At 49.2% G+C, this 71,049-nt stretch overlaps 1 long non-coding RNA gene across 1 annotated transcript; it reads left to right on the top strand.

The window, feature by feature from the left end:
- The first annotated feature begins 41,413 nt into the window (after positions 1-41,413).
- Positions 41,414-43,519, top strand: LOC132087177 (uncharacterized). The gene is made up of 3 exons (XR_009420479.1): positions 41,414-41,505; positions 42,091-42,211; positions 43,243-43,519. It is a non-coding gene; the product is annotated as an uncharacterized LOC132087177 (long non-coding RNA).
- Positions 43,520-71,049: the final 27,530 nt, after the last annotated feature.

Genomic DNA, 71,049 nt, shown 5'->3' with positions numbered 1-71,049 from the left:
CAAGCTGAAAGCAAGAAGTGAAAAACAGCCCTATGTACTGCCCGTCTCTGTGTCCCTGATAAGAGAAACCCAAACAAAACTTCCACTCTTCAGAGTTGGTCTTAAAGGCACAGAACAGATGAATGGGGATACAAGCATCATAACGTCACCCCAGGACATTCCACCCCTTATCCCCATATCATCAACATACTACAACACATCATGCATTATTCATACAAAATTTCCATCTGTTCCTCCAAAATTACAAGCAATACCCATCATGCCTTCATCACATCCCCACACTGGACCACTGAATCCAGGCCCTATATTACAGAGCTGCAGGATTCCCCTTGTCACTTTACTCACTTAAAGCTCCATCTATCACTTGCTCAGACCTTCGACACTTACACATTTCCTTCTCCATCTTCCACTTGCCCAGACCTTCAACACTTACACATTTTCTTCTATCTCATGTCTGTATGGTTTAATGTACAGACAATGGCATTAACATCCAATGAACAGTGATATTGCACATCATTCTTACCCCACAATCAGATCTCCCTGAGGTACACAATGTGTTGTTCCATCTCTTTGCATTATCCACCATGTGCAACCTGGTCCCTGAGCAAAAACAACCCCACGAATGGGTTTGTCTGTACTCGAGGCAGAATTGATCCACACAGTCTTCCCTAACAAACCTCTGATATGTACCACTGGGACTTTGTCTCCTTCTATTATATTCAGGGACTCGGACAGGGCAGGACCTACTCGGCTGGTGGAACCTCGGGTGTTAACTAACCAGGTGGCCTTTGCTAAATGCTGCTCCCAATTTTTGAAAGATCCCGCACCCAAAGCTTTCAACTGGGTTTTTAGTTGAACCTCTCTACCTTTCCTGCAGATGGTGCATGGTAGGGGATATGGTATACCCACTCAATGCCATGTTCCCTAGCCCAGGTGTTGATAAGACTGTTGAAGGGTGAGTGGATCTTGCTGACCACCCCTTGGCTCTCCAATTCTCAGATCATCTTATGGATGGGGATCACAGCATCTCGAGTGGTCCTATACTGCCATCGATGCACTATGGAAGTGGCAATTGGCACTCGTTGCTCTTCTCCCGTCAGTCATCCTACTGCAGATGGATTCTCAGACAACCCAGGTGAGGTGTTCAATTGCTGGATGCCCTCTGTCTTTACAGCAGCTATTCCAAATGCCCATCTGAGTCCTTTTGGGTCTTTGAAGTACCCACTCCGAAGGTAGTCTATGCCCAAAATACACGGGGCCTCTGGGCCAGTCACAATAGGATGCTTCTTCCACTCATTTCCCGTTAGACTCACATCAGCCTCCACCAGAGTGAAATTCTGGGATCCCCCTGTCACACCAGCAATAGAAACAGACTCTGTCCCCACATGTCTTGATGGGATTAATGTGCATTGTGCACCAGTATCAGCCAAAGCTTTGTACTCTTGTGGTTCCGATGTGCCAGGCCAACGAATCCACACAGACCAGAAAACACAATTTTCCCTGGCCTCTACCTGGCTAGAGGCAGGGCCCCTCTAAGCCTGGTTATCCTTCTTTCCCTGGGCATATGTTTTGGATGTTCCTTCGAGGGGATCAGACATGTCATCATCATCATACCTGGCCGTTCAGCTACGGGCAACTGGAGCTGCTTTCCTTCTGGTAGCTTCCTTCAGTTCACGCACCCGTCGTGCCAGAACAGCAGTAGGTTTCCTATCCCACCTTCTCATGTTTTCCCCACAATCACGCAGGTAAAACCACAGCTCAGCTCATGGGGTGTACCTTCTCTCACCATCTGGGAAACATCTGCCTTGGATACCAGAACCTCGGATCTGTACTGATGAAATTTGGAGAAGGTCTTCTTTAATCTCCTCTCTTAGCTTCTTGTGATTCTCCTCTATCTTATCCTCCAGATTCTGCAGACGTGTTTCTACCGCTGCGATTCTGGCATGTGTCGGGCCATGTACAGCATCTGCATATGCTCGGAGCTTCCTTGCCATGTCAAGCACAGTCTCATCCCTCTCATCCCTCTTCATGATGGCTAAGGCAGAAGCATATTCACGTGGCCCAAGTCGTACAAGTTTTTGCCACATCACAGACGTGCATGGTACTAAGTTAGGTTCCTAGTTGTTACATCATCTGAGAAGACAATCTCTGCCACTGCCATTTCTCTCAGGTGTTGGATCCCTTGCTCTATGGTCTTCCACTGAGTTGTTGCATATAGAGATCATCTGCACACAGGTATCTTCGTGCAACACTATCCAAGACCTGTGCCCAGAGGCTGTGTGGATTAGCCCCCCTCATCATTTCTTGGTCGATGACAGGATCCTGTGACAGGGATCCCAAATGCCTGGCTTCAGTGCCATCCAGAATTGTAGCCTTGCCTGCAGCATCCCAGAGACGGACCAGCCAACTAATTATGGATTCATCAGGTCGTCGTGTGTAATCCTTCCGTAGGCCACAAAGGTCCTTCAGGGAAAAGGACTCAATATTTGCATCTGATCTTGCACCTGCTGCTTTGACTCCTGATTTTATGTTAGGAGGCATGGAGGTTCCTTCTCCTTCATCATCGTCATCATCATCATCCACTGGTTGATAGGTCTTGTCTGTGCTTTTCCCACTTCTAGTGCTGGTAGCAACAGCCACGGGTTTAGATGCTGGCTTTGAGCCTGGAGTGTTAGCTGCAGCCTGAGTCACCGGGACAGTTGCTGATTTATCTCCCTGACCCCTGCCTCTGTCTGCTGCCTGACAGTATCTAGCAGTGTGCGATAAGCATATGCCAGGGCCCAGCTCACTGCAATGACCTTCCTCTCCTTAGGCTCATCCTGGTACTTCTCTTTCAGATATTTCCCCACCTCAGCTGGGTTCTGAATTTGTTCATGGGGAAAATCCCAGGCTATAGGGTCAGAGAATTCCTTCAGGATTTGGCCCATATCCTCCCATTTTCCACACCACTTAGGATTTTCCACACCGGGGTTTACTCCTGAGTCAGGGGTCTCATCAGCCCGTCTAGAAATCTCACCCCTCATTCTAGAGAAGCAGCAGGCTGTATAGAGGAAGGTTACCAGATTGAATACCAGGAAGATGGTTTCTTTAACATTGAGGGGAAACTGAATATCCTTCACTAGTGATGCAAATAATTCATAGGAGAAGAAGGAAAGCAGAGGCTTAAAACCCTCATTCCCTCCTGCTCCTCCTGCAACAAACTGGATGCATAACCATAGCCATGAACCATTCATACCTGGAGCAGACCCTAGCATGTTTATAAACTTCTTGCACATCATTGCCACCAAGCCCAGCAGGATAGCTACTCTGGTCACTGCCCCTCTGATGTAGAAACTACACAATAGGGGCAATACCAAAGCTATTTCTGGATAAGAAAATAAACCTAGGGACCATAGAGGTAGTAAAATCTCAAAAAACCCTAGGGACCAGAAATGCATGCAAACCTTCATCCCAATAGACATTATGAATTTTAAAAAAATGGCTATTAGCTGATTTAAATGAACACAGAGTAATAGCAACCAAAATGCAGCCAAAAAAGGGTTTTTCCACTCTCTATCTCGCCCCCAGGATGGGCGCCAATATTTTGTCCTTGTTTAGGGCAAATTTGTTAAAGAATCTGCAAAGGAGGGCCCCTCCAGAAAGCAAACCCCACACGGCCCTTCCCCCCAGCCAGTTTGGGAAAAAAAATTCCTTGGAGAGAGGTGGAAAGAACCTGTTTATTTCAGGAACAGCACCCCCCAGCACACAAAATGAACAATACCTGATGACACCGCTCTGAGAAAGATGACAAAATCAGAAAGTCTCTTTCGGGGGTGGTTGCTCTGTTCTCAGTCCCTCCGGTGCTGGGGCAGCTGCTGCAGCCGAAAGATATTCCCGGGTCCCTGTGCGGAGCAGGTACGAGATGGTCAAAGAAACAGGAGAGGAGAAACAGTCCAGGAAGGGATGTGGACGGTTAAATAGAACTAGCTAATAAGCAGAGACCAAAGCAGAGCAGAAGCAAGAGCAGAAAAGGGAGCAAGCAAAGCAGCGAGATGAAAGCAAGAAGCGAAAACCAGCCCTATGTACTGCTCGTCCCTGTGCCCCTGATAAGAGAAACCCAAACAAAACTTCTACTCTTCAGAGTCAGTCTTAAAGGCACAGAACAGATGAATGGGGATACAAGAATCATAACGTCACCCAAGGACAGAGGGGAAGATATGAGGGACATGGCATGGATACATTAAAAAAAAAAAAAAAAAAAAAAAGAAAAAAATGTTTCCCAAAGTCAAAGCCATCAAAATACAGGCAGGCCATACACCATCAAGTGCAGGCACATGCAGCAAAGCTTGCCAAAATTGATCCCCACTGAAAGCCAAAACAGAAAAGAAGGACTTACAAACATGCTGGAATGGAGACACCATCCAAGGAATTGCAATTGGAGGAGAAAAAAAGAAAATTTGAGAAATTTAGTGACTCTAAGAAAATGGCCCAGTATTATATCAGGTGCAGTGCAAAGGACCAAAACATGCCAAAACTAAGCTCACAGATGTTGCAAAAGAAGGGGAAAAAGTCAAGGAGGAAGACACAACTTACAGGGGAAGATATGAGGGACATGGCATGGACACTTCAGAAAACAACCAAAAAAAGAAAAAAAATCTTTCCCAAAGTCAAGGCCATCAAAAAGCATGGCATGCCATCAAGGGCAGAGACATGCACCAAAGATTCCTCTATTGGTCCCCATTGAAATTGCAGGATTCCTTTTCCCTTCCCGAAAATGAAATTTCCTTTCGGGAAGGGAAAAGAAATCTTGCGAATCACAAAATAAAGGCTTAGAAATACTCGGGAAAGGAGATAGGTTCAAATGAAATGCAATTGAAAAAAGCAGGAAATTGGGAATTTTAGTGTCTTTAAAAAATAGGCTGTGAGGAAGTCAGCTCCATTGCAAAGGATCAAAAGATGCCAAAACGAAGCTCACAGATGTTGCAACAGCAGGGGAAAACGCCAAGGAGGAAGACAAAACTTGGAGGGGAAGATATGAGGGACATGGCATGGATACTACATAAAAAAAGAAAAAAAAGAAAAAAAATCTTTCCCAAAGTCAAACCATCAAAATGCAGGCAGGCCATCCACCATCAAGTGCAGGCACATGCAGCAAAGCTTGCCAAAACTGATCCCCACTGAATGCCAAAACAGAAAAGAAGGTCTTACAAACACGCTGGAATGGACATACCATCCAAGGAATTTCAATTGGAGGAGAAAAAAAGAAAATTTGTGAAATTTACTGACTTTAAGAAAATGGCCTGGGATTATATGAGGTGCTGTGCAAAGGACCAAAACATGCGTAAACTATGCTCACAGATGTTCCAAAAGCAGGCGAAAAAGTCAAGGAGGAAGACAAAACTTAGAGGGGAATACATGAGGGGCATGGCATGGAGACTTCATAAAACAACAAAAAAAAAAAAAGAAAAAATCTTTCCCAAAGTCAAAGCCATCAAAATGCAGGCAGGCCATACGCCATCAAGTGCAGGTGCAGGCACATGCAAAGCAAGAATCCTTGCTTTGCATGTGAGATGCCATCAAAGGAGTTGCAATTGGAGGAGAATGAAAGAAAATTTGGGAAATTTTCTGACTCTTAAGACAATGGCCCGGGATTATATCATGTGCAGTGCAAAGGACCAAAACATGCCAAAACTAAGCTCACAGATGTTGCAAAAGAAGGGGAAAAAGTCAAGGAGGAAGACACAACTTAGGGGGCAAGATATGAGGGACATGGCATGGACACTTCAGAAAACAACAGAAAAAAGAAAAAAATCTTTCCCTAAGTCAAAGCCATCAAAAGGCATGGCATGCCATCAAGGGCAGGAACATGCACCAAAGATTCCTCTATTGGTCCCCATTGAAATCGCAAGATTCCTTTTCCCTTCCCGAAAATGAAATTTCCTTTCGGGAAGGGAAAAGGAATCTTGCGAATCCCAAAAGAAAGGCTTACAAACACTCGAGAAAGGAGATAGGTTCAAATGAAATGCAATTGAAAAAAGCAGAAAATCGGGAATTTTAGTGTCTTCAAAAAATAGCCTGTGAGGAAATGAGCTGCATTGCAAAGGACCAAAACATGCCAAAACTAAGCTCACAGATGTTGCAACAGTAGGGGAAAATGTCAAGGAGGAAGACATAACTTGGAGGGGAAGATATGAGAGACTTGGCATGGATACTACATAAAAAAAAAAAAAAAAAAAAAAAGAAAGAAAGAAAAAAATCTTTCCCAAAGTCAAAGCCATCAAAATGCAGGCAGGCCATACACCATCAAGTGCAGGCAAATGCAGCACAGCAAAATTGATCCCCACTGAAGGACAAAACAGAAAAGAAGGACTTACAAACGCGCTGGAATGGAGATGCCTTCAAAGGAATTGCAATTGGAGGAGAAAAAAAGAAAATTTGGCATATTTAGTGACTCTAAGAAAATGGCCCAGTATTATATCAGGTGCAGTGCAAAGGACCAAAACATGCCAAAACTAAGCTCACAGATTATGGTGGTTTGGCCAGGAAGAAGTGGGAATTCTGGGATGCTGTGTTCAAACCAATGGGTGCTCAGATTTTGATATTGGCACCTGGTGTAGCCAGTGGGGTTTGGACACACCTCTGAGAACACACAGGAGTTAAAAGCAGAGCTTCAGCCCTGGGAGGCTCTCTTGGGACTTCGAGGGACCTCGGAGGTTGGATCTCCCTTCCCCCGTTCAGCTGCTGCTGCTGGGCGGAGGGGGGGCAGCCATGTGTTAGGCCTGGGCCTGGACAGAGATGGGAGGTGAGGAGGCCCTGGAGGATGGAAGGGTGGAGGAGCCCCAAGAGACAGCCATCGGGCAGCCATCCCTTCCCCCGAGGAGAGAGAGAGAGGAGAGCCGGCGTCTGAATTTTATAGCGGCCGGCCCAGGAGGAAAAGGGGGGAGGAATGCAGTGAGGAGGTGCCGGCCGGAGCAGCAGCGAGTGGGGAAGTGCCGGAGCTCTGGGACAGGCAGAGACTGAATTTTTAACCCCTTTCTTTCATGATTGGGATGTCGCAAAAATGCTGATCCTCCTCAGAGCTGAATAAGAAGAGAGAGAAGAGATGAGATAACCAAGGACCTGGCCCGAAGGACGTGGAGAAGGCTGGCTGAGGGGAGAGAGAGATGATTGGAGTGGCCTTTTGGCTGGACTTTTCTTGTGTAACCATAGACTCAGTTTTATTCCTGTGACACAGAGACTGCACTTAGGGGGAGGCAGTGCCTCAGAACCAGGAGGGTTCATTGTGGGGACCCCTCGGCCCCAGGGGTTTGGAAAAAAATGGGGTGAACAGATGTCCCAAAGCAGAGACTGTGCCTTTTTGGAATGAGACAAGGCATCCTTAAAAGACAACCCTAAAAGCAGCTCTGGTCCATGCACAGTGGTGAGAGCACTGGGCATGGAAGGAAGATGTCACAAGCAGCAAAAGGACTTTCCGGGCGGTGCCGAGTGACATGGAAGCACACGAGGTTTCAGCGTGTTTCCAGGGGAAGCCTATGGTGCAAGAAAGACTCCTCTCCTCTTCATGGACTGAAGTTTGAGTATTCTAAAGGATGGTGTCAGACTGGGCAGTTGGTGATTTGGGGGAATGTATTGGATTGGGAAATTTTTGGGTGATGGGGAGGAGGAAAGTGCTTTGTTGTAAGGTTTTAAATTTTTTTTTTTTTCCTTATAGGCTTTTCCTTCTTTTCTTGTATTTTAGGTAATAAAGTTTTCTTTATGTTTAAGCTGGCGCCTGCTTTGCTTATTCCTGGTCACATCTCACAGCAGACACCAGGGAGAGGGTATACTCATGGGGGCACTGGCTCTGTGCCAGGCCCGAACCATGAAATTTTTGGTTCCCTGACCAGGAATCGAACCCAGGCCGCGGCGGTGAGAGCACCGAATCCTAACCACTAGAACACCAGGGAGAGGGCAATTCATGAATTTGTCCAGGTTTAGAGCAAATTTGGGGAAGAATCCCCCAAAGGAGCTCCGGTGCGAAAAGCAGATCCAATCGACCCCTTCCCCCAGGAGGAAAAAATACCTCCTTGGAGAAAGGTGGAAAAAAACTTGTTTATTAAACAATAAGACCAAAACACTATCAAAACAATGAGACCCCTTGCCACTCTAAAAGAGATGACAAACTGAGAAAACCCCGGGCTCAAGCAGCAGCTCACGCAGTCTCTGATCAGTCCCTCCACTGCTGGAATTGTCGCAGGCCAGGCCCAGCCCGGTGGGCGGCAGCTGCAGCTGCCGGTGCTCTCCTGGGTGTTCAGTCCAGAGCAGTTTCAAGAGGTCCAAAGAAAAAGGAAAAAAAAACAGTCCAGGGAACTTCTTTGCCTCAGCTAGCAAACTAACTAAAAAGCAAAAGAAGAGCTCTGTCCCGCTGTCTGTCCACCCGCAGACAAAACAGTCAGGAGCAGGAATGTGGAGATGTGAGTGCAGTGTCTGAAAACAAACGCGCTTCTTCTCTCCCCCCCTTCACTCTCTGTAACACTCTTAAAGGTACAAAACTTATTATTATTCAACATAAACAGAATGAGACGATTGGGGATAAAAGAATCATATAGCCAATCCAGGACACTGTGCCATGGACTGTGGGGCCATCTGTGCCTCTCTGCCCTGCTCTCCAGGCCTCCTGTGTAGTACTGCATTCTGCAGCCAGATTCCTGAAGAGAAGGAATCTCGAACAAATGCCAGAGGTTGATCAGACATGGAGGTTCTGCGAGAGCCTGGTAAGAGCAGCCAAGAATCCTCAGCTTAGACAAGGCCCCTGAAGGCAGTGCTCAGTGTGCGGGGCTGGAAGCTGTGCTCCTGCCCGCTACTGCAGCCAGAGGCCGTGCGGGCTCTTCTCCTGGCTCCCATGGGGCCGAGCCAGGTGCCCATGGAGCCCCAGCCCGGCGGGGCTGCGGGCCGGCACCGCGGCTCCCCGGGCAGCAGCCGGCCCTCTGGCCCTGCCCTCGGGAGCCCTTGGCCAGCGGCTGCTGGCCGCGCCTCAGGGCTGTGCGGGCAGGGGAGGCCAGGGCTGGGCGCAGGCAGCGCCCGGCCCAGGAGCAGAGCCCGCGCCAACCCTTCCCTCCTGCCGCTCTCTGCAGCTGGCAGAGGACAGGAGCCGAGCGGCCGAGCACCTGCGTCGGGCCCTGCCCTACCTGCAGAGCCCACAGGAGCGCCTGCAAGAGGCGGCCATCAGGTTCATGTGTGAGCCACGAGCCTGAGCTGCCCTTCCCCTCCCCGGCCTGGCCAGCTGCAGCTCGGCCCCAGCCCCGCCTGCTGCCTGGGCAGCGCCAGCTGGACCCGGCGCCGTGGAGCCCCGCCTGGCCCGGGCATCGCTGCTGCCGCCCTCTGGCAGCCGTGCTCTGGGGCGGAAGCGTGCGGCAAGGGCCAGGCTGAGCCCTGCCAGGCCAGCAGCCCGTGTGGCCACAGCGCCGGCAGCGCCGGTGGCAGGGAGCTGTGCCGCTGGCGCCGTGACAGGCTCTGTGTTCACAGGCATGGCGGGGCGGCACCTGAGGGGGCAGCAGCAAGAGCTCCAGCTGATCTGCAGTGGTGAGTGAGTGAGGGCAGCGGGCTGACCGCGGGGGCTGGCGGGGGCAGCTGCAAGCCCTGCCCCGGCTGCGGAGGGCTCTGCTCCCGTGAGATTTCAGAGCCACGTGTGCCATTCGTGGCCAGCACCTTCAGACTGATCCCCTTGCTCCCTGCTCCCTGCGGGCCATGGCAAGAGATGGCCGGGATGGCCCTGGCAGGGGGCTCTCCTGGTCTTTCTGCACATGTGGGATCTGACCTTGCCTCTGTTCCTCTCTCTTGCAGCCCTTGAAGAAATGGCATATGACAGCAGTCCTGCCATCAGAGATGCTGCAGTTGAATTTTGTTTACTTCTCCGGGCTGTACAGAGAGCTCCCTACTCCCCATGGCACAGGCTGCGAGATCGATTCCGCAGTGCATGGAGGAAATGGCCTCGTCTGTGTGGCACTGCCTTGCTGTTCTGCTGGAGCTCCCCGGAGAGGTGATCTGCAAGACTGTCTGCTGGGTCCATTTGAGCCAGCAGAAATTTTCTTTTTCTCCTTCAAGGTTTTTGTATTTTTATTTTCGTTGGTTTTGAGTATGTCAATATAGAATATCTTTCAATACACAGAGTCCCAGGATCTTTCTTTTCCTGCACCGGGTCTAGAAGGCATAGGGGAAGAGGGGGAAAAGGGTGCTTGTGCACAGCCAACGGCCCAGGCGTGCAGTGTCTCAGGGAAAATGGCCAGAAGCCCCTTGGCCTTTGGTGGTTCTGCTGAAGCCTTTGTGCTGCCCACAGAGCGGCTGGGCAGGGGCCAGAGCTGCAGGGATCCCTGCCAGAGCGGTGCCTGGAGATGGCCACAAGCCCTGTGCTAGGCGGGAAGGGCCATCGTGTCCTCCTGCCCGGGTGCTGCTGGCTGCTTTGCTGAGAGCTCCCAGGCGTCTCTGGATGGGGCTCCTCTGGAGTTGCTGTGGGGCTGCAGCACTGCTGCCTGCAAGCTTGGCCAGGCTGGGGGAGACCCTGAGGGGCTGAGGCACTGCTAAGCCTTGAGCAATTGGCTGTCAGAGGCCATAGGCAGCCCCCTGGAATCAGGCGTGGAACCCTGGTCCTGGCCTTTCAGGGCTGTGAGGCCAGCTGTTGTGGGGCTGGGCGTGTGCCTTCCCTGTGCTCCAGACTGCAGCCTCCCACCCCTCAGCCTTAGGCATTGAGCTCCACTGCCTGATTGCCAAGTCTTGTTCCTGTTGCTGTGGGGGGAGGCCGAGCTCTGTGGCTTTAGGCCCCATTGAGCCAGAAGAGCAGCAGCTTTGAGCCCACAGGGGCTACAGAAAGGCTTTCTTAGACCACGAGCGTTCCTGTCCTTCCCAGGCCAGGGACACATGAGAGTGCAGCGGGCACCTTCAGAGTGCCACGCTGGCTTTGCACTGGGCCACCTCCCTGTGCTGTGCACGGCTGGCTCTTTGCTTTGCCGCTCTCGGCCTTGTGTCGTTGTACTCCTTTGGCTGCCTGCAGCCAGCGGCAGCCCTATCAGGAGGCTGAAAGGCCCCGTCTCCAACATCTCAAGGGGGAAATGGAGCTCTCCCGGCCCTCAGCCCACACTGTAAGCAGAGCAGAGCCTTTTCCCCAGCCCCGATGGCTTTCTGCCTGCTTCTGGCCCCTGGCCACCATGACCCACTGCACTCGCTCTGAGTCACCTACAGCATGCCTAGTGCCTCTTGATTTGCTGACCCTGGGATGTGAGGCTCACTGAGGGAAAGGTGGCTGTCCCAGTGCTGAGGGCACACGTGGCTCACTGAGCAGACTTGAGGCTTCCCCAGCAGCTTGCAGGTGCCTTAGGTGTCATGTTACAGTGCTTGCTTGTGCTCCTGCCTCTTCCCGTCCCTCTTCTCACCCTCACCCAACCTGCACCCTCTGACCTACCTTGAATAAATCCTGTTGCATCAGACACGGTGTCAAGAGCCCTCCTTCGGCTGCCGGTCGAGCGCACATTACAACCTCCGGGCATGAGAGCAAGGTGGGCTGGGAGAGCTGCTCTCTCAGACCAAGAGGGAACAGCTCTCCACAGCACCTGCCCATGGACCTTCCCCGCACCAAATAAAATCATCTCCAAGTTTAGCTAGTGAGATAGTAAGGTAGAACTCATTCATTGCCTGGAAATCTGGCACTAGTTTTTAAGTTCCATTAGGTTTCTTTATTGCTAACCTACCAGTATTAAATTTTGACTCCCATTCTTCCAATTGTCCTGATGTCAGGAATTTATTGGTTGTTGGCTCTATTCCTTTCCTAGCTTCTAATCTTCAAGGATATTGCTTTCTGACTACTGGCCTAACTCTTGTCTGTAGCTCAATTTTCATAGGGTCTGCTTGTTTGGATGTTCCTGGGCTATGAGTATCCCATACTCTTGGACACACCTGATTCAATGCTTGCTCTAAATAGTTCTTCATGTTTGTTGCTCTTGTGTCAATTGTCAGTCCTACTGCTAAAAGTGCTCATTTGTCTTCAGGTACCTTCCATTTAAGTTTTCTTTTTCTAAACAGAACTGTTGCTTCCAAATTTTCAAGCAAATCCCTGCCTAGGACAGATTTGGCTTAGTTGGGTAAATAAAGAAACTGATGTATTCCCAGCTTCTTCTTGATTTTACATTGAAGTGGTTTCAGGAAGAAAACTTTTTCTGGCTGGCCTATAGTGGCTCCTATTGCTTGAGATAGTTTTCACTTTTGGGTATCAGCGCTTGATTCAAGAGTGAAAATGTGTCTCAACAATTTCTTAAAAATTCAACTTCTTTATCATTCTTTAGCTGTATTTTAACCGGTGGCCTGCTAGGGTAAGAATTGCCAGTCTCGGTCATTTCTTATAATCTAGAGTGGCTGCAAGAGTTTTGTGTACTTTGTCTGCTAACTCTGGGCACTGGAGTTATTTCCAGTGTCCTGATTTCTTACAAGATGCACACTGATTTGGCCCCAGCTTGGTCTGTGGCTGCTTTGAACCTCCTCTGCCTCTGATATTGTTGCCCCTGCCTCTGCTTCATCCAGAGGCGTGCCACGTCCTCTCCCTGGTGCCGATCCAGAGCTGCCACCATGGCTGCAGGGAGCTCTTTTCCTTTTTCTCTCTCTTGATTATCATCCACTTTCTATGCTTTTCTCATTCATGCCTTTAAGTCTCTCTTTACAGAGAGACTTTTTTTTTTTTTTTTTTTATGGCGGACAAGACCGTGTCCCTGCACTGAGCTGTGCTGCGGAAAAGGGTCTCATAGCTAAGCCGCGGAGCTGGCCTGTGGAGGTGTGCTGCGGAGCTGTGTCGCGGAGCCGGGCCTCGTAGCTGGGCCGTGGAGCTGTGCCGCAGAGCTGTGCCGCGGAAGTGTGCCGCGGAGCCGGGCCTCCGAGCTGGGCCGCGGAGTTGTGCTGCGGAGCTGTGCCGCGGAGCCGTGCCGCGGAGCCGGGCCTCAGAGCTGGGCCGCGGAGTTGTGCTGCGGAACTGTGCCGTGGAGCCGGGCCTTGAAGCTGGGCCGTAGAGCTGTGCCGCGGAGCTGTGCCGCGGAGCCGTGCCGCGGAGCTAGGCCGAAGAGCTAGGCCGTGTAGCTGTTCCACGGAGCTGTGCTGTGGAGGTGAGCTTTGGAGCTGTGCCGCGGAATTGTGTCGTGGAGCGGTACTGTGGAGCTGTGCTTTGCTCCCTTCCCTGCATTCTGCATCCCTCGAAGAGTCTCTGTTACTGCCTTAGCAGCTCTGCGGTGCCGACTTGCTGCTGGAGAACTCCTGGAACTCTGAAACCCTGGATTTCTAAATCGTTGAATTTCCAAATCTCTGCATTCTTAAATCCCTGGACTCCTGTAACCTCGGATTTTGGAATCCTTGGATTCCTAAAGTCTCGGATTTCCTGAATCCCCGGATTCCTGAACCTCCGGATTTTGAATCCCCTGCCGTCTGGTTGTTTCTGAGGTGTTTGTTAACAATGGTTTCTACAAGATCAAAAGCTGTGGCTGGTATAAGTGATCAAGTTGGGCCCTCCAAAAAGGACGTGAGTGTACAGACCCACCCCTGCCCAGAATGTTTGAGTTTATTGGTGGCATCAGGGAGTGCTGTGGAGGAGAACTGCTTACGTTGCGAACAAGTGAATGACCTCCTTCTAATGGTGGCTGAGCTTAGGGAAGAAGTTGAAAGATTTAGGAGTATTAGGGAAAGTGAAAGGGGGATAGATTGGTGGAATTCAGCACTATCATCTTTAAGGGAGGTTACTAATCAAGAGACTGAGGACTTATATGCCTCCCATTCTCAGATAACAGAAGGGCATTTGGTGGATGAAGAGGAGTGGAAATGGGTCCCTGTGCGGGGTGGTAAAAATGAAAAGACCTGCCCCCCTCCATCATCCAGCCAAGTACCACTACAAAACAGGTATGAGATATTGGATCCAGAGATACAACTAGATGGTTTAGGAGAGAATTGTCTGCCTAGTGAACCTCCTAATTATGTTTCACCTGCAACACGAATTATTACCTCTAGTACCAAGAAGAAAAGAAGGGTAATCGTCGTAGGTGATTCCCTCCTGAAAGGAACTGAAGGCCCTATATGTCGACCAGACCCATCCCACAGGGAAGTTTGTTGCCTCCCTGGGGCCCGGGTACAAAATATTACTGAGAGACTTCCTACACTGATTCAGCCCTCTGATTATTATCCACTGCTGATACTTCAGGCTGGCAGTGATGAAATCGAGAAGAGGAGCATTAAGGCAATCAGGAAGGACTTTAAGGTACTGGGTCAGGTAATTGACAAGGCAGGAGCACAGGTAGTGATGTGCTCAGTCCCTCTGGTGGCGGAGGATAATGATGAAAGAAATAGAAGAATCCGTATCATTAACAAGTGGCTTAAGGGTTGGTGTCATCGACATAAGTTTGGATTTTATGATCATGGCGAAACTTTTACAGCATCTTCTTTGCTGGGATCAGATGGGATACACCTCTCCGTTAAGGGCAAAAGGATTTTAGTTCATGAACTGGCAGACCTCATTGAGCAAGCTTTAAACTAAGCTTGAAGGGGGAAGGGGAACCAGCTGAGCTAACTGGAAACAGGCCCAAGAATTGTAAGCGTAAGATAGGGGTGAACTCAGTTGCCCAGATGAGGTGCATGTATACCAATGCACGCAGTTTGGGCAATAAACAAGAAGAGCTGGAGGCCATGGTACAACTGCAAAGCTATGATGTAGTTGCCATCACGGAAACGTGGTGGGATGACTCATATAACTGGAGTACTACATTGGCTGGATACAGACTCTTCAGGAGAGATAGAAAAGGAAGAAGAGGAGGTGGCGTAGCTCTTTATGTTAAGCAAACCTTCGATGCCATTGAAATTGAAACAAAGGAAGAAGGTGTTGAATGTTTATGGATAAGAATCAAGGGGAAGGCCAACAACGCCGACATCATATTGGGAGTCTGTTATCGTCGACCCGATCAAGAAGAAGAAGTAGACGATTTATTCTATAAGCAGTTGTGCAATGTTTCTAGATCATCAACCCTTGTTCTTGTTGGTGATTTTAATCTACCAGATATCTGCTGGGAACTTAATACAGCAGTCAAGAGGCAATCCAGAAAATTCTTAGAATCTATGGAAGATAACTTTTTGTTACAGCTGGTAGATGAACCCACCAGGGAAGGGACTACATTAGATCTGTTATTTACAAATAGGGATGGGCTGGTGGGAGATGTGATGGTTGGAGGTCGTTTGGGGCAGAGTGACCATGAATTAATAGAGTTTTCAATATTTGGCGATATTAGGAAGAGCACCAGTATAACTCGTACATTGGATTTCCGGAGGGCGGACTTTGGCCTGTTTAAGAGATTAATTCAGAGCGTCCCTTGGGAAGCAGCCCTTAAAAATAAAGGAGTTCAGGAAGGGTGGGCTTACTTCAAGGCAGAGATCTTGAGGGCGCAGGAACAAACCATTCCTGTATCCCAAAAGATCAGTCAACGGGGCAAACGTCCAGCCTGGCTGGGAAAGGAGATCTTGGAGGAACTTAGGAATAAAAAGAGGACGTATCAGAGTTGGAAAAAGGGTCAGGTCTCCAAGGAAGTATTCAAGAGGGCTGCTAGAGTATGCAGGAAAAAATTAGGGAGGCCAAAGCTCAGTTTGAACTCAGGATAGCAACTGTTGTTAAGGATAATAAAAAATGTTTTTATAAATATATTAATAGTAGGAAGAAAGGTAGGACCAGCCTTTGTTCCTTACTGGACAAAGGTGGGAAGTTAGTATATGCAGACGAGGAGAAGGCAGAAGTGTTCAATGCCTATTTTGCCTCGGTTTTTAATGTTAGATGACTTGCCCTCAAGACTCCCGTCCATCTAGGCTGGTCGTTGGTTTTAGGGAACAGAATGGTCCCCACATTATCCAAGAAGAGGCTGTTATAGAACTATTGAAATCCTTGGATATTCATAAATCTATGGGACCAGACGGGATCCACCCTAGGGTAATGAGAGAGCTGGCAAATGAGATTGCAAAGCCACTCTCTATCATTTACCAACAGTCATGGATCACTGGTGAGGTTCCAGATGACTGGAAGCTGGTAAATGTGATACCCATTCACAAAAAGGGTGCAAAGGAAGATCCTGGCAATTATAGACCAGTCAGCCTGACCTCTATACCTGGCAAAATAATGGAACAGTTTATATTACGTGCCATCATGCAAAATTTGCAGGACGGCCAGGGTATCAGACCCAGCCAGCACGGATTTAGGAGGGGTAGATCATGTCTGACCAACCTGATCACCTTTTATGATCAGGTAACCCGGCCAGTGGACGCAGGGAAGGCTGTAGATGTTGTTTTTCTGGATTTCAGCAAAGCCTTCGACACTGTTTCCCATAGCATACTCCTAGACAAACTCGCTGGCCGTGGTCTGGATAGGAATACCCTTTGCTGAGTTCAGAACTGGCTGGATGGCCGGGCCCAGAGAGTGGTGGTGAATGGTGTCACATCCAGCTGGCGACCAGTCACCAGTGGTGTCCCTCAGGGGTCTGTGTTGGGGCCAGTTTTGTTCAACATTTTTATTGACGATATGGATGAGGGCTTAGAGTCTTTTATTAGTAAATTCGCTGATGACACTAAATTGGGAAAGAGTGTAGATCTGCTAGAGGGGTGTAGGGCTCTCCAGAGAGATTTGGAAACGTTAGATGCATGGGCAGAATCAAACGGGATGAACTTCAATAAGTCCAAGTGCCGAGTACTGCACTTCGGCCACAATAACCCCCTGCATCGATATAAGCTGGGGACGGAGTGGCTGGATAGTGCTCAGGTGGAAAGGGACCTGGGGGTGCTGGTTGACAGTCGATTGAATATGAGCCAGCAGTGTGCCCAGGTAGCCAAGAGGGCCAATGCCATCCTGGCCAGTATCAGGAATGGAGTGACCAGCAGGAGCAGAGAGGTCATTCTTCCCCTGTACTCGGCACTGGTGAGGCCTCACTTGGAGTATTGTATCCAGTTCTGGGCCCCTCACTTTAGGAGGGAAGTCGAGTTACTTGAGCGTGTCCAGAGGAGGGCAACGAGACTAGTAAGGGGCTTGGAGCACAAGCCATACGAAGAGCGACTGAGGGAGCTGGGGTTGTTTAGCCTAGAGGAAAGGAGACTAAGGGGCGACCTCATCGCTCTTTACAACTTCCTGAAGGGTAGCTGTGGTGAGCTGGGGGTCAGCCTCTTTCTCCGGGCGACAACAGATAGAACAAGAGGACACAGTCTCAAGCTGCGTCAAGCGAGATGTAAGTTAGAATTAAGAAGGAAATATTTCACAGAAAGAGTGGTCAGATACTGGAATCATTTACCCAGTGAGGTGGTGGAGTCATCATCCCTTGAAGAATTCAAAAAAAGACTGGATGTGGCACTTGCTGCCATGATCTAGTTGAACAGTTAAAACATCGGCTGGACTTGATGATCTTATAGGTCTCTTCCAGCCTTGAACTTCTGTGATTCTGTGATCTGAGTGGCTCAGCAGGTCCCCAGCTTCTTCCTCCTGGATTACAGGGGGGCTGTTCTGCTCCCTGTGCCCATCCACCAGCTCAGGAGAACACTTGTGCTGAGGACAACCTGACTCATTCTTGAATATTGCGGCAAAGAAGGTTTTAAGCAGCTCAGCTTTTCCTTATCTTACTTATTGTATTCCCCACTGCCTCCAATAAAGAGTAGATGTTCTACTTATCCCTCCTTTTGCTATTTGGTTCATTTTAAAACATTTTTTAGTATTTTTCACAGAAGTGGCTGTGTTAGGTTTTAATTAACCTTTTACCACTCTACTTTTCTTTCTGCATGACCTAACAACATCCTTAAACACTTCCTGAAATGCCTGATCTTCTGTCCAAAGATGATGCACCCTCTTTTTTCCCTCAGTTCCCACAAAAGCTCCATGGCCAGCCAGGACAAGAATTAGCTGGCTCAACTTTAGCACAGAGGCACAGGCTGCTCCTTCTCCCTCAAGATTTCTTTCTTGAGGTGTGTCCATCATTCCTGGACACCTTTGTTTTTAAGGACTGTTTCCCTTAAAAAAGTCAGTATCTGATTTGGTACTCTTCAAATCTGCACCCTGAATAAGCCAACATCTGCCCTCCAGATTCCAGTGTTGAAGTTTTGTTGCAGCCCCTCTTTCTTTCATAGAATATTGGAAACTCTGTTATTTCATGGTGACTTTGCCTCTGGCAGCTTTCAACCACCACATCTCTCACCAGCCCTTCTCTTTGTGAACAGAAGGAGACAGAGCTTTCCTTGGGAGTGGGACTGTTACCAAAAATTTAGCGAAATAATAAAACTCCATAACCCCAATGTAGCATTAAGAGGCAGCATTCTTTATTTGGCTGCATGCACAGGGAATAGCTCCTCCCAAAGCTGTGCATGCTGAGTACAGGAAAGCTCCTGTTTATATTCTGTATTTTGCATACATATTCATTGATTGTCCTGCACTAAACACACATATGATAATCATTTCCCCAAATTCATTAACATATTTCCCCTCCCCTTTAGCCATGCATTCTCCCATCCTGGGGGTCTCTCTGGTGGTCCCTAGTGCTCCTGGACCCTAATGTTCCCGTGGGCCTGGCTGAGCTGGCAGGACACTGAGGCTGGTGAATTTCAGTTCCCCTTCTCACACAATGGGCATTGTGTGGTTTCCATAGGCCTGGGGTTTTGGAGAACCAGCATTGTGTGTGCTCACCTGGTGTAGACAATTTATCATCTGGTAACATGAGGTCACAGAGGGGAATACGACATCACAGAGTGGGTTATGTGAGGTCATCGAGCAACTATGGCATCATAGGCTGTCTCTGTGACATCACAGGGCAGAGGTCTGACATCACAGAGCGGACTATGACATCAGAGAGTTGGTAGTGACATCAGACACAACTATATGTATGACAATAGTAATGGGTTGTGACATCACAGAGAAGGCTGTGACATCACAGGAGGGCTGTGTGAGGTCACTGAGTTGGTCACTCTGCCCCAGCCCCCCCTCACAGTTTCCCCCCAAAGTCCAGAGCTGTTCACGCCCAGCAGGTATCCCTGGTATCCCCCTGGTATCCCCCTGGCCCACCTGGAGCCACTGCCTCCACCAAAGGATGTTCCACAGGATCTACCCCAGAGACTGGCATGGGACAAGGGGCTGGGCTGTGTGACCAGGACATCACAGACAAGGATTATGCAGGTCACTGTGGCCTGGGTTGAGTTCCCCAGGGCAGGAAAGATGTCTGGCAGCTGAAGCAGGGTCTGGGAAAGGCCTCCAAGGTGGGGCTGGAGCCCTTGGGCTGTGAGCAGAGGCTGAGGGAGCTGGGCTTCTCCAGCCTGGAGCAGGGAAGGCTGAGGGGCTCCTCATCCCAGCCTGGCAGTGCCAGCCAGGAGGGGATGGAGAGCACAGAGCCCCGGTTTGCCTCAGGCAGTTTCTTCTACAAAAAAGCTGGTGGGAGTTAATGCCAAGGAGTTGAAAGCTGCAGGTGCAGCCTGCAGTGAAGGAAGCTCAGATTTGCACAAGGCCGCTCAGGGCCCCAGGGTTTGGATGAGGGAAATGGTGGGGAGTGGGTTGGGAAAAAGTCTGATTGATTGTCAGCCACAAAGGGTACTGATGTTCATGTCTATTCACACTGCATTAGGATGTGCTAAGATCACTATCAACAGGAAATTGCTGGTATCAATCTACAAACAGGAAAAGAAAACTAACAGGAAAAAATACTATCTTTGCATTGTTTTCAATATAGTAGATTCAGTTCAAAAACTATTTTGCAATCCGTCTAATTAACCAAAAAAATTTGTAGACCCTAAATGAAATTATTCCCAAGGGCTTGTCTTGTCAGAGGGTTTTAAAATGTTAATGAGCCCTCCAGCTCAGAATTCCTGAACTGAAAAGCTAAAGGCGGAACAAGCCTCTGAAGAAGTAAAATTCATATGGGAAACTCCAAGGTGCTGAGGATCCATCCTGATCAGAGCAGCAATGAGCAGAAATAGGCACAGCTTTGTGGCTGCCCCAGTTTTGGCATGGCCCTGGGCCTGGAGCAGGAGCAGCTCTTGAGGGCCCCAAGGCCACGGCTCTTGTGCTGCCCTGGGCAGATGGGATGGCAGCAGGGGCTGCAGAGCTCTCAGCACCTCAGCCCAAGGGGAGCAGGGCAGCCAGGGAGCCTCCTTTGGCCTTGGCCCAGCGCCTTCCCCCATGGCTGGGGCTGAGTCCTGTGGCAGCTGCAGCTGCTGCTGTGCCCTTGCCAGGGGCTGAGGCCATGGGGCAGTGTCCAGAGCAGCCTGGCCTGAGCAGAGCTGTGGGGCCAGAACCAGCTGGGCTGGGCTGGGGAGAGGCCCTTGGTGCTGCCTAGAGCTCAGGACAGCTGACAGAGCTTGCAGGGAGCTGGGCTGGGCTCAGAGAGCCTGGCCCAGAAACCATCAGTGTCCATCTCAGCCTGGCTGAGCATGCAGGGGCCAAGAAGAGCAGCCCAGGGTCTGCAAGTTCTCTGTGTGGAAGCTGAGCTTGTGAGCTCTTGAGCCCTGCCAAGTGCTGGGGCTGCACCTCCAACTCCAGAGGAGATGGGACAGATGGGAGCAGGGACACATCATTCCTGCTGCATTCTTTCTTGTGTTTGCTTGTACAGGTGACCTGGATCCATATATAGAGGAGGTTTTGTGTGTCAAATAAGACTGGTAGACTGAGAAGAATAATGTTTCCTGACTTAAATTAATATTTCATGCATAATACACAGTGAGAAACAAAAGACATATGTATGATCAGAAGAGCATCTGAGTTTTTCAGAGGAGGAGAGACTCATTGATGTTCTAGTAGCCAAACCCGTTCAAATACTTTCCTCAGGGCTTCCTTGAGATGAGAGGTGACCAGCAGAGGCCAAGGCCAGCCAGAGCTCTCTGTCCTGGCAGCTTTTGTCTGGGACACCCTGTGCATATAGGGAATTTTTGGGGGGAGTATCAATTTTGACAGTGGACACCTGGACAGAGGGATGGTTCTTTTCCATAGGAAGGCAAGCACAGAGCCCCAGCTCTCCGGGGACTGATGAGAGGCAGCCTCCAACATCTCAAGATCAGCTGGACCTGTCAGGTGGCCTTGGGAGGCCAAACAAGCCAGACCTGTTCCATGTCCCCTTGGTTCCACAAGGCCCTGCAGTGTCACAATGTTCTCTTTGCTTCTGCAGTGTCACAATGGCCCCGTGCTTCCACGAGGCCCTTCAGGGTCGCAGTGACCCTTTGGTTTCGTAGGGCCCCACAGTGTCACAGTGGTCCCCACAAGAAGGAAACCACGGAGCCTCGGTGTTTCAGGGGCTGATGAACTGCAGTGATCAGAGGGCAAGGACACACAGATCTGTCTCTCCTGGCAGCTTTGTCTGGGAGCAACCCTTTGTTATTTCAAATTATGTATGTGGAATCCCAATTTCAGCCACTTCTCTCCTGGAGGAGAAGGCCAGTCCTTCTCCACAGAAAGGAAAGCACAGAGCCCCTGTGTTTGGAAGGCAGGTGAGAGCTGGCCCTCAGCAGGCCAAGGCCAGCCAGACCTGTCTGTAAGGGCTGCTTTTGTATAGCAGCAATCATTGGATATAGGACTTTTGGAGGTATGTGGAGAGATTTATTAATAATTGGTTAGCTGAGAAAGGCCACGCTGAAATAATGCCGCTGGTTAAGCTGAAGGAGAAAAGTCAGCAGTCAGCAAGCTAAAAGGAAAGGTCAGCAGTGACATTGCTGCAACATGAGGATAGGGAGTTGAGATTAGTTCTGAAATATCCTAAGAATATGTAGAAAGTATCAAAAGTAGAACCATAGGAATGTAGAAGTAGGCGTAGATGCTGATATGTAAGCTGACCAATCCTGAGCTCAACTTTTGCAATATGTATGAAGCTTATCATTAACTGTATTTAACCCGCCGTACTGATCAATAAAATTGGGCCTTTGATGATCAACGGATGTCTGGGTCTCCTTCCGTCGACAAATGGTGGAGAATGCGGGCATAACCGAATCTCTGCCCTTTTTCTCGATTAAAAGAAAAAGGGATTACGCCACGGTCGGGAAGTTGGGTTTGGGTCCCGGCAGCAGGGACGGTGCCGGAATTTGAAGCACCCTTAAGGTTCACAATGGTGACTTAAGCCAATACGTGTCCGCCGGAGCCTGGAGAGCTGCAACAGCGCTGATTATTAGGTATGGATAGGCAAGCGGCATATGATTTATTTACCGCCTATTTAGAGCGGCGTGGGATAAAAGGGATAGATTTACAAAAGGAGTTACCAGGGTTATTAGCCTACGGCCATGCTAAGGGTATTTTTTCTAACCCTCATACAGTTCATGAGCTAGCAGAGTGGAAGAAGTTTGGGGAAATATTGTGGGATACAGTGTTGGACGATGATAAGTCAGCAAAGAAATTCGGGAAGTTATGGCGGGTGGTGTATAACACGTTACTGCAGCAGGTCTCTGAGAGAAAGGCAGCAGAAAGGGCAACAGAAGCTCATAAGAGGAATATAGGGTATGGTCGTGAGGATGATCCCCTGGCACCTTCTGTAACTAAGATACTTATGCCTAAGGGTCCCCAGGAAAGTAGTGTGGAAGATTTTCCTATAGGCACAGTGGAACCGTCTGCACCTTTCCTGTCTGAGGGGGAGGGCGAGTCGGATGGTGGGGGTAAGAGCAAACCAGCTTTGCCTCCGCTACCGGCTTCGGGCAGGTCGGATGGTGGGGGTAAGAGCAAACCAGCTTTGCCTCCGCCACCGGCTTCGGGCGGGTCGGACGGTGGGAGTGGGAGCAAGCCAGCTTCGCCTCCGCCGCCAGCCTTGCCTCCGCCGCTTCCCCTCAATGAGCCGGCTCCGGTTACAGCTTCGGCGGGGGGGCTGCATCCCCCGCGCGAGCCGTCTCCAGCGGGGGGGCTGATTGCCCCCCGCGGGCCGTCTCAGCTTGAGCCGGCTCCGGTTTCACTGTCAGCTCCAGCAGGGGGGCTGCTTCCCCTGCTTCCCCCGCGCGAGCCAGCCTCTGCTTCACTGCCTTCCCCGTGTGAAAACTCGGTGTCTGCACCGAAGCGCCAGCAGCATAGCACCCTTAAAGAGCCAGATCCCATCCCAGGGGCACACCGTGATCCATGGGGGGAGATGGCTAAACAGAGGAGGGAAGCTTGGGCTGCTTTGGCGAAAGAAGTAATGCAAATGGGAGATGGTGAGGCGGTGGAAATAGCTTCTAGTCTTGCATGCCCAGTTACATACACACCACAGTATGATGCACAGGGGAACCTTACGCATAATATAGCAGAATATACTCCCTTAGATTGGAAGCTGTTAACTCAGCTACGTTCTACGGTTAGTCAGTTTGGAGTAAAAAGTGAACCTGTTAAGCAAATGCTAGATCATCTTTTTAATACTCAGGTTTTATGTCCTAATGATTTAAGAGGAATAGTTCGGTTGATATTTACTCAGCATCAGCAGTTATTGTTTAATGCACATGACCCAATACATGGAGTAACAGTAAAGGAGCTGATGGGCTTAGAGGCATTTTTACGTACAGAGGCACAGATGATATCGGGAGAAGATAAACTTAGGGAGTCTATGTGGTTAGTGAGTGCTGCAATAGACATGGTTAAAGAGCCAGGAGGGTTACCGGTTTATATGGGCATTAAACAAGGTAGAGAAGAATCATTTGGAAATTTTATCGATAGAGCAGCTACTGCTATAGATCGGGCTGGTGTTGCAGGGCCCTATTGAAGCAGTGTGCCTTGCAAAATAGCAATCCAGCAACCCAAAGAGTGTTAGCTGCTTTAGGGGTAAATTGGGCTATTGAGGAAGCATTAGAGTGAATGGCATTAATGCCAACAGCTTCACAGGCATTTATAGTAGAAGCCTTAAAAAGGAATTAGGATTAGGGTTGCAAAAGCATAGTCTACTCAAAATCAGGTGTTAGCTGCTCTTGCTCCTCTCCGAAGCGGCTCACTGGTGGTCACGTAAGGAGGCTCGAGACCATTCATCAAGTGTTACCGATGCGGCAATGAGGGACAGACACAAGTTGCCGCCGTGTCATCGGAGACACCAGCTGCTGCCGTAACATCGCTGCTACCTCCTGTCTGCAACCCGCAACAGCAGGGAGCCTCGGCTTGGACTTATCAGCAGCAGTAGACGTCACACTAATGACGAATCGGCCTGAGAGGATACCCACTGGAGTAAAGGGCCCTCTTATATTAAATGGACAAACATGTGGAGCATTATTGCTGGGACGTTCCTCTACAACTATGTTGGGATTATTTGTTTTGCCTGGTGTTATCGATGCAGACTTTACTGGGGAAATACAAATCATGGCTTACACCCTTTATCCTCCGATTAAAATTACAAAAGGACAACGCATTGCACAATTGGTACCACTGTCACAAATGACATCAGGAATACAATCATTTACTGGACAAACATGGGATGAAAAAGGTTTTGGCTCTACTGGTGTTACACTTTTAACTGTGGATTTACAAAATAGACCAAAGCAAAAGGTTGGAATTACTTATGGGCATCAAAGCATTACCCTTTATGGATTATTAGATACAGGAGCAGATACCAGCATCATTTTTCCAGAAGCATGGCCACAACATTGGCCTCTATTTCCTTCATCAAACATGCTCACAGGAGTGGGAGGATTTACATTGGCAAGCAGATCGCCGTCTTTGTCTGTGTGTATTGAGAATCAACAAATATCTGCTGTGTTTTCAATTGTTCAACTGCCTCCTACAGTTTCTTGTTTAATTGGAAGGGACATTTTAACACAATTGGGAGTGGTGTTAACTAATCGGCACTCTTTGGGGTAATTGCCATTGCTTGGACTTTCCCCATTCCACTCACCTGGAAAACAGATACACCGGTGGTGGTTAAGCAATGGCCATTAAAAGGGGAGAGTCTTATGCATGCCCATGAATTGGTACAGGAACAATATACAAAAGGGCACCTACAACTATCTACAAGCCCTTGGAATACACCTATTTTTGTAATCAAAAAGAAATCAGGGAAATATCGTTTGATACACGATTTGAGGGCTGTGAATGACCAAATGGAACCAATGGGAGCTTTACAGCCTGGTCTTCCAAATCCAGCTATGATTCCAGAACACTGGCCACTTTTAATTATTGACCTAAAGGATTGTTTTTTCACTATTGGCCTACATCCTGATGACATGAAGAGATTTGCTTTCACTTTACCAGCAATAAATCGTGGAGAACCGGATAAAAGATTTGAATGGACATCTCTTCCGCAGGGCATGCGCAACTCTCCCACTTTATGTCAGCTTTATGTTGATGCTGCTTTACAGCCACTACGTCGCAAATGGCCAGCAACTATAATATATCATTACATGGACGATATTTTGTTTGCACAGCAACAACCATTCTCCTCTTTACAGATTGAAACCATTAAAAATACTCTTGCTGCATATTCGCTTGTTATTGCTGCAGAGAAAATTCAGACTACAAAGCCCTGGAAATATTTGGGATGGACTCTGACGGATCAAATAGTAATACCACAAAAATTGGAATTACAATTGGACATTAAGACTCTACATGATGCACAGAAGTTGCAGGGAGACTTACAGTGGCTGAAGCCTATTGTGGGAATACCAAATCATTTATTAGAAACCCTACGGCCTTTGTTAAAAGGCGTGGACCCTACTACTCCTGTACACCTGACAAAGGAGCATCATCTTGCTTTGCAGCAAATTAGTAACTGTGTACAGCAAGGGTATGTGTCTCATTGACAACTCGACCACCCCATTGACCTTACTATCTGGAATAGCCCTTGCCACTTGCTTGGTGCCCTCTCTCAGTTGCAGAAGAAAACGGGGGAGATACGGGTGTTGGAATGGTTATCACCACCACTACAGCATAAGAAAACAATATCTTCAAAAATTGAACAATTGGCTGCATTAATCAAAAAGGGGCGTCTCAGAATTCTTGAAGTGGATGGTAGAGAACCTGCTACTATTAGATTGCCTATGGAAAAAGAAACCTTGGACTGGTACTTGATTAATTCAAATTAGTGCCTAGAGTTTTGCAATGGATGACAGAATGGAACTGGATCACTCGACCTTTGAGAGAAGAACGCCCCATAGAAGGAGCTATTACAGCTTTTACAGATGCAGGAAAGAAATCAAGGCGTGCTGCTGTTACCTGGCAAGAAAAGGGACAATGGAAGCATCAACTCCTCACAGCAGACCCTGCAGATAGCTTACAAACTTTGGAATTGTTAGCAGTAGTATGGGCGGTATCCAACTTACAGGAGCCTTTAAATGTGGTCACAGACTCTATGTATGTTGCAGGAGTAGCCAAACGAATAGAGGAAGCAGCAATTAAGGAAGTGAATAATAAACGATTGTATGAGTTACTGATACAGTTAAGGAAGGCTTTACGAGAAAGAAATGCAGCATATTCTGTGATTCATATTAGGAGTCATAAGTGGTCTGAAGGTTTAGGAGGAGGGAATGAACGTGCAGATAAATTGGTTACCCTACCCATTGATAATTCTTGTCCTATTGACAAGCACACATTGGCCAGAGAAGCACATAGTAGATATCATCAAAATGCAAGAGGTTTAGCAAAACACTTTGAGCTGAGTTTGTCAGAAGCCAAGGCCATTGTCAGAGCATGTCCAACATGTAGTTATCATAATGGTGGGATAGGTCTAGGCATCGGGGTAAATCCTCGAGGTTTAGAAATAAATGAGAAATGGCAAATGGATGTTACACACATAGCCAGATTTGGTAAAGTCAAGCATGTGCACGTCACCATAGATACATATAGTCATTACATATGGGCTACGGCTCAGGCAGGAGAGAAAGCTACACATGTTATCAGACACCTGTTAAGTTGTTTCGCTGTTATGGGAGTTCCAAAGAGTATTAAAACCGATAATGGTCCAGCTTATGTAAGTGCTAGGGTCCAGAAATTTTTGAATCAGTGGTCTGTTAAGCACGTGACAGGTATTCCACACTCTCCTACTGGACAGGCAATAGTAGAAAGAGCAAACGGTACCCTTAAGCAGTATATTGAAAAACATCAAGATTTGGCAGATCCACAAGCATGTTTGGCTAAGGTTTTGTATGTGATTAACCATTTATGCATTTTTGGGGAAGATGATACCCCCCCTGCAATGAAACATCATCCGAGGTCAGGTCAGGAAAATACTAAGGAAACAGAGGTCTGGGTTAAGTATAAGAACCCGAGTACAGGATTATGGGAAAAACCTGCAAAAGTATTATATTGGGGTCGGGGGTATCTTTGTGTTTCCTCACCTACAGGGCCTTTGTGGGTGCCTGCTAAGTGGAACTAAACCTGTTTTTGATGCAGCCTCTGGTGGATCGCCTCACGGAGGAGGACAGGGAGCGACTGGGGAAGAAACTGCTTCTAGTCCTACAACCACTACTGTTACAATTGAAGGGGTACTCGGAAGCGTTGGGCAGAGCACTGACACGTCACTATCGGACAGCCCAGGAGCTGATTGGTTTTATTGACTCATTATCAACTTTTCATTTAACAAATCCAGCGAAACTACATTGTCTTGACTGTCACAATCCACATTGTGCTGCCTGGATAGCTCTACGTTGTGGGGGTTGTGAAAGAACTTTTTGGATAGAACAATCACTATTGTGGGATTTGTGGTGTCACACTTGTGAACAAGAGCACACGTGGGGTAAAAGTTGGCAAGATGAATTAAGGAGACAAACAGGGCAAAACGCATATATAGCTTTAAATCTTTATGAGTCTCCTGAACAGAAAATTCTTGCTTATTATCGATGGGAACTACAATGTATTGTGAATAGAATTAAGGTTCAAAGTAAATCACGTATAGTTTCTATAAGGTGTAGGAAATTAGTGCCTTTAACACAGCATTCAATTGTAGGACCCTTCAAAGGGGATCCTGATAGAGCATTAGATTGCTGCATTGACAAATTGCAAAAATTGAGTTTGCAAGTGGCAGGACCAGTAAGATCAGGAGCAGCAAGATTAAAGACAGATAAGAAAAAGAAGGCAAAAGGGGAAGGGTCTCATTTGAATAAGGGTATCAGTGATTGCTAATTAATTTTCTATGATTAGAACACTTTTACAGTTGTGGGACCCTCGGGAAGATATAGTCGTTGAGGAGGATAACGAACAAGAACTACGATTACGAAATAAGATACACCTTGTGTTAAAGAGAGACCTTGAGCTGTTAGCCTCATACAGTAAAAAGGCAGAAGAGGCTTTGCGATCACCGCCATTGAATTGGTTGCTTTGGATTGAAGAACCACAATTTCATACTGGTCCTTACTTATATTCACTTCCTTGTTACGTTTGCAAAAGGGATAATGATAAATGCTATGCATGGGTAGCTTTGCATTGTGCAGATTGTAATCAGGTTTATTGGTATTCACAGAGGTCAGTAGATTATTTATGGTGTAAACCTTGTTCTGGAAAGTGGATTCGAAATTATTTCTGGGTTAGAGCTCTTGAACAAAGTACTGGCCTGCCAGGACGGACAGGATTACAGCTTTTTGAGAGCGCAGAACAAGTGATTATAGCATATCTTAGGTGGAAGTTGCAGGAAAACCTTAGAGTATTTGAAATTACTAAAGCCTCACGCATCATAGCAGCTCGCTGTAAAGCTGATTTGCCTTCAAACTTATCTCATGCTATACTTGTGAGCAAGGATGCTGATTTAGAATTAGATCAGTACATTCAAAAATTAACTCAGCCCTACAATAGACAATCTAACAAACCAGGGAAAAGACAGCGAAGAAAGGAAAAACAACGCAAGCAGAAGGAAGAAAGGGAGAAGCAAAGCAAGCAGAAAGAAAAATGAGGTTTGTTCTTGTTATACTGCTCAATGCTGTAGCAAGTGAAGCAGTAGGAATAACACACTTTAGTCAACCAAGGGAAAATTCATGGGTGACACTTGCTAATCAAACTAACCAATCATCGCTTTGTCTTAGTCTTGGAGGAGTCACTAACCCATTTCGAACATGCCTGGTGGGACTTCCGGTGTGGTCTCCTGGAGAATTTTGCAGTTTGATAAACAACCAAACCTTATGTATGTCTAACATGTCAAACATCACATTGCCAGTACAACAAGGGTATACTGCAGGTCAGAGTGATGGCTATCGTCAATGCTTACTAATCCAATCACTTAACACCTCTTTGCATTCTCCTCCTGAGGAATTGGATCTTTTTGGAAGTACAAATGCCAGCGTATCTAACACTACAGCTGGTGGATGGTTTAGCTTCAGACTTTCGGGTGCTCAGAATTTAAACCAACCTAAAGAAACATGGGCCACCCTAGATTCATCCCTGAATGTGAGTGAATTCTCTCCACAGCATTACAGTCAATGTAACAGCACAAATATCACAGCACCAATGAAATTACCCACAGGAATATTTTTGATTTGTGGAGACAGGGCGTGGAATGGTATACCAGCTAAACCACAGGGTGGACCCTGTTATTTGGGAAAATTGTCACTGTTTCACCCTAATGTGTCCTTGCTAATACAGCTGAGTCAAAATTCAAACAGGAAAAAACGTAGCATACATGACTTAGACTGCAGCAAGATAGGAGATCCACGGTTTTGGGGCACATTCAAACAGGTGGTGGTTTCAACTATCTTGCCAGGAGGATCTGCCAATAAAGCTATGAATTTAGCAAAACAATTAGGATGCTGGGCAAGGGATGAGTTGAACAAGACATCACAAATTCTAGACATGTTAACTGCAGATGTGCAAAGTGTTAACCATGCTGTTTTGCAGAATAGAGCTGCTGTAGATTTTTTGCTCTTAGCACAAGGGCATGGATGTGAAGAGTTTGAGGGAATGTGTTGCATGAATCTGTCTGATCATTCGGTGTCCATTCACTCTAAGATAAAAGAATTGCAACAGGGACTTCACAAACTTAAGGAAGAAGACGGTTTAGGAATTGACGAATGGCTTAAAGGCTTAGGACTTGGACCGTGGCTGAGGAACCTTGTGATCTATGCTATAGGCCTGCTGGGTGTAATCTTACTGTTTTTGCTTATTTTGCCTTGTATCTTTAACTGTATTCAAAACATGGTTAGCCGTACAATAGCAAAAACATGGCAAACTAATCTCCTTGCGCAAGAAGAAAACGGGGGAAATGTGGAGAGATTTATTAATAATTGGTTAGCTGAGAAAGACCACGCTGAAATAATGCCGCTGGTTAAGCTGAAAGAGAAAAGCCAGCAGTCAGCAAGCTAAAAGGAAAGGTCAGCAGTGACCTTGCTGCAACATGAGGAAAGGGAGTAGAGATATTCCTGAATATATCCTGAGAATATGTAGAAAGTATCAAAAGTAGAACCATAGGAATGTAGAAGTAGGCGTAGATGCTGATATGTAAGCTGACCAATCCTGAGCTCAACTTTTGCAATATGTATGAAGCTTATTATTAACTGTATTTAACACGCCGTACTGATCAATAAAATTGGGCCTATGATGATCAACGGATGTCTGGGTCTCCTTCCGTCGACACTTTACTATGTTTAAAGAAGCGGGATGGGATGCGGATTTCTTTGTGACAGAGAAGAGGACCGTAGCCTGCACCTGGGACCCAAAACTTCAGCTACAGCCAAGGGGTGCGAAAGCCTGCCAACAGCTCATAAGGAAAGAGGTCAAATTGAGGAAGACGTCTTGGCCTGCATCAGAAGGAGACCATTCCCCACTTTAAAACCCACCAACCCATTTGAAGTGAAAGACTGCAGAAACACGAAGGAACTTTGGACTCAATTACAATATATTTTAATACAAAGGGTGGTAGACAGTGTTGCCTAATCAATATGTATTAGGTTTTTTGGCAATTATATGAATATGTAAGACATTCTAGATAAGTAGAGAGCCAGTGATTTTTCACACATGCCTTCAGGAGACAACTCCTCGTGTGCCTGGCGCTGTAATAAACATACCACCTTCTACCTTTAAGTGTGGCGAGTTCTATTCCACACCTCATTTGGTGACTGCGGCAGGAACGCTTCTCTACTCAAGCAAGAACAGCTGGGCTCTGGACATCTCTGGGCGCTGCCAGGACATTCCTTTCCTGGAGGCACCTCCACTCTCGGCTGTTCCTCGTGGGGGACAGACAAGACTGCTGGGACTGTGGAGAAAGGGAATGTTTAACTCTGTGTAAAGTAACCCGTAAGGCATATGCAGGGGAAGGGCTGTTCACAAGTCACACAGAGATGTCCTGTGCACGACGTACGCCTGTACAGTTTGGGTTTGGGTCTGGCTGCTGGCAGAAAGGATTTGCTGTGTTAATCAGGACCTGCTAGCAATTCTGGGGGTGAATTGAGCAAATCCAGTTCTATTGCTGCTATTTTTCCTGTGTGTTGTAATTGTGGTTGTGTTTTCAGTGTGTGAATGTTTGAGGAAGATGATGTGGGTGGATGCTGATGTGGTGGTGGATGGTGTGTATTGTGTTGAGAAAACTGAGCACTCTGTCCCCTCATACAGAGATACTTCTTTCCCGATGAGCCTGTGTGTGTGGACTTTCTAGTTGCAGGGGTTGGTACTCCCTGTGACACCGGGTGCCTGGGTATACAGAGGGGTTGAGTGATTTTTCTCCCACACTGTGGTCATTTGGGACTACATGGTTGTGTTTGGGGAGATTTTAGGATTTTGTTTTCAACAAGTGCAGCAATTTATGCAGAAAACTACAGTGTGGTGATTTATTATGTTAAAGTCTGGTAGTTCCTTTCTACCACCTCTCCTCCCCCAGGGTTTCAAATCTCCTGCCATGAGGTGGACGCTCTCTTTCCTCCCCTGGATACTCCCTATCTCTCCTGGAGTTGCTCTCCATTAAAGCTGTGGGACTTTGGTCCTGGGAAGAGAGAGTGCCTCTTGTCTTTTGCTTTTGTCCTTGTCAGTGTCACTGGGTCCAGAGCTCGCCAAACTGATCCCCCACAAGATGAAAACTGACAAATGGCCCCACATACACAGCTCAAAAATTGGCCACAATTTTGATGGACTGGGGTGTTTGCCACACTTTTGGAATTCCTTATTCCCACAAATGTCAGGCAATAGTTGAAAAGACACATCACACTCTAAATCCCATTCTAGATCAACAAAAGGGGGAGTGGCCCAAGCAACACCCTAGATGAGGCTGAGCAAAGCTGTATATGTCTTTTTGTTTTGAATAGCTCATTTGCAGGACCTAATCCTCCAATTTTTAGGTACTTTTCAAACAGCACACAGGAAAAATTGAAAGAAAATCCTTCAGTTTTGATCAGAAACCTTGAGTTAGGACAAATTGAAGGACCATTTCCACAAATCACTTGAGGCAAAAGGTATGCTTGCATTTGCACAGGTGCCTGACCTAAGTGGGTCCCCACAAAGGATGTGAAACTGTCTCATACACAAGAGCACACCAACAATTCCACCAGCAGGGAAATGAGCATGTGTCCTGGTTTAGGGCAAATTTGTTAAAGAATCTGCAAAGGAGGGCCCCTCCAGAAAGCAAAACCCACACAGCCCCTCCCCCAACCGGTTTGGGAGAAAATTCCTTGGAGAGAGGTGGAAAGAACCTGTTTATTTCAGGCTCAGCACCCCCCAGCACACAAAATGAACAATGCCCGATGACACCGCTCTGAGAAAGATGACAAAATCAGAAAGTCTCTTTTGGGGGTGGTTGCTCTGTTCTCAGTCCCTCCGGCACTGGGGCAGCTGCTGCAGCCAAACCTTCAGTGTTCCCGGGTCCCAGTCTGGAGCAGGTTCGAGATGGTCACAGAAACAGGAGAGGAGAAACAGTCCAGGAAGGAATGTGGACTGCTTAGCTAGACCTAGCTAAAAGGCAGAGGCCAAAGCAGAGCAGAAGCGAGAGCAGAAAAGCAAGCAAAGCAGCAAGGTGAAAGCAAGAAGCGAAAACAGCCCTATGTACTGCTCGTCTCTGTGTCCCTGATAAGAGAAACCCAAACAAAACTTCCACTCTTCAGAGTTGGTCTTAAAGGCACAGAACAGATGAATGGGGATACAAGCATCATAACGTCACCGCAGGACAGCACGCAGACGTGAGCCTCACAGAGAAGCTATGGTGCATGCCAGACGTTCCCTGTTCAGCCTGTGAAAGCTACAAATCTTGAGTTTGATGTTGATTTTTGGACTGTGAACATGGTTTGTATCATAGAGCTCTTTCAGCAAAAGCGTGGTGTCCATTGTGTTCAAAGGAATTCTGAGATATCCAAATTTGTAAAAATTGAAGGTTAGAGGGACAGTTCAGTGCCCTGTAGGTGGCCAGTCCCTGAACACGTGCTAAAAGATTTGGTTTCAGAGAACTGAAATAGATGGGGAAACTTTTGCCAAAAAGCAGCTGAACAGGAACATGGAGTTTGATCAAATGATATACTGGCGCTTGTTGGTTTTGCTTGCTTGTTTTGCTGTGCATATATGCCTGTAGATCAACCAAAAATGAATGTTTGCCTTGCTTTAGCCAAGTCAGCAGGCTCAGACACCACGTGTTTGACCAATTTGAGCTCAGACAAATCCTTTGCAACCTTTTTAGTCAGTGGGGCTGTGCCATCCAAGGAGTAGCCAATACCCAATCATGACAAATATTGGTGTGAGGCTGCCAACGAGATCAATCCCATAAGCAGCTGGCATCATTGGGACCCTGATCTTCTTATAGCACCTTCTGAACCTCAAGAATAGGAATTCTTGGTTCATTGGTGATGGAATTTTGTGCTGAGTTTCAGTACCAGGGAGATCCACAGTTAAATGTTACTCCCCATCATCCTGAGGACAAGATACTCAAGTTTGTGGTGCAATTGTACTACCCCAGTGCCCCCTAAGGGTGAAACTGCTGACAAGTAGATGACCTAGACGAGTCCCCATGACAATGAGCAACAGAATATTGGCTCATTTGTGGAGATAGAGCCTGGCAGGACTTTCCCTCAAAAATCAAAGGTAGCCCATGTAGCATCAGACAACTCACTGTGATAGCACCTATCGTTAAAAAAGCCATCAAGAAAAAACACAGAGAAAAAAGGTTTGCCATTCATCATAAAAAAAACCTGTAATAGCAATTTCAGACCCTAGGGCCCTGCAAAATGAGGTACATCAACTTTATTTCTACATCAACTTGCCTTGGGCGAGGCATTGAAACCATTATACCGATTGGGGTGTTGGCTGAAGAAAGAAGACAGTGCTACTTCCATTGCAGTTAGTGACATGATTACTGATGTTAGTGCTGTCAGACATGCAACCTTACAGAACAAAGCAGGAATTGATTTTCTTTCACAGGCACATGGGCTTGGTTGTGAGGAATTTGAAGGATTGTGTTGCATGAACCTGTCTGATCACTCTGAGTCTATCCACAAAAGCCTACAAAAGCTGAAAGATTTGACAGCTCCAATTAAAGAAGATGGTGGGTCATGGTTAGATGATTTGTTCCAAGGATGGAGCTTTGCACCTTGGCTAAGGGAACCTTGGCTAAGATTTTGGTAGTGATAGTAATAGTAATGCCTTGCATAATTTGGTGTGTGTGACAAATGATGGACGAAACTATCAAAGAAGTTTTTATCACACAAGAGAGAGAGGTAGGAAATAGATTCACAGAGAGTTCTTGAAATCTCACACAGATGGTGGATGATAGTATAGACGTGGAGGAAGGTTTTGAATTAAAACTTTGGAACAGGCAAGACTTTTTTTGGACAACGACTTGTAATTGCTATCAGACATGACTTATGCCCTTTTGAACTGACTGGACTTCCACAGCATTAAAATTGCTGTGTTGTAATACAGCAAGGCTTAATGCGAGCAAAAAGGATGCTTTAAGCAAGAAGTAAGCAGGTATACTATAGTAAAGCTATGAAATGCAAGGTAGTTAATAAACAACACGGTTACAAAGGTTTCTTTTTAGTTGTACCGAGAGGGGTGTCAGGGTCCGTCCTTAGTGGACAGATGACCTAATGGTTCGTAGGAATGATCTCAGAATGCAAAAACCAACACGGTACAAGGGGGTTTGCAGTGATAATCAAAACAAATGTAGTTTTATTGAAATAACTACAGCAAAAATGCGATAGAGGGATTAAGGGAGAGAAAAAGAGAGAGAAAGAGAGAGAGAGAGAGAGAGAGAGGGGATATAGCTACCAATGCAGAGACGAAGTCCTTTGGTGCAGTCCAGCCGAGGGTCCATCTGCTACGCTGGGGAGATCTCAAAGGCTCTAGCTAACTCAGAGGTTTTTATTACTGAAAATTGTGAGGGGGGGGGAAACAGATACAATAGGGAACAGATGTATTGAAATAACTACAGGTAGTCCATGTTCTCAGCAGTAAATGAGCTTGATAGATGTAACAGGTAGTCTATGTTCTTAGCAGTAAGCGAGAGCCATTGTATTCTCGGTCCAGTGGTCACAATCTGCAGGCAAACATCTCACTTCGGTCAGCTTACCTCCCCACACACCTCCCCCGGGCTGGGGGTTTCAGTCCCAGTCCTTGGAATGAGCAGAGGGGCCTTTCAGGAGTTTCATGTCTCAGTCTTTAGTGGAGAAGTTTCTTACATCTTAGTCTGTCTGTCACGGTGGTTGTAAAACAGGCGAGGGTCTTCTGTGGGAGACCACCTGAAACTCAGGAGAAGTCCAGCCAGGCCGAGAGGTGAGGCAGCTTCCAGAGCTGCTATTGTTGCAAACGGGGCATGGTGCCCTCTTCTTAGCATACAGCAAACACACCTGTGAAAACAATAGCTCAAAACTGAGCTTTCAGGTCTCAGGGCCTGTGGCATGTGACTTTTCTCCTTCAGAGCCAGATATAGACCGGGGGGGGGGGGGTGTCTTCTCTTCAGTGGTCTCCCAAGGACGATCGTGAGGCAGATGAGGGAAAATTAGGACAGACTCTCACAAGGGGCAATTGTGGGAATCCTTCAAATCAGAGGGCTTTGGGAAAGCTGCAAAAGGCAGGCCTCAGAGACAGCAGAACTGCAATTAGAGCTAAGCAGCAGCCATAAGATTTGTCAGCAGAAAACTTATCTAAGAAGTAGAAAAGTAAGGACAAAAAGAACAATGGTCTGTGTATTAATACTTGGCTAGAATGACTCCCTAAGCTTCAAAAAAATATCTCTAGCAAGATATTAGGAACTTCTAAGCTTAATAATGGAGCTCGGTGCATTGTGTTTTAAGGTTTACAAGCAGGTATTGTATTCAAAATAAGCAAGCAGTGTTTTAACCAAAGGTACGTGTGCTTATAGTGGTTGGGTAGAACTACTGTCAATATGCTTCTGCTTTGTGTGATTGGTCAAAAAACTTTTCAAGTAAGTTGTACCATTAAGTTCATTGCCCACTGCCAGAGGTGTGAGCTGTTGGCATCTTCCCATTGTCATAACCATGGAATGAGACTGATGCTGGAAAACAAACAGCTCGAGGTGTGTTCCTCAGCAGCCCTGCCATGTTCGTGATTTGTACAGAGACCCCCTGCCGGCAATAGTATGTAGGTGTTAAATTACATATATGATAAATTAATATGTATTATTTCATTCATTTTGATATCTTTTCATTCCATATAGATTTATATCTTTTCATATAGATTTGTTTTCTTCCTCCAGCTTGGGAGTGTGATGATTTACAACAGTTCAAAACCTTCTGCCCACACAGCAGTCAGCCTCTGGGTGTGTGCATGCACACCCACCCACTGTGCTTGCTCTTCTCAGCATCTCGGGGCTGCTGTTTGCACAGATTTGGGATAAATTTAACTCGACAGAGCCACGAGTGGGGTGTCTAGCTTGTCATGAACACTCATGTGGCAACGAACAACACAGAGCTCTCAAATCACATTATCACATGTCGTTTCATTCCTGCTGGGTACTGAGGAACTCTTAAAAGACATAGAAAAGGGGTGGAAAACATTGGAATCATGCTACTGCTGGTATCCTCCTGGAGGAAAATATGTTGGGTTTCTTCAGGTAGTAGCTTTCCAAAACCTAGGAAAACAGCTCAGTTGTGGTAGCCCAATTGTGACTGGCTTTCTTGACTTGGCAAAGGCTGGGGTGTTAACAATGGACTCTGTCCTTGGTCCAAATCACCTGCCCTTAGCTGCAGACAAAAGCACCACCAGCTACAGCAGGAGCTGCATCAGTCAATTTTCTCAAAAAGCTGTGTTAAATTTGGGAGAGGAAAACATGTCAGACACTGTGGATTAATGACAAGACTCTGAGGAACAGTTCCAAAGCAAAGGGCAGCAGCTTCTCTCTGGGCCACTCCTTGTGCTCCAAGGCAGCCGGGCTGCCCTGGCTGCCCAGGACCCTGCGCCCCGCGGGCTCTGCAGAGCTGCACAGCGGGGAGGCAGCTTCGGGCACCTCAGCCCCTGGGCAGGAGGGGCTGCTTGCTCTGCAGGGCTGCCTGGGGGCAAAAGCAGGGTGCTGGCCTTCTGCTCTGGGCCCCAGCCTGGCCTTGCAGGCCTAATCCTGTTCCCTGTTTCAAATGTGCTAAAGACAGACTTGTTTGTTTCCCACTTTGCATAGGTGTGATTTGCGCCACAAAATACTGAAGGGCTAAGGCCTGAACAACAGACCCTGACTGAAGCCTCAACAACAGGACCTGAGCCAAAGCTGCCCTCTAGGTGACCTTTCCAACCCAATATTCTATGTATCTGCTCCTTAACCAAGTGTTATTATCAAAAGGATTGTTGCATCCATTTACTGGTGAAACACGTCTTCACCTTTCTGCATGAGGAAAATGGACAAGGCCACACCTGGCCTTCGTTCCTCCTTGAGCCCTGGGCAGGCTCAGGGAGAAAACCAAGAGGAGAATGACACCAGCTGTGCCCCAGCAGAAGCTCTGGCACATTGCTCGTCCAGCACGATCAGAGCCGGGCTACTCTCACAGCACACTCGGGAGCCTCGTGGCCACCAAAGGTGGAGGCACCGCAGGATTTCCCGGTTCCCGGCCGTGGCTCTGCAGGGCTTGGCTGGGACAGCTTCCCCCAGCTGATGTGCAGCTCTGGATTGAAGGGGAAACCATTGGGGTACCTGGTGATGGATCTTCCTGAATCACCAGAGGCACCCTTTTGTAATAATGCTGAGGTGCATTGCTTAGCTTATCCTTTCCTGACTCTTTCTTGCATTAGTGCATTACAGTAAATTACACTGTTCCTTCAGCTGGTGTCTGTGTCTGCATCTCTGACCCTCTCTACCATCAAAACAAACACACAGCCAGTTTAGCATGAGACCTGCCTCTCTGCCAGCCCATCTCTTGGCAAACACCCCTGGTGGCCATCTCCACAAATGAAATTCCCACTTTGCAACTTCCTTTTCTGCAGGCAGGTGAGAAAAGGAGCCACTCCCAATTCTAGACACCTCTGGAAACCAGCTGCTTTCAGCAGTCACAACCCTGAAGTATCAATCTCCTTCCTTAGCCTGCCACAGGGAGCTCCCACCAAGAGTTCTTTTGTCCAAGGATACCCACAGAAGAGCTGGAGAAGGGAGCAGTTTGAAACACAACTGTTTCAGAGTTTAAACCTGCCTTTATCAAATGAGCACACACCAACCTGTCCCAAAGTGAAAGCAGGCAGGAAAGAGAAGCTCCTCTCCCACAACAGCAAACTCTGTGCTTCCTTCTGTTCCAGCTGGAGAGTAGAGGCCATGGGCTGCACCTCACTTTGGGAAGGAGCCCTGGGAATTGGCCTGATCTGGGAGGGCAGCAAAAGGAATTCCCCAAAAAGTAGGAAAAGATTCTCTGGAAGCATTAGATTATGACAGTATTTCTGGAGGAAAGGAAAAAAAAAAAAGAACAGGGAACTTCAAAAAGTTCCCAGACTGAAATTTGTTTGCCAATACACCAACCCCAAAGTCTCTGTAGTGTGTCAGGAAGCTCAGGAATGTAGAGAGCATTTTGAGCAGACACTGGATCGAAGCAAGGTGCACAACCCTGCATAGGTTGCCTTAGACCAGAAGCATGCTTCCCTTGGGCAAACAATATAAAGAAGTTTGCCAAGATGTACCCCAGGAAAAGAGATGTGAAGCAAGATGTTCTAGGGATGTGAAGAGAAGATATGGGGCAGAATGTTCTGCTGACACTTTTGCCAATCTATGTACCTGACCAAAGATATGTTGGCTCTTTGTCCTATACATAACACTTTGTAACCACTTATAAGTATTCTCCCATTGCTGAACCCTGCATTAGCATATAAATGTACCCTGAGATTTGCAATAAACTGAGTATCGATCATTACCTCCATGAAGATTGATCTCTGCTTGCGGAGGGCTCCTTTCTCTATTACCCCTCTCCTTTTCCCCGTCTCTCTCCCATACACCTTGTTTCTCTATCTGGCGTCCATATACTTTCTTTCTTTACAGGAATGAACTTGCAAGGCTTGGATAAACACCACTGGTGTCCGTCCCCCAGAGCACGAGCAGCTCCCCAACAAGACTTCAAGACTAAGGGACAAAGCTTCCCCCTTCAGCTCTCCACAGCAGCTCTAGGGAGTCTCTCCCCACTGCCAGATCTCCTTTGTCAGTCTACAGTGACAAGAGTTGGCTGCAGGAGGCATTTGCATTGGAGCTCTCCCCAAATGGGGGGAAAAAATAGAAGAGGTGGTTCCTGTGGAAATACAAAGGCAACGCTACTTGGGAAGACACCAGTGTGAGTTTGCTACAGCTCTAGGCCAAAAATCCCTTGAAGAAAGCAACATCCATCCATGCATGGGGCAGCACTTTGGCTTTGATATCAATGCTAACAAAATTGCTTCCCATTCCTGCTGCTGTAGCTGACTCTGAATCATGAGAAATGTGCAAACTCTGCCAAAGACAGGCAGACATAGTGAAATAAAACCAGCTAGTCTGTGGAAAAGGAGACCAAATGAATGTTTTCTAATCACCCCTTTTCATGCTTTTCCCAGCCAAAACAGAGCAATGTCCTTCCTCTCTGTCACCGATGGTGACCCAGGCACGGGATGCAGAGTGGGGATAACCTGCTGTGCTGTGCCGTGCCGTGCCGTGCTGTGCAGAGCCGAGCCGAGCCCAGCCAGCCCCGGAGCCGCCCCGCCCGCGCTGTGCCCGCAGCCCCGGCTCTGCCGCGCGCGTCCCCGCGGGCCCGAGCGCAGTGCTCCCCTCGGGCCGCGCGCCGCCGGCGCAGCCGCGGCCGTTGCGCTGCGGTCGTTGTGGCCACAGTCGGTGACCGATGCCATGGCGGAGCTGCCGCTGCCCGCCGGGCTCAGCGCCCGCACCTTCCCCGCCAAGCTCTGGTGCCTGGTGAACAGCCCCCGCGTCCGCTCCGTGCGCTGGGACAGCCGCGCCCAGGGGCTGCTCATCGACCGCTCCCTCTTGGAGCGGAAGCTGCTCAGCTCGGGCCGCGCCCACAGGGGCCGTGGCCATGGGCCGGCCCCGGTCCCGCACACCTTCAGGGCCACGCAGTTCCGCAGCTTCGTGCGGCAGCTCTACCGCTACGGCTTCCACAAGGTGCCGGGCTGGCTCGGCTCGGCTGCGCCGGGTGATGCCGGGGCCTGGCTCCACTACAGCAACCCCTGCTTTCGCCGCGACCGCCCCGACCTCCTGCTCCGCATCAAGCGCCGGAGCGCGGCCAACAGGCAGCGGCCGGCGGCGGGCCGGGATGGCCGCAGGCGCCCGCCCCGCGGCTCCCAGCAGCTCCCCGGGGCGCGGCCGCTGCCGGTCGGGCGGCACGGGCGCGGTCGCTTCACGCCGCTGCCCAGGGAGCGGCCGCCGCTGCCGGCCGGGCGCCCGCCCAGCGGCTTCCTCCTGCTGCACAGGGAGCGGACGCTGCCGGACGGGCGGGAGCTGCGCAGCCCCCGGCCCGGCCGCCTCCAGCAGCACCCCGGGGAGCGGCCGCTGCTCGCCCGGCGCCCGCCCTGCGGCTTCCACCTGCTGCACAGGGAGCGGCCGCTGCCGGCCCGGCGGGAGGGGCCGAGCCGCTTCCAGGAGCTCTACGGGGAGCGGCCGCCGCCCGCCGAGCGGGCGGTGCTCGGCATCCCGCCCTGCCACTTGCTCGGGCTCCACGGGGAGCCGCCGCTGCCGCTCGGGCGGGAGGGGCCCCGCAGCCGCTCGCAGGAGCTCTGCGGGGAGCAGCTGCCTCCGGCCGAGCGGGAGGGGCTCGCCATCCAGCCCTGCAGCTTCCAGCAGCTCCACAGGGAGCAGCAGCCCCCAGCTGACGACGCACGAGGTAGGAAAAGAGTTGTAGCCTTGTTTTTCCAAAAGGTCCTGAAAAGTGACCGTTTGAAGTATTTTGCCGCAAGGCTCTGCCATTCTCGGCCAGAAGTTGTCAAGCCTACTAGGAAGGGGCACCTAGGAGGCCAAAAGATTCTCTGCTTGGTTTTGCTGTGTGCTTCCCGTGATGTTTGGTCGACAGCAGCACTAGAGCTCTGTGTCCCACAGCCACGTTGTGGAGCCTGACCAATGTGTTTGTATTCTTGCAGCCACCCCGGGGACTTCAGGGCCCAGCACTCCACCCGGCAGTGCAGCCTGTGCAGCATGGACGGCCTCCAGCTCAGCACAGAACGCACCTGAGGAGGAGGAATGGCCACCAGCAGATCTAGGCCTTGCTGTAGAGAAAATGATTCGGGAGATCAGGAGGTCCCTGTCTGAAAGATCTCCCTCTGTGCAGGTAATTCCATTGGATGGGGATAAAAGGGCTGGACTGAGAGCTTTTGAACGTTGTTACACGGTTGAGAAGCAAAGGCTTCTTTAATTGAAATTACTTCATTATTATTTAGCTATTGAATTATTCTTGGTATTGAATTCTTCTTGGATTTCTAAAAGAGGGGATGAAAAAGAAATGAAGAAGAGGTTTTACTTGCTGGGAAAGAGGAGAAGAGTGTTGGGAGAAGTGGCACTGAAGGCCAAGTGTCCTGTGCAGGGAGGGGCATACCAGAGGTGCCTCTGTTGCAGCTGCAGTAGATGTGGGCTGTGCCTCTTTTGGGTGGGAAGGCCAAGGCAAAGCAAGGGCTGGGCTGCAGCTGCTGCTTCCTGGAGCCTTCTACTACTGCCCCATGTGTGTCCTCCAGGCATCACCTTGGCCCCCTGAATCCTGAGTTTAAAAGGCTTGTCATGTGAGCTGTGTGGGCAATGTTCCCTCCTCTGTGCTCCATGTCCTTTAGGAGTGGAGAAGGACAGTTACTGTATCCCTGATATGATTCCAGCAAAATAGTGAGTGATCTTTGGGTTCCTTTCTTTCTGTTTTTCTGTTCAGGGCAATGTTGGTGTTGCCCCTGATTCTTCAGGAGGGGAGCCTGTGAACAGAGCTGCAGCAGAGGAAGCTTCATCTGGCACCGAGAGCTGCAGGAACAGTTCCCAGGAGCCCGAGGAGCCTGGTAAGGACAGAGCCCACACTGTTTTAGAGAGCTGTGAGATGGCTGCTCTGAGCAGGGTTGGTACTTCCTGGTGCCTTGAGTTCAAATCCTGCGCTGGCACAACCTGCCTGAGCCCTGCCCTCCACGCTTCTCCAGAGGCTCTGACATGGAGTCCTCTGCTGGGGCAGAGAGCAGGGAATAAACCTGACCTTGTGTGAGTTGTGTCACCAAGCCGTGTGTCCCAATTTTGTGCTGAAGTTGGTGGATAAATTTGCTGCAGGGTGCCAGGGAAGGCAAGGCTGAGCGACACTTGAAGGAGCAGGGGAAAAAAAGGAGCAAAAATTCAGGGTAGAAGTCCAAATCACTGACTAAATGTAGTACCAGTCTGCTGGTTTTGGTCCTGGCCCACAAGAAAAACAAGGAGCACAACATCAGAGGCCAACCAATTGAAAAATCACGGTAACTCCAGTATCAGAAGGAAAAGCTTGAATGACCCCTGATTAGGGAGGCCTAAGAGGAGAGAAGGAGCACTGTGGATCCATTCCTTAGCCCAGCTGGTGCAGCCTGCAGGCCTCGTAGGGAGCTCTGTCCCTCCCAGCCCTTGCTGCCAGAGCTGATGGTCGAGTTGGAGCAGCTGCTGCTCACTGCAGAGGGCAGTTTGTAGATGGCAGGTAATGGAGCTGGTTCAGGACTCAGCTCGCAGCACCTTCAGCTTCAGCCATTTCAGTGAGGACTGAGGTCTCTCTGTCAGCTCAGAGAAAGAATAAGGCTGGGCTTCCTTGTGGCAGCTGGGACTGTCTGTGTTTCAAGCTCTCCTGGGTGCCCTTTGCACTGTGGGGGCTGGGAGTTTATCGAGATAATTCAATGCTTTGAAGCACACTTTTGAACCCTTGGAATGGTCCCTGTTCTTTTAAGGGCACATTGCTTCAAAGTGCCAAGTGAGAGTCTGCATTTCAGGTCATCTTTGACAGCCCCTGGTAGAAGGACAATTACTGCCCAAGGGAAAGGTGCACAAGGGCCAATATTGACTGAGCGTTCCCTTTGCTTCCCAGATGCCATCTGACCAACATCTCCAGGAGGGCTGGAAGAGACAGGGGAGAGCCTGTGACCATCAGGCAGGTAGAACTCCTCTGCTTGTAGATATGTTTATAGATTTCTATGGTTATTTATTAGTGGTTATAGTTCCATTTATAGATGATAGTGTTCTATTTATATAGACATATATTGATAGATCTGTGTAGTTAAATGTGGATATGTATATAGGTATAGATATGATATAATTATATTTTATAATATATTTACGTTTGTAGATTTTCAGAGTTAGATTTTTCTATGTGTAGAGTATTTATATATATATATGAAGTTACATTTATGAATGTGTATAGTTATATAGTAAGAGGAATGTTTAGATGGAGAGATTGATGGAAGGATTGCTGTTTGTGTAGGCCTAGGCTGCATGTGTACCTCTTTCCCCCCTCAGCTGCCTTTTTTACCTCTTGCTTTTCCCTCGGTGCCCCCTGTGCCCCCTGTCCCTGTGCTGGGTCCGAGCTGGCGGCCGGGCTGGGCAGAGCAGCACTTCCAGCCCCGGCTGTCCCTGGAGCAGTGGGAGCTGCCGATGGCCCCAGGCACCGTCCCTGAGGAGCTGCTGAAGGACGGTGAGACTGAGGGGGCTGAGGGGGCCATGGCGCTGAAGGGACGGTGACCCTGAGCTGCTGCTGGGGCTGAGGGCTGTGGGGCAGCCGAGGGCCTTGGTGGCACTGAGGTGACAGGGAAGTGGCACAGGCTGGCAGGGTGGTGGGTCTCAGGGGACGGGATGGCTCAGAAGGGACTGAGGGGCGTGAGAGGACTGTGAGGGGCTGAAGAAACTGAAGGCGGCTGGGGCTTCACTGAGAGCATGGCGGGGCTGAGGGGATGGAGGGGGCCAGCAGGGAGCACAGAGGGCTCCGGGACTGCAGCTCTGCCAGGCCTTGGAAGCAATTCCAGAGCCTCCACTTTTGCCACAGCTGCCATGAAGACCTTGAGGACAGCTGGAGACTGACGGGAGCCAGCAGGGAGGAGCTGAAGGCCAGCAGCGAGAGAAGTGAACGGGGACCTGCTGCTGCCAGCCTGCAGAGAGCCCGGCTGAGGCCACAGGCCCGGGGAGGCAGGTGGGGCTGAGGCTGCCGTGGGCTGTGGCCGTGGGCACTGCCCGGCGGGCCAGGAGTGGGCCCTGCCCGTGCTGGGGCTTCTCAGCGCAGCTGCCCCGGCTGGCACAGGGGCTGTCCTTGGGCAAGGCAGCTGTGCTGGCAGGGCCCTATACTTAGGCTGATTTATCTGCCTAGGGTTAGGGTTAGGGTTCAGCCTAGGGCTTGGATTTCTTTAACCAGGAAGCCCTGAGTTCCAGGCTTACTTCATCTGCCAAAGCCATCCCAAAGGGAGTGCAGAAGTGCCACAACATGGCTGCTTTCACGGCTTTTCCCTTAGGAAGAACCCTAATACCCGGCTGATTTACCTTCCTAGGGTTACTGTTAGGCTTAGGCCTAGGACTTTTAAAACCAGGAAGCCCTGGGCTCCAGGCACACTGCAGCTGCGAAAGGCATCCCAAGGAGAGCGCAAAAGTGACGCAACTTGGCTGCCACCACTGATATTTCCATGAGACCAATCCGAACCATAGGCTGATTTTCCTTCCTAGGGTTAAGGTTTGAGTTACGCCTAGGGTAAGGGCTCTATTAACCAGAAAGCCCTGAGTTCCAAGAACACAGCAGCTGCGAAGAACTAGCCAAGAAGAGCGCAAAAGTACCACAACATGCCTGCCTCCACAGCTTTTTCCTTGTGGACATGCCTCATTCCTGGCTGATTTGCCTTTCTCGTCTTAGGGTTGGGGTTCGGCCTAGGGCTAGGATTTTTAAAATCAGGAAGCCCTGAGTTCCAGGCACACTGGAGCTGTGAAAGGCATCCAAAAGGGAGTGCAAAAGTGCCACAACATGGCTGCTTTCATGGCTTTTTCCTTGGCAAGAAGCCTAACACCAGGCTGATTTACCTTCCCAGGGTTACTGTTAGGCTTAGGCCTAGGGCTAGGATTTTTAAAACTAGGAAGCCCTGGGCTCCAGGCACACTGCAGCTGTTCAAGGCATCCCAAGGGGAGTACAAAAGTGCAACAACATGGCAGCTTTCACAGCTTTTTCCTTGGCACCATCCCTATACCTAGGCTGATTTATCTGCCTAGGGTTAGGGTTAGGCTTCAGCCTAGGGCTTGGATTTCTTTAACCAGGAAGCCCTGAGTTCCAGGCTTACTTCATCTACCAAAGGCATCCCAAAGGGAGTGCAGAAGTGCCACAACATGGCTGCTTTCACGGCTTTTCCCTTAGGAAGAACCCTAATACCCGGCTGATTTACCTTCCTAGGGTTACTGTTAGGCTTAGGCCTAGGACTTTTAAAACCAGGAAGCCCTGGGCTCCAGGCACACTGCAGCTGCGAAAGGCATCCCAAGGGGAGCGCAAAAGTGACGCAACTTGGCTGCCACCACTGATATTTCCATGAGACCAATCCGAACCATAGGCTGATTTTCCTTCCTAGGGTTAAGGTTTGAGTTACGCCTAGGTTAAGGGCTCTATTAACCAGAAAGCCCTGAGTTCCAAGAACACAGCAGCTGCGAAGAACTAGCCAAGAAGAGTGCAAAAGTACCACAACATGCCTGCCTCCACAGCTTTTTCCTTGTGGACATGCCTCATTCCTGGCTGATTTGCCTTTCTCGTCTTAGGGTTGGGGTTCGGCCTAGGGCTAGGATTTTTAAAATCAGGAAGCCCTGAGTTCCAGGCACACTGGAGCTGTGAAAGGCATCCAAAAGGGAGTGCAAAAGTGCCACAACATGGCTGCTTTCACGGCTTTTTCCTTGGCAAGAAGCCTAACACCAGGCTGATTTACCTTCCCAGGGTTACTGTTAGGCTTAGGCCTAGGGCTAGGATTTTTAAAACTAGGAAGCCCTGGGCTCCAGGCACACTGCAGCTGTTCAAGGCATCCCAAGGGGAGTACAAAAGTGCAACAACATGGCAGCTTTCACAGCTTTTTCCTTGGCACCATCCCTATACCTAGGCTGATTTATCTGCCTAGGGTTAGGGTTAGGGTTCAGCCTAGGGCTTGGATTTCTTTAACCAGGAAGCCCTGAGTTCCAGGCTTACTTCATCTGCCAAAGGCATCCCAAAGGCAGTGCAGAAGTGCCACAACATGGCTGCTTTCACGGCATTTTCCTTGGCAAGAAGCCTAACACCAGGCTGATTTACCTTCCCAGGGTTACTGTTAGGCTTAGGCCTAGGGCTAGGATTTTTAAAACTAGGAAGCCCTGGGCTCCAGGCACACTGCAGCTGTTCAAGGCATCCCAAGGGGAGTACAAAAGTGCAACAACATGGCAGTTTTCACAGCTTTTTCCTTGGCACCATCCCTATACCTAGGCTGATTTATCTGCCTAGGGTTAGGGTTAGGGTTCAGCCTAGGGCTTGGATTTCTTTAAGCAGGAAGCCCTGAGTTCCAGGCTTACTTCATCTGCCAAAGGCATCCCAAAGGGAGTGCAGAAGTGCCACAACATGGCTGCTTTCACGGCTTTTCCCTTAGGAAGAACCCTAATACCCGGCTGATTTACCTTCCTAGGGTTACTGTTAGGCTTAGGCCTAGGACTTTTAAAACCAGGAAGCCCTGGGCTCCAGGCACACTGCAGGTGCGAAAGGCATCCCAAGGAGAGCGCAAAAGTGACGCAACTTGGCTGCCACCACTGATATTTCCATGAGACCATCCCGAATCATAGGCTGATTTTCCTTCAAAGGGTTAAGGTTTGAGTTACGCCTAGGGTAAGGGTTCTATTAACCAGAAAGGCCTGAGTTCCAAGAACACAGCAGCTGCGAAGGACTACCCAAGAAGAGTGCAAAAGTACCACAACATGCCTGCCTCCACAGCTTTTTCCTTGTGGACATGCCTAATTCCTGGCTGATTTGCCTTTCTCGTCTTAGGGTTGGGGTTCGGCCTAGGGCTAGGATTTTTAAAATCAGGAAGCCCTGAGTTCCAGGCACAGTGGAGCTGTGAAAGGCATCCAAAAGGGAGTGCAAAAGTGCCACAACATGGCTGCTTTCACGGCTTTTTCCTTGGCAAGAAGAATAACAGCAGGCTGATTTACCTTCCCAGGGTTACTGTTAGGCTTAGGCCTAGGGCTAGGATTTTTAAAACTAGGAAGCCCTGGGCTCCAGGCACACTGCAGCTGTTCAAGGCATCCCAAGCGGAGTACAAAAGTGCAACAACATGGCAGCTTTCACAGATATTTCCTTGGCACCATCCCTATACCTAGGCTGATTTATCTGCCTAGGGTTAGGGTTAGGGTTGACCCTAGGGCTTGGATTTCTTTAACCAGGAAGCCCTGAGTTCCAGGCTTACTTCATCTGCCAAAGGCATCCCAAAGGGAGTGCAGAAGTGCCACAACATGGCTGCTTTCACGGCTTTTTCCTTGGCAAGAAGCCTAACACCAGGCTGATTTACCTTCCCAGGGTTACTGTTAGGCTTAGGCCTAGGGCTAGGATTTTTAAAACTAGGAAGCCCTTAGCTCCAGGCACACTGCAGCTGTTCAAGGCATCCCAAGGGGAGTACAAAAGTGCAACAACATGGCAGCTTTCACAGCTTTTTCCTTGGCACCATCCCTATACCTAGGCTGATTTATCTGCCTAGGGTTAGGGTTAGGCTTCAGCCTAGTGCTTGGATTTTTTTAACCAGGAAGCCCTGAGTTCCAGGCTTACTTCATCTGCCAAAGGCATCCCAAAGTGAGCGCAGAAGTGCCACAACATGGCTGCTTTTACGGCTTTTCCCTTAGGAAGAACCCTAATACCCGGCTGATTTACCTTCCTAGGGTTACTGTTAGGCTTAGGCGTAGGACTTTTAAAACCAGGAAGCCCTGGGCTCCAGGCACACTGCAGCTGCGAAAGGCATCCCAAGGGGAGCGCAAAAGTGACGCAACTTGGCTGCCACCACTGATGTTTCCATGAGACCATCCCGAACCATAGGCTGATTTTCCTTCCTAGGGTTAAGGTTTGAGTTACGCCTAGGTTAAGGGCTCTATTAACCAGAAAGCCCTGAGTTCCAAGAACACAGCAGCTGCGAAGGACTACCCAAGAAGAGTGCAAAAGTACCACAACATGCCTGCCTCCACAGCTTTTTCCTTGTGGACATGCCTAATTCCTGGCTGATTTGCCTTTCTCGTCTTAGGGTTGGGGTTCGGCCTAGGGCTAGGATTTTTAAAAGCAGGAAGCCCTGAGTTCCAGGCACACTGGAGCTGTGAAAGGCATCCAAAAGGGAGTGCAAAAGTGCCACAACATGGCTGCTTTCACGGCTTTTTCCTTGGCAAGAAGCCTAACACCAGGCTGATTTACCTTCCCAGGGTTACTGTTAGGCTTAGGCCTAGGGCTAGGATTTTTAAAACTAGGAAGCCCTTAGCTCCAGGCACACTGCAGCTGTTCAAGGCATCCCAAGCGGAGTACAAAAGTGCAACAACATGGCAGCTTTCACAGCTTTTTCCTTGGCACCATCCCTATAACTAGGCTGATTTATCTGCCTAGGGTTAGGGTTAGGCTACAGCCTAGGGCTTGGATTTCTTTAACCAGGAAGCCCTGAGTTCCAGGCTTACTTCATCTGCCAAAGGCATCCCAAAGGCAGCGAAGAAGTGCCACTACATGGCTGCTTTCACGGCTTTTTCCTTGGCAAGAAACCTAACACCAGGCTGATTTACCTTCCTAGGGTTACTGTTAGGCTTAGGCCTAGGATTTTTAAAACTAGGAAGCCCTTAGCTCCAGGCACACTGCAGCTGTTCAAGGCATCCCAAGGGGAGTACAAAAGTGCAACAACATGGCAGCTTTCACAGCTTTTTCCTTGGCACCATCCCTATACCTAGGCTGATTTATCTGCCTAGGGTTAGGGTTAGGGTTCAGCCTAGGGCTTGGATTTTTTTAACCAGGAAGCCCTGAGTTCCAGGCTTACTTCATCTGCCAAAGGCATCCCAAAGGGAGTGCAGAAGTGCCACAACATGGCTGCTTTCACGGCTTTTCCCTTAGGAAGAACCCTAATACCCGGCTGATTTACCTTCCTAGGGTTACTGTTAGGCTTAGGCGTAGGACTTTTAAAACCAGGAAGCCCTGGGCTCCAGGCACACTGCAGCTGCGAAAGGCATCCCAAGGAGAGCGCAAAAGTGACGCAACTTGGCTGCCACCACTGATATTTCCATGAGACCATCCCGAATCATAGGCTGATTTTCCTTCCTAGGGTTAAGGTTTGAGTTACGCCTAAGGTAAGGGTTCTATTAACCAGAAAGCCCTGAGTTCCAAGAACACAGCAGCTGTGAAGGACTAGCCAAGAAGAGCGCAAAAGTACCACAGCATGCCTGCCTCCACAGCTTTTTCCTTGGGGACATGCCTAATTCCTGGCTGATTTGCCTTTCTCGTCTTAGGGTTGGGGTTCGGCCTAGGGCTAGGATTTTTAAAATCAGGAAGCCCTGAGTTCCAGGCACACTGGAGCTGTGAAAGGCATCCAAAAGGGAGTGCAAAAGTGCCACAACATGGCTGCTTTCACGGCTTTTTCCTTGGCAAGAAGCCTAACACCAGGCTGATTTACCTTCCCAGGGTTACTGTTAGGCTTAGGCCTAGGGCTAGGATTTTTAAAACTAGGAAGCCCTTAGCTCCAGGCACACTGCAGCTGTTCAAGGCATCCCAAGCGAAGTACAAAAGTGCAACAACATGGCAGCTTTCACAGCTTTTTCCTTGGCACCATCCCTATACCTAGGCTGATTTATCTGCCTAGGGTTAGGGTTAGGCTTCAGCCTAGGGCTTGGATTTCTTTAACCAGGAAGCTCTGAGTTCCAGGCTTACTTCATCTGCCAAAGGCATCCCAAAGGGAGTGCAGAAGTGCCACAACATGGCTGCTTTCACGGCTTTTCCCTTAGGAAGAACCCTAATACCCGGCTGATTTACCTTCCTAGGGTTACTGTTAGGCTTAGGCCTCGGACTTTTAAAACCAGGAAGCCCTGGGCTCCAGGCACACTGCAGCTGCGAAAGGCAGCCCAAGGGGAGCGCAAAAGTGACGCAACTTGGCTGCCACCACTGATATTTCCATGAGACCATCCCGAACCATAGGCTGATTTTCCTTCCTAGGGTTAAGGTTTGAGTTACGCCTAGGGTAAGGGTTCTATTAACCAGAAAGCCCTGAGTTCCAAGAACACAGCAGCTGCGAACAATTAGCCAAGAAGAGCGCAAAAGTACCACAACATGCCTGCCTCCACAGCTTTTTCCTTGGGGACATGCCTAATTCCTGGCTGATTTGCCTTTCTCGTCTTAGGGTTGGGGTTCGGCCTAGGGCTAGGATTTTTAAAATCAGGAAGCCCTGAGTTCCAGGCACACTGGAGCTGTGAAAGGCATCCAAAAGGGAGTGCAAAAGTGCCACAACATGGCTGCTTTCACGGCTTTTTCCTTGGCAAGAAGCCTAACACCAGGCTGATTTACCTTCCCAGGGTTACTGTTAGGCTTAGGCCTAGGGCTAGGATTTTTAAAACTAGGAAGCCCTGGGCTCCAGGCACACTGCAGCTGTTCAAGGCATCCCAAGGGGAGTACAAAAGTGCAACAACATGGCAGCTTTCACAGCTTTTTCCTTGGCACCATCCCTATACCTAGGCTGATTTATCTGCCTAGGGTTAGGGTTAGGGTTCAGCCTAGGGCTTGGATTTCTTTAACCAGGAAGCCCTGAGTTCCAGGCTTACTTCATCTGCCAAAGGCATCCCAAAGGGAGTGCAAAAGTGCCACAACATGGCTGCTTTCACGGCTTTTTCCTTGGCAAGAAGCCTAACACCAGGCTGATTTACCTTCCCAGGGTTACTGTTAGGCTTAGGCCTAGGGCTAGGATTTTTTAAACTAGGAAGCCCTTAGCTCCAGGCACACTGCAGCTGTTCAAGGCATCCCAAGGGGAGTACAAAAGTGCAACAACATGGCAGCTTTCACAGCTTTTTCCTTGGCACCATCCCTATACCTAGGCTGATTTATCTGCCTAGGGTTAGGGTTAGGCTTCAGCCTAGGGTTTGGATTTCTTTAACCAGGAAGCCCTGAGTTCCAGGCTTACTTCATCTGCCAAAGGCATCCCAAAGTGAGCGCAGAAGTGCCACAACATGGCTGCTTTCACGGCTTTTCCCTTAGGAAGAACCCTAATACCCGGCTGATTTACCTTCCTAGGGTTACTGTTAGGCTTAGGCGTAGGACTTTTAAAACCAGGAAGCCCTGGGCTCCAGGCACACTGCAGCTGCGAAAGGCATCCCAAGGAGAGCTCAAAAGTGACGCAACTTGGCTGCCACCACTGATGTTTCCATGAGACCATCCCGAACCATAGGCTGATTTTCCTTCCTAGGGTTAAGGTTTGAGTTACGCCTAGGTTAAGGGCTCTATTAACCAGAAAGCCCTGAGTTCCAAGAACACAGCAGCTGTGAAGGACTACCCAAGAAGAGCGCAAAAGTACCACAACATGCCTGCCTCCACAGCTTTTTCCTTGGGGACATGCCTAATTCCTGGCTGATTTGCCTTTCTCGTCTTAGGGTTGGGGTTCGGCCTAGGGCTAGGATTTTTAAAATCAGGAAGCCCTGAGTTCCAGGCACACTGGAGCTGTGAAAGGCATCCAAAAGGGAGTGCAAAAGTGCCACAACATGGCTGCTTTCACGGCTTTTTCCTTGGCAAGAAGCCTAACACCAGGCTGATTTACCTTCCCAGGGTTACTGTTAGGCTTAGGCCGAGGGCTAGGATTTTTAAAACTAGGAAGCCCTTAGCTCCAGGCACACTGCAGCTGTTCAAGGCATCCCAAGGGGAGTACAAAAGTGCAACAACATGGCAGCTTTCACAGATATTTCCTTGGCACCATCCCTATACTTAGGCTGATTTATCTGCCTAGGGTTAGGGTTAGGGTTGACCCTAGGGCTTGGATTTTTAACCAGGAAGCCCTGAGTTCCAGGCTTACTTCATCTGCCAAAGGCATCCCAAAGGGAGTGCAGAAGTGCCACAACATGGCTGCTTTCACGGCTTTTTCCTTGGCAAGAAGCCTAACACCAGGCTGATTTACCTTCCCAGGGTTACTGTTAGGCTTAGGCCTAGGGCTAGGATTTTTAAAACTAGGAAGCCCTTAGCTCCAGGCACACTGCAGCTGTTCAAGGCATCCCAAGGGGAGTACAAAAGTGCAACAACATGGCAGCTTTCACAGCTTTTTCCTTGGCACCATCCCTATACCTAGGCTGATTTATCTGCCTAGGGTTAGGGTTAGGCTTCAGCCTAGGGTTTGGATTTCTTTAACCAGGAAGCCCTGAGTTCCAGGCTTACTTCATCTGCCAAAGGCATCCCAAAGTGAGCGCAGAAGTGCCACAACATGGCTGCTTTCACGGCTTTTCCCTTAGGAAGAACCCTAATACCCGGCTGATTTACCTTCCTAGGGTTACTGTTAGGCTTAGGCCTAGGACTTTTAAAACCAGGAAGCCCTGGGCTCCAGGCACACTGCAGCTGCGAAAGGCATCCCAAAGAGAGCGCAAAAGTGACGCAACTTGGCTGCCACCACTGATGTTTCCATGAGACCATCCCGAACCATAGGCTGATTTTCCTTCCTAGGGTTAAGGTTTGAGTTACGCCTAGGTTAAGGGCTCTATTAACCAGAAAGCCCTGAGTTCCAAGAACACAGCAGCTGTGAAGGACTACCCAAGAAGAGCGCAAAAGTACCACAACATGCCTGCCTCCACAGCTTTTTCCTTGGGGACATGCCTAATTCCTGGCTGATTTGCCTTTCTCGTCTTAGGGTTGGGGTTCGGCCTAGGGCTAGGATTTTTAAAATCAGGAAGCCCTGAGTTCCAGGCACACTGGAGCTGTGAAAGGCATCCAAAAGGGAGTGCAAAAGTGCCACAACATGGCTGCTTTCACGGCTTTTTCCTTGGCAAGAAGCCTAACACCAGGCTGATTTACCTTCCCAGGGTTACTGTTAGGCTTAGGCCGAGGGCTAGGATTTTTAAAACTAGGAAGCCCTTAGCTCCAGGCACACTGCAGCTGTTCAAGGCATCCCAAGGGGAGTACAAAAGTGCAACAACATGGCAGCTTTCACAGATATTTCCTTGGCACCATCCCTATACTTAGGCTGATTTATCTGCCTAGGGTTAGGGTTAGGGTTGACCCTAGGGCTTGGATTTTTAACCAGGAAGCCCTGAGTTCCAGGCTTACTTCATCTGCCAAAGGCATCCCAAAGGGAGTGCAGAAGTGCCACAACATGGCTGCTTTCACGGCTTTTTCCTTGGCAAGAAGCCTAACACCAGGCTGATTTACCTTCCCAGGGTTACTGTTAGGCTTAGGCCTAGGGCTAGGATTTTTAAAACTAGGAAGCCCTTAGCTCCAGGCACACTGCAGCTGTTCAAGGCATCCCAAGCGGAGTACAAAAGTGCAACAACATGGCAGCTTTCACAGCTTTTTCCTTGGCACCATCCCTATACCTAGGCTGATTTATCTGCCTAGGGTTAGGGTTAGGCTTCAGCCTAGGGCTTGGATTTCTTTAACCAGGAAGCCCTGAGTTCCAGGCTTACTTCATCTGCCAAAGGCATCCCAAAGGGAGTGCAGAAGTGCCACAACATGGCTGCTTTCACGGCTTTTCCCTTAGGAAGAACCATAATACCCGGCTGATTTACCTTCCTAGGGTTACTGTTAGGCTTAGGCCTAGGACTTTTAAAACCAGGAAGCCCTGGGCTCCAGGCACACTGCAGCTGCGAAAGGCATCCCAAGGAGAGCGCAAAAGTGACGCAACTTGGCTGCCACCACTGATATTTCCATGAGACCATCCCGAATCATAGGCTGATTTTCCTTCCTAGGCTTAAGGTTTGAGTTACGCCTAGGGTAAGGGTTCTATTAACCAGAAAGCCCTGAGTTCCAAGAACACAGCAGCTGTGAAGGACTAGCCAAGAAGAGCGCAAAAGTACCACAACATGCCTGCCTCCACAGCTTTTTCCTTGGGGACATGCCTAATTCCTGGCTGATTTGCCTTTCTCGTCTTAGGGTTGGGGTTCGGCCTAGGGCTAGGATTTTTAAAATCAGGAAGCCCTGAGTTCCAGGCACACTGGAGCTGTGAAAGGCATCCAAAAGGGAGTGCAAAAGTGCCACAACATGGCTGCTTTCACGGCTTTTTCCTTGGCAAGAAGCCTAACACCAGGCTGATTTACCTTCCCAGGGTTACTGTTAGGCTTAGGCCGAGGGCTAGGATTTTTAAAACTAGGAAGCCCTTAGCTCCAGGCACACTGCAGCTGTTCAAGGCATCCCAAGGGGAGTACAAAAGTGCAACAACATGGCAGCTTTCACAGATATTTCCTTGGCACCATCCCTATACCTAGGCTGATTTATCTGCCTAGGGTTAGGGTTAGGGTTCAGCCTAGGGCTTGGATTTCTTTAACCAGGAAGCCCTGAGTTCCAGGCTTACTTCATCTGCCAAAGGCATCCCAAAGGGAGTGCAGAAGTGCCACAACATGGCTGCTTTCACGGCTTTTTCCTTGGCAAGAAGCCTAACACCAGGCTGATTTACCTTCCCAGGGTTACTGTTAGGCTTAGGCCTAGGGCTAGGATTTTTAAAACTAGGAAGCCCTTAGCTCCAGGCACACTGCAGCTGTTCAAGGCATCCCAAGGGGAGTACAAAAGTGCAACAACATGGCAGCTTTCACAGCTTTTTCCTTGGCACCATCCCTATACCTAGGCTGATTTATCTGCCTAGGGTTAGGGTTAGGCTTCAGCCTAGGGTTTGGATTTCTTTAACCAGGAAGCCCTGAGTTCCAGGCTTACTTCATCTGCCAAAGGCATCCCAAAGTGAGCGCAGAAGTGCCACAACATGGCTGCTTTCACGGCTTTTCCCTTAGGAAGAACCCTAATACCCGGCTGATTTACCTTCCTAGGGTTACTGTTAGGCTTAGGCCTAGGACTTTTAAAATCAGGAAGCCCTGGGCTCCAGGCACACTGCAGCTGCGAAAGGCATCCCAAAGAGAGCGCAAAAGTGACGCAACTTGGCTGCCACCACTGATGTTTCCATGAGACCATCCCGAACCATAGGCTGATTTTCCTTCCTAGGGTTAAGGTTTGAGTTACGCCTAGGTTAAGGGCTCTATTAACCAGAAAGCCCTGAGTTCCAAGAACACAGCAGCTGTGAAGGACTACCCAAGAAGAGCGCAAAAGTACCACAACATGCCTGCCTCCACAGCTTTTTCCTTGGGGACATGCCTAATTCCTGGCTGATTTGCCTTTCTCGTCTTAGGGTTGGGGTTCGGCCTAGGGCTAGGATTTTTAAAATCAGGAAGCCCTGAGTTCCAGGCACACTGGAGCTGTGAAAGGCATCCAAAAGGGAGTGCAAAAGTGCCACAACATGGCTGCTTTCACGGCTTTTTCCTTGGCAAGAAGCCTAACACCAGGCTGATTTACCTTCCCAGGGTTACTGTTAGGCTTAGGCCGAGGGCTAGGATTTTTAAAACTAGGAAGCCCTTAGCTCCAGGCACACTGCAGCTGTTCAAGGCATCCCAAGGGGAGTACAAAAGTGCAACAACATGGCAGCTTTCACAGATATTTCCTTGGCACCATCCCTATACTTAGGCTGATTTATCTGCCTAGGGTTAGGGTTAGGGTTGACCCTAGGGCTTGGATTTTTAACCAGGAAGCCCTGAGTTCCAGGCTTACTTCATCTGCCAAAGGCATCCCAAAGGGAGTGCAGAAGTGCCACAACATGGCTGCTTTCACGGCTTTTTCCTTGGCAAGAAGCCTAACACCAGGCTGATTTACCTTCCCAGGGTTACTGTTAGGCTTAGGCCTAGGGCTAGGATTTTTAAAACTAGGAAGCCCTTAGCTCCAGGCACACTGCAGCTGTTCAAGGCATCCCAAGCGGAGTACAAAAGTGCAACAACATGGCAGCTTTCACAGCTTTTTCCTTGGCACCATCCCTATACCTAGGCTGATTTATCTGCCTAGGGTTAGGGTTAGGCTTCAGCCTAGGGCTTGGATTTCTTTAACCAGGAAGCCCTGAGTTCCAGGCTTACTTCATCTGCCAAAGGCATCCCAAAGGGAGTGCAGAAGTGCCACAACATGGCTGCTTTCACGGCTTTTCCCTTAGGAAGAACCATAATACCCGGCTGATTTACCTTCCTAGGGTTACTGTTAGGCTTAGGCCTAGGACTTTTAAAACCAGGAAGCCCTGGGCTCCAGGCACACTGCAGCTGCGAAAGGCATCCCAAGGAGAGCGCAAAAGTGACGCAACTTGGCTGCCACCACTGATATTTCCATGAGACCATCCCGAATCATAGGCTGATTTTCCTTCCTAGGCTTAAGGTTTGAGTTACGCCTAGGGTAAGGGTTCTATTAACCAGAAAGCCCTGAGTTCCAAGAACACAGCAGCTGTGAAGGACTACCCAAGAAGAGCGCAAAAGTACCACAACATGCCTGCCTCCACAGCTTTTTCCTTGGGGACATGCCTAATTCCTGGCTGATTTGCCTTTCTCATCTTAGGGTTGGGGTTCGTCCTAGGGCTAGGATTTTTAAAATCAGGAAGCCCTGATTTCCAGGCACAATGGAGCTGTGAAAGGCATCCAAAAGGGAGTGCAAAAGTGCCACAACATGGCTGCTTTCACGGCTTTTTCCTTGGCAAGAAGCCTAACACCAGGCTGATTTACCTTCCCAGGGTTACTGTTAGGCTTAGGCCTAGGGCTAGGATTTTTAAAACTAGGAAGCCCTTAGCTCCAGGCACACTGCAGCTGTTCAAGGCATCCCAAGGGGAGTACAAAAGTGCAACAACATGGCAGCTTTCACAGATATTTCCTTGGCACCATCCCTATACTTAGGCTGATTTATCTGCCTAGGGTTAGGGTTAGGGTTGACCCTAGGGCTTGGATTTTTAACCAGGAAGCCCTGAGTTCCAGGCTTACTTCATCTGCCAAAGGCATCCCAAAGGGAGTGCAGAAGTGCCACAACATGGCTGCTTTCACGGCTTTTTCCTTGGCAAGAAGCCTAACACCAGGCTGATTTACCTTCCCAGGGTTACTGTTAGGCTTAGGCCTAGGGCTAGGATTTTTAAAACTAGGAAGCCCTTAGCTCCAGGCACACTGCAGCTGTTCAAGGCATCCCAAGGGGAGTACAAAAGTGCAACAACATGGCAGCTTTCACAGCTTTTTCCTTGGCACCATCCCTATACCTAGGCTGATTTATCTGCCTAGGGTTAGGGTTAGGCTTCAGCCTAGGGCTTGGATTTCTTTAACCAGGAAGCCCTGAGTTCCAGGCTTACTTCATCTGCCAAAGGCATCCCAAAGTGAGCGCAGAAGTGCCACAACATGGCTGCTTTCACGGCTTTTCCCTTAGGAAGAACCCTAATACCCGGCTGATTTACCTTCCTAGGGTTACTGTTAGGCTTAGGCCTAGGACTTTTAAAACCAGGAAGCCCTGGGCTCCAGGCACACTGCAGCTGCGAAAGGCATCCCAAGGAGAGCGCAAAAGTGACGCAACTTGGCTGCCACCACTGATGTTTCCATGAGACCATCCCGAACCATAGGCTGATTTTCCTTCCTAGGGTTAAGGTTTGAGTTACGCCTAGGTTAAGGGCTCTATTAACCAGAAAGCCCTGAGTTCCAAGAACACAGCAGCTGTGAAGGACTAGCCAAGAAGAGCGCAAAAATACCACAACATGCCTGCCTCCACAGCTTTTTCCTTGGGGACATGCCTAATTCCTGGCTGATTTGCCTTTCTCGTCTTAGGGTTGGGGTTCCGCCTAGGGCTAGGATTTTTAAAATCAGGAAGCCCTGAGTTCCAGGCACAGTGGAGCTGTGAAAGGCATCCAAAAGGGAGTGCAAAAGTGCCACAACATGGCTGCTTTCACGGCTTTTTCCTTGGCAAGAAGCCTAACACCAGGCTGATTTACCTTCCCAGGGTTACTGTTAGGCTTAGGCCTAGGGCTAGGATTTTTAAAACTAGGAAGCCCTGGGCTCCAGGCACACTGCAGCTGTTCAAGGCATCCCAAGGGGAGTACAAAAGTGCAACAACATGGCAGCTTTCACAGCTTTTTCCTTGGCACCATCCCTATACCTAGGCTGATTTATCTGCCTAGGGTTAGGGTTAGGGTTCAGCCTAGGGCTTGGATTTCTTTAACCAGGAAGCCCTGAGTTCCAGGCTTACTTCATCTGCCAAAGGCATCCCAAAGGGAGTGCAGAAGTGCCACAACATGGCTGCTTTCACGGCTTTTCCCTTAGGAAGAACCCTAATACCCGGCTGATTTACCTTCCTAGGGTTACTGTTAGGCTTAGGCCTAGGATTTTTAAAACTAGGAAGCCCTTAGCTCCAGGCACACTGCAGCTGCGAAAGGCATCCCAAGGGGAGCGCAAAAGTGACGCAACTTGGCTGCCACCACTGATATTTCCATGAGACCATCCCGAACCATAGGCTGATTTTCCTTCCTAGGGTTAAGGTTTGAGTTACGCCTAGGGTCAGGGCTCTATTAACCAGAAAGCCCTGAGTTCCAAGAACACAGCAGCTGCGAACAATTAGCCAAGAAGAGCGCAAAAGTACCACAACATGCCTGCCTCATCAGCTTTTACCTTGGGGACATGCCTAAATCCTGGCTGATTTGCCTTTCTCGTCTTAGGGTTGGGGTTCGGCCTAGGGCTAGGATTTTTAAAATCAGGAAGCCCTGAGTTTCAGGCACACTGGAGCTGTGAAAGGCATCCAAAAGGGAGTGCAAAAGTGCCACAACATGGCTGCTTTCACGGCTTTTTCCTTGGCAAGAAGCCTAACACCAGGCTGATTTACCTTCCCAGGGTTACTGTTAGGCTTAGGCCTAGGGCTAGGATTTTTGAAACTAGGAAGCCCTGGGCTCCAGGCACACTGCAGCTGTTCAAGGCATCCCAAGGGGAGTACAAAAGTCCAACAACATGGCAGCATTCACAGCTTTTTCCTTGGCACCATCCCTATACCTAGGCTGATTTATCTGCCTAGGGTTAGGGTTAGGGTTCAGCCTAGGGCTTGGATTTCTTTAACCAGGAAGCCCTGAGTTCCAGGCTTACTTCATCTGCCAAAGGCATCCCAAAGGGAGTGCAGAAGTGCCACAACATGGCTGCTTTCACGGCTTTTTCCTTGGCAAGAAGCCTAACACCAGGCTGATTTACCTTCCCAGGGTTACTGTTAGGCTTAGGCCTAGGGCTAGGATTTTTAAAACTAGGAAGCCCTGGGCTCCAGGCACACTGCAGCTGTTCAAGGCATCCCAAGGGGAGTACAAAAGTGCAACAACATGGCAGCTTTCACAGCTTTTTCCTTGGCACCATCCCTATACCTAGGCTGATTTATCTGCCTAGGGTTAGGGTTAGGCTTCAGCCTAGGGCTTGGATTTCTTTAACCAGGAAGCCCTGAGTTCCAGGCTTACTTCATCTGCCAAAGGCATCCCAAAGGGAGTGCAGAAGTGCCACAACATGGCTGCTTTCACGGCTTTTCCCTTAGGAAGAACCCTAATACCCGGCTGATTTACCTTCCTAGGGTTACTGTTAGGCTTAGGCCTAGGACTTTTAAAACCAGGAAGCCCTGGGCTCCAGGCACACTGCAGCTGCGAAAGGCATCCCAAGGGGAGCGCAAAAGTGACGCAACTTGGCTGCCACCACTGATATTTCCATGAGACCAATCCGAACCATAGGCTGATTTTCCTTCCTAGGGTTAAGGTTTGAGTTACGCCTAGGTTAAGGGCTCTATTAACCAGAAAGCCCTGAGTTCCAAGAACACAGCAGCTGCGAAGAACTAGCCAAGAAGAGTGCAAAAGTACCACAACATGCCTGCCTCCACAGCTTTTTCCTTGTGGACATGCCTCATTCCTGGCTGATTTGCCTTTCTCGTCTTAGGGTTGGGGTTCGGCCTAGGGCTAGGATTTTTAAAATCAGGAAGCCCTGAGTTCCAGGCACACTGGAGCTGTGAAAGGCATCCAAAAGGGAGTGCAAAAGTGCCACAACATGGCTGCTTTCACGGCTTTTTCCTTGGCAAGAAGCCTAACACCAGGCTGATTTACCTTCCCAGGGTTACTGTTAGGCTTAGGCCTAGGGCTAGGATTTTTAAAACTAGGAAGCCCTGGGCTCCAGGCACACTGCAGCTGTTCAAGGCATCCCAAGGGGAGTACAAAAGTGCAACAACATGGCAGCTTTCACAGCTTTTTCCTTGGCACCATCCCTATACCTAGGCTGATTTATCTGCCTAGGGTTAGGGTTAGGGTTCAGCCTAGGGCTTGGATTTCTTTAACCAGGAAGCCCTGAGTTCCAGGCTTACTTCATCTGCCAAAGGCATCCCAAAGGCAGCGCAGAAGTGCCACAACATGGCTGCTTTCACGGCTTTTTCCTTGGCAAGAAGCCTAACACCAGGCTGATTTACCTTCCCAGGGTTACTGTTAGGCTTAGGCCTAGGGCTAGGATTTTTTAAACTAGGAAGCCCTTAGCTCCAGGCACACTGCAGCTGTTCAAGGCATCCCAAGGGGAGTACAAAAGTGCAACAACATGGCAGCTTTCACAGCTTTTTCCTTGGCACCATCCCTATACCTAGGCTGATTTATCTGCCTAGGGTTAGGGTTAGGCTTCAGCCTAGGGCTTGGATTTCTTTAACCAGGAAGCCCTGAGTTCCAGGCTTACTTCATCTGCCAAAGGCATCCCAAAGTGAGCGCAGAAGTGCCACAACATGGCTGCTTTCACGGCTTTTCCCTTAGGAAGAACCCTAATACCCGGCTGATTTACCTTCCTAGGGTTACTGTTAGGCTTAGGCCTAGGACTTTTAAAACCAGGAAGCCCTGGGCTCCAGGCACACTGCAGCTGCGAAAGGCATCCCAAGGAGAGCGCAAAAGTGACGCAACTTGGCTGCCACCACTGATGTTTCCATGAGACCATCCCGAACCATAGGCTGATTTTCCTTCCTAGGGTTAAGGTTTGAGTTACGCCTAGGTTAAGGGCTCTATTAACCAGAAAGCCCTGAGTTCCAAGAACACAGCAGCTGTGAAGGACTAGCCAAGAAGAGCGCAAAAGTACCACAACATGCCTGCCTCCACAGCTTTTTCCTTGGGGACATGCCTAATTCCTGGCTGATTTGCCTTTCTCGTCTTAGGGTTGGGGTTCCGCCTAGGGCTAGGATTTTTAAAATCAGGAAGCCCTGAGTTCCAGGCACACTGGAGCTGTGAAAGGCATCCAAAAGGGAGTGCAAAAGTGCCACAACATGGCTGCTTTCACGGCTTTTTCCTTGGCAAGAAGCCTAACACCAGGCTGATTTACCTTCCCAGGGTTACTGTTAGGCTTAGGCCTAGGGCTAGGATTTTTAAAACTAGGAAGCCCTGGGCTCCAGGCACACTGCAGCTGTTCAAGGCATCCCAAGGGGAGTACAAAAGTGCAACAACATGGCAGCTTTCACAGCTTTTTCCTTGGCACCATCCCTATACCTAGGCTGATTTATCTGCCTAGGGTTAGGGTTAGGGTTCAGCCTAGGGCTTGGATTTCTTTAACCAGGAAGCCCTGAGTTCCAGGCTTACTTCATCTGCCAAAGGCATCCCAAAGGGAGTGCAGAAGTGCCACAACATGGCTGCTTTCACGGCTTTTCCCTTAGGAAGAACCCTAATACCCGGCTGATTTACCTTCCTAGGGTTACTGTTAGGCTTAGGCCTAGGATTTTTAAAACTAGGAAGCCCTTAGCTCCAGGCACACTGCAGCTGCGAAAGGCATCCCAAGGGGAGCGCAAAAGTGACGCAACTTGGCTGCCACCACTGATATTTCCATGAGACCATCCCGAACCATAGGCTGATTTTCCTTCCTAGGGTTAAGGTTTGAGTTACGCCTAGGGTCAGGGCTCTATTAACCAGAAAGCCCTGAGTTCCAAGAACACAGCAGCTGCGAACAATTAGCCAAGAAGAGCGCAAAAGTACCACAACATGCCTGCCTCATCAGCTTTTACCTTGGGGACATGCCTAAATCCTGGCTGATTTGCCTTTCTCGTCTTAGGGTTGGGGTTCGGCCTAGGGCTAGGATTTTTAAAATCAGGAAGCCCTGAGTTTCAGGCACACTGGAGCTGTGAAAGGCATCCCAAAGGGAGTGCAAAAGTGCCACAACATGGCTGCTTTCACGGCTTTTTCCTTGGCAAGAAGCCTAACACCAGGCTGATTTACCTTCCCAGGGTTACTGTTAGGCTTAGGCCTAGGGCTAGGATTTTTGAAACTAGGAAGCCCTGGGCTCCAGGCACACTGCAGCTGTTCAAGGCATCCCAAGGGGAGTACAAAAGTCCAACAACATGGCAGCTTTCACAGCTTTTTCCTTGGCACCATCCCTATACCTAGGCTGATTTATCTGCCTAGGGTTAGGGTTAGGGTTCAGCCTAGGGCTTGGATTTCTTTAACCAGGAAGCCCTGAGTTCCAGGCTTACTTCATCTGCCAAAGGCATCCCAAAGGGAGTGCAGAAGTGCCACAACATGGCTGCTTTCACGGCTTTTTCCTTGGCAAGAAGCCTAACACCAGGCTGATTTACCTTCCCAGGGTTACTGTTAGGCTTAGGCCTAGGGCTAGGATTTTTAAAACTAGGAAGCCCTGGGCTCCAGGCACACTGCAGCTGTTCAAGGCATCCCAAGGGGAGTACAAAAGTGCAACAACATGGCAGCTTTCACAGCTTTTTCCTTGGCACCATCCCTATACCTAGGCTGATTTATCTGCCTAGGGTTAGGGTTAGGCTTCAGCCTAGGGCTTGGATTTCTTTAACCAGGAAGCCCTGAGTTCCAGGCTTACTTCATCTGCCAAAGGCATCCCAAAGGGAGTGCAGAAGTGCCACAACATGGCTGCTTTCACGGCTTTTCCCTTAGGAAGAACCCTAATACCCGGCTGATTTACCTTCCTAGGGTTACTGTTAGGCTTAGGCCTAGGACTTTTAAAACCAGGAAGCCCTGGGCTCCAGGCACACTGCAGCTGCGAAAGGCATCCCAAGGGGAGCGCAAAAGTGACGCAACTTGGCTGCCACCACTGATATTTCCATGAGACCAATCCGAACCATAGGCTGATTTTCCTTCCTAGGGTTAAGGTTTGAGTTACGCCTAGGTTAAGGGCTCTATTAACCAGAAAGCCCTGAGTTCCAAGAACACAGCAGCTGCGAAGAACTAGCCAAGAAGAGTGCAAAAGTACCACAACATGCCTGCCTCCACAGCTTTTTCCTTGTGGACATGCCTCATTCCTGGCTGATTTGCCTTTCTCGTCTTAGGGTTGGGGTTCGGCCTAGGGCTAGGATTTTTAAAATCAGGAAGCCCTGAGTTCCAGGCACACTGGAGCTGTGAAAGGCATCCAAAAGGGAGTGCAAAAGTGCCACAACATGGCTGCTTTCACGGCTTTTTCCTTGGCAAGAAGCCTAACACCAGGCTGATTTACCTTCCCAGGGTTACTGTTAGGCTTAGGCCTAGGGCTAGGATTTTTAAAACTAGGAATCCCTGGGCTCCAGGCACACTGCAGCTGTTCAAGGCATCCCAAGGGGAGTACAAAAGTGCAACAACATGGCAGCTTTCACAGCTTTTTCCTTGGCACCATCCCTATACCTAGGCTGATTTATCTGCCTAGGGTTAGGGTTAGGGTTCAGCCTAGGGCTTGGATTTCTTTAACCAGGAAGCCCTGAGTTCCAGGCTTACTTCATCTGCCAAAGGCATCCCAAAGGCAGCGAAGAAGTGCCACAACATGGCTGCTTTCACGGCTTTTTCCTTGGCAAGAAGCCTAACACCAGGCTGATTTACCTTCCCAGGGTTACTGTTAGGCTTAGGCCTAGGGCTAGGATTTTTAAAACTAGGAAGCCCTGGGCTCCAGGCACACTGCAGCTGTTCAAGGCATCCCAAGGGGAGTACAAAAGTCCAACAACATGGCAGATTTCACAGCTTTTTCCTTGGCACCATCCCTATACCTAGCCTGATTTATCTGCCTAGGGTTAGGGTTAGGGTTCAGCCTAGGGCTTGGATTTTTTTTACCAGGAAGCCCTGAGTTCCAGGCTTACTTCATCTGCCAAAGGCATCCCAAAGGCAGTGCAGAAGTGCCACAACATGGCTGCTTTCACGGCATTTTCCTTGGCAAGAAGCCTAACACCAGGCTGATTTACCTTCCCAGGGTTACTGTTAGGCTTAGGCCTAGGGCTAGGATTTTTAAAACTAGGAAGCCCTGGGCTCCAGGCACACTGCAGCTGTTCAAGGCATCCCAAGGGGAGTACAAAAGTGCAACAACATGGCAGCTTTCACAGCTTTTTCCTTGGCACCATCCCTATACCTAGGCTGATTTATCTGCCTAGGGTTAGGGTTAGGGTTCAGCCTAGGGCTTGGATTTCTTTAACCAGGAAGCCCTGAGTTCCAGGCTTACTTCATCTGCCAAAGGCATCCCAAAGGGAGTGCAGAAGTGCCACAACATGGCTGCTTTCACGGCTTTTCCCTTAGGAAGAACCCTAATACCCGGCTGATTTACCTTCCTAGGGTTACTGTTAGGCTTAGGCCTAGGACTTTTAAAACCAGGAAGCCCTGGGCTCCAGGCACACTGCAGGTGCGAAAGGCATCCCAAGGAGAGCGCAAAAGTGACGCAACTTGGCTGCCACCACTGATATTTCCATGAGACCATCCCGAATCATAGGCTGATTTTCCTTCAAAGGGTTAAGGTTTGAGTTACGCCTAGGGTAAGGGTTCTATTAACCAGAAAGGCCTGAGTTCCAAGAACACAGCAGCTGTGAAGGACTACCCAAGAAGAGCGCAAAAGTACCACAACATGCCTGCCTCCACAGCTTTTTCCTTGTGGACATGACTAATTCCTGGCTGATTTGCCTTTCTCGTCTTAGGGTTGGGGTTCGGCCTAGGGCTAGGATTTTTAAAATCAGGAAGCCCTGAGTTCCAGGCACACTGGAGCTGTGAAAGGCATCCAAAAGGGAGTGCAAAAGTGCCACAACATGGCTGCTTTCACGGCTTTTTCCTTGGCAAGAAGCCTAACACCAGGCTGATTTACCTTCCCAGGGTTACTGTTAGGCTTAGGCCTAGGGCTAGGATTTTTAAAACTAGGAAGCCCTGGGCTCCAGGCACACTGCAGCTGTTCAAGGCATCCCAAGGGGAGTACAAAAGTGCAACAACATGGCAGCTTTCACAGATATTTCCTTGGCACCATCCCTATACCTAGGCTGATTTATCTGCCTAGGGTTAGGGTTAGGGTTGACCCTAGGGCTTGGATTTTTAACCAGGAAGCCCTGAGTTCCAGGCTTACTTCATCTGCCAAAGGCATCCCAAAGGGAGTGCAGAAGTGCCACAACATGGCTGCTTTCACGGCTTTTTCCTTGGCAAGAAGCCTAACACCAGGCTGATTTACCTTCCCAGGGTTACTGTTAGGCTTAGGCCTAGGGCTAGGATTTTTAAAACTAGGAAGCCCTTAGCTCCAGGCACACTGCAGCTGTTCAAGGCATCCCAAGGGGAGTACAAAAGTGCAACAACATGGCAGCTTTCACAGCTTTTTCCTTGGCACCATCCCTATACCTAGGCTGATTTATCTGCCTAGGGTTAGGGTTAGGGTTCAGCCTAGGGCTTGGATTTCTTTAACCAGGAAGCCCTGAGTTCCAGGCTTACTTCATCTGCCAAAGGCATCCCAAAGTGAGCGCAGAAGTGCCACAACATGGCTGCTTTTACGGCTTTTCCCTTAGGAAGAACCCTAATACCCGGCTGATTTACCTTCCTAGGGTTACTGTTAGGCTTAGGCCTAGGACTTTTAAAACCAGGAAGCCCTGGGCTCCAGGCACACTGCAGCTGCGAAAGGCATCCCAAGGGGAGCGCAAAAGTGACGCAACTTGGCTGCCACCACTGATGTTTCCATGAGACCATCCCGAACCATAGGCTGATTTTCCTTCCTAGGGTTAAGGTTTGAGTTACGCCTAGGTTAAGGGCTCTATTAACCAGAAAGCCCTGAGTTCCAAGAACACAGCAGCTGCGAAGGACTACCCAAGAAGAGTGCAAAAGTACCACAACATGCCTGCCTCCACAGCTTTTTCCTTGTGGACATGCCTAATTCCTGGCTGATTTGCCTTTCTCGTCTTAGGGTTGGGGTTCGGCCTAGGGCTAGGATTTTTAAAATCAGGAAGCCCTGAGTTCCAGGCACACTGGAGCTGTGAAAGGCATCCAAAAGGGAGTGCAAAAGTGCCACAACATGGCTGCTTTCACGGCTTTTTCCTTGGCAAGAAGCCTAACACCAGGCTGATTTACCTTCCCAGGGTTACTGTTAGGCTTAGGCCTAGGGCTAGGATTTTTAAAACTAGGAAGCCCTTAGCTCCAGGCACACTGCAGCTGTTCAAGGCATCCCAAGCGGAGTACAAAAGTGCAACAACATGGCAGCTTTCACAGCTTTTTCCTTGGCACCATCCCTATAACTAGGCTGATTTATCTGCCTAGGGTTAGGGTTAGGCTACAGCCTAGGGCTTGGATTTCTTTAACCAGGAAGCCCTGAGTTCCAGGCTTACTTCATCTGCCAAAGGCATCCCAAAGGCAGCGAAGAAGTGCCACTACATGGCTGCTTTCACGGCTTTTTCCTTGGCAAGAAGCCTAACACCAGGCTGATTTACCTTCCTAGGGTTACTGTTAGGCTTAGGCCTAGGATTTTTAAAACTAGGAAGCCCTTAGCTCCAGGCACACTGCAGCTGTTCAAGGCATCCCAAGGGGAGTACAAAAGTGCAACAACATGGCAGCTTTCACAGCTTTTTCCTTGGCACCATCCCTATACCTAGGCTGATTTATCTGCCTAGGGTTAGGGTTAGGGTTCAGCCTAGGGCTTGGATTTTTTTAACCAGGAAGCCCTGAGTTCCAGGCTTACTTCATCTGCCAAAGGCATCCCAAAGGGAGTGCAGAAGTGCCACAACATGGCTGCTTTCACGGCTTTTCCCTTAGGAAGAACCCTAATACCCGGCTGATTTACCTTCCTAGGGTTACTGTTAGGCTTAGGCGTAGGACTTTTAAAACCAGGAAGCCCTGGGCTCCAGGCACACTGCAGCTGCGAAAGGCATCCCAAGGAGAGCGCAAAAGTGACGCAACTTGGCTGCCACCACTGATATTTCCATGAGACCATCCCGAATCATAGGCTGATTTTCCTTCCTAGGGTTAAGGTTTGAGTTACGCCTAAGGTAAGGGTTCTATTAACCAGAAAGCCCTGAGTTCCAAGAACACAGCAGCTGTGAAGGACTAGCCAAGAAGAGCGCAAAAGTACCACAACATGCCTGCCTCCACAGCTTTTTCCTTGGGGACATGCCTAATTCCTGGCTGATTTGCCTTTCTCGTCTTAGGGTTGGGGTTCGGCCTAGGGCTAGGATTTTTAAAATCAGGAAGCCCTGAGTTCCAGGCACACTGGAGCTGTGAAAGGCATCCAAAAGGGAGTGCAAAAGTGCCACAACATGGCTGCTTTCACGGCTTTTTCCTTGGCAAGAAGCCTAACACCAGGCTGATTTACCTTCCCAGGGTTACTGTTAGGCTTAGGCCTAGGGCTAGGATTTTTAAAACTAGGAAGCCCTTAGCTCCAGGCACACTGCAGCTGTTCAAGGCATCCCAAGCGAAGTACAAAAGTGCAACAACATGGCAGCTTTCACAGCTTTTTCCTTGGCACCATCCCTATACCTAGGCTGATTTATCTGCCTAGGGTTAGGGTTAGGGTTCAGCCTAGGGCTTGGATTTCTTTAACCAGGAAGCCCTGAGTTCCAGGCTTACTTCATCTGCCAAAGGCATCCCAAAGGGAGTGCAGAAGTGCCACAACATGGCTGCTTTCACGGCTTTTCCCTTAGGAAGAACCCTAATACCCGGCTGATTTACCTTCCTAGGGTTACTGTTAGGCTTAGGCCTAGGACTTTTAAAACCAGGAAGCCCTGGGCTCCAGGCACACTGCAGCTGCGAAAGGCATCCCAAGGGGAGCGCAAAAGTGACGCAACTTGGCTGCCACCACTGATATTTCCATGAGACCATCCCGAACCATAGGCTGATTTTCCTTCCTAGGGTTAAGGTTTGAGTTACGCCTAGGGTAAGGGTTCTATTAACCAGAAAGCCCTGAGTTCCAAGAACACAGCAGCTGCGAACAATTAGCCAAGAAGAGCGCAAAAGTAGCACAACATGCCTGCCTCCACAGCTTTTTCCTTGGGGACATGCCTAATTCCTGGCTGATTTGCCTTTCTCGTCTTAGGGTTGGGGTTCGGCCTAGGGCTAGGATTTTTAAAATCAGTAAGCCCTGAGTTCCAGGCACACTGGAGCTGTGAAAGGCATCCAAAAGGGAGTGCAAAAGTGCCACAACATGGCTGCTTTCACGGCTTTTTCCTTGGCAAGAAGCCTAACACCAGGCTGATTTACCTTCCCAGGGTTACTGTTAGGCTTAGGCCTAGGGCTAGGATTTTTAAAACTAGGAAGCCCTGGGCTCCAGGCACACTGCAGCTGTTCAAGGCATCCCAAGGGGAGTACAAAAGTGCAACAACATGGCAGTTTTCACAGCTTTTTCCTTGGCACCATCCCTATACCTAGGCTGATTTATCTGCCTAGGGTTAGGGTTAGGGTTCAGCCTAGGGCTTGGATTTTTTTAACCAGGAAGCCCTGAGTTCCAGGCTTACTTCATCTGCCAAAGGCATCCCAAAGGGAGTGCAGAAGTGCCACAACATGGCTGCTTTCACGGCTTTTCCCTTAGGAAGAACCCTAATACCCGGCTGATTTACCTTCCTAGGGTTACTGTTAGGCTTAGGCGTAGGACTTTTAAAACCAGGAAGCCCTGGGCTCCAGGCACACTGCAGCTGCGAAAGGCATCCCAAGGAGAGCGCAAAAGTGACGCAACTTGGCTGCCACCACTGATGTTTCCATGAGACCATCCCGAACCATAGGCTGATTTTCCTTCCTAGGGTTAAGGTTTGAGTTACGCCTAGGTTAAGGGCTCTATTAACCAGAAAGCCCTGAGTTCCAAGAACACAGCAGCTGTGAAGGACTACCCAAGAAGAGCGCAAAAGTACCACAACATGCCTGCCTCCACAGCTTTTTCCTTGGGGACATGCCTAATTCCTGGCTGATTTGCCTTTCTCGTCTTAGGGTTGGGGTTCGGCCTCGGGCTGGGATTTTTAAAATCAGGAAGCCCTGAGTTCCAGGCACACTGGAGCTGTGAAAGGCATCCAAAAGGGAGTGCAAAAGTGCCACAACATGGCTGCTTTCACGGCTTTTTCCTTGGCAAGAAGCCTAACACCAGGCTGATTTACCTTCCCAGGGTTACTGTTAGGCTTAGGCCTAGGGCTAGGATTTTTGAAACTAGGAAGCCCTGGGCTCCAGGCACACTGCAGCTGTTCAAGGCATCCCAAGGGGAGTACAAAAGTGCAACAACATGGCAGCTTTCACAGCTTTTTCCTTGGCACCATCCCTATACTTAGGCTGATTTATCTGCCTAGGGTTAGGGTTAGGGTTCAGCCTAGGGCTTGGATTTTTAACCAGGAAGCCCTGAGTTCCAGGCTTACTTCATCTGCCAAAGGCATCCCAAAGGGAGTGCAGAAGTGCCACAACATGGCTGCTTTCACGGCTTTTTCCTTGGCAAGAAGCCTAACACCAGGCTGATTTACCTTCCCAGGGTTACTGTTAGGCTTAGGCCTAGGGCTAGGATTTTTGAAACTAGGAAGCCCTGGGCTCCAGGCACACTGCAGCTGTTCAAGGCATCCCAAGGGGAGTACAAAAGTGCAACAACATGGCAGCTTTCACAGCTTTTTCCTTGGCACCATCCCTATACCTAGGCTGATTTATCTGCCTAGGGTTAGGGTTAGGGTTCAGCCTAGGGCTTGGATTTCTTTAACCAGGAAGCCCTGAGTTCCAGGCTTACTTCATCTGCCAAAGGCATCCCAAAGGGAGTGCAGAAGTGCCACAACATGGCTGCTTTCACGGCTTTTTCCTTGGCAAGAAGCCTAACACCAGGCTGATTTACCTTCCCAGGGTTACTGTTAGGCTTAGGCCTAGGGCTAGGATTTTTGAAACTAGGAAGCCCTGGGCTCCAGGCACACTGCAGCTGTTCAAGGCATCCCAAGGGGAGTACAAAAGTGCAACAACATGGCAGCTTTCACAGCTTTTTCCTTGGCACCATCCCTATACCTAGGCTGATTTATCTGCCTAGGGTTAGGGTTAGGGTTCAGCCTAGGGCTTGGATTTCTTTAACCAGGAAGCCCTGAGTTCCAGGCTTACTTCATCTGCCAAAGGCATCCCAAAGGGAGTGCAGAAGTGCCACAACATGGCTGCTTTCACGGCTTTTTCCTTGGCAAGAAGCCTAACACCAGGCTGATTTACCTTCCCAGGGTTACTGTTAGGCTTAGGCCTAGGGCTAGGATTTTTAAAACTAGGAAGCCCTGGGCTCCAGGCACACTGCAGCTGTTCAAGGCATCCCAAGGGGAGTACAAAAGTGCAACAACATGGCAGCTTTCACAGCTTTTTCCTTGGCACCATCCCTATACCTAGGCTGATTTATCTGCCTAGGGTTAGGGTTAGGCTTCAGCCTAGGGCTTGGATTTCTTTAACCAGGAAGCCCTGAGTTCCAGGCTTACTTCATCTGCCAAAGGCATCCCAAAGGGAGTGCAGAAGTGCCACAACATGGCTGCTTTCACGGCTTTTCCCTTAGGAAGAACCCTAATACCCGGCTGATTTACCTTCCTAGGGTTACTGTTAGGCTTAGGCCTAGGACTTTTAAAACCAGGAAGCCCTGGGCTCCAGGCACACTGCAGCTGCGAAAGGCATCCCAAGGGGAGCGCAAAAGTGACGCAACTTGGCTGCCACCACTGATATTTCCATGAGACCATCCCGAACCATAGGCTGATTTTCCTTCCTAG

The sequence above is a fragment of the Ammospiza nelsoni genome, unplaced genomic scaffold (genome assembly GCF_027579445.1).
Source record: "Ammospiza nelsoni isolate bAmmNel1 unplaced genomic scaffold, bAmmNel1.pri scaffold_54, whole genome shotgun sequence".
Lineage (NCBI taxonomy): Eukaryota > Metazoa > Chordata > Aves > Passeriformes > Passerellidae > Ammospiza > Ammospiza nelsoni.
The sequence above is the reverse complement of the archived record's forward strand: the minus strand, read 5'-3'. Positions and strand labels throughout refer to the sequence as shown.